This window comes from Heterocephalus glaber, unplaced genomic scaffold (genome assembly GCF_053883595.1).
Source record: "Heterocephalus glaber isolate CG9 unplaced genomic scaffold, H.glaber_assembly_v1.0 deba00001532, whole genome shotgun sequence".
Taxonomy (NCBI): Eukaryota; Metazoa; Chordata; class Mammalia; order Rodentia; family Bathyergidae; genus Heterocephalus; species Heterocephalus glaber.
The window spans coordinates 28,852,640-28,924,028 of record NW_028258330.1 but is presented as its reverse complement, the minus strand read 5'-3'; the positions used below and the strand labels follow the sequence as shown (position 1 = coordinate 28,924,028).

Below are 71,389 nucleotides of genomic sequence, written 5' to 3'. Positions count from 1 at the left end.
AGCAGATGATTATGATTGCATACAGCAATATATGGATCTCATGTCAACGAACAGTCCAGTGAAAAAGCCAGACACAAAGATGTATGCTTTGAATGATGCCATTTATACCAAGTTCTATTTTTTTTCTTTCTTTCTTTTGTTTGGTACCAGGGATCAAACTCGGGACCTTGCACTTGTGAGGCAGGCGCCAGAACCACTGAGCTAAATCTCCGGCCCACATACCAAGTTCTAAAACCAGTACAACTAATCTATGCTGTTAGAAGTGGTTAGAAGGTGGTTACCTTTATGGAAGTAGTGATTGGATGAAAGCACAAGGGGACCTTATGGGGTGGTGGTAATGTCCTCCATCTGATGTGTTCAGTTTGTAAAAGTTCATCAAGATGTACACTTGTGTCACTTGTGTGTGCTTTCTTGCATATGTGCTAGTAGTAAAGCTCTCCAGAGAAACAGAAAACAGGATGAATAGAAGGATGATAGATAGATCATAGATAGATTTGTTTTCTATATCTATATGTAGATCTAGATCTATCTGTCTATCAATCTACTGACATGAGAGAGAGAAGAAAGAGAAAGAGAGAAGATTTAAAGAATAGGCTTACACATCTGTGGAGGCAGTCCAAAATCTGCAGGGTATGGCAGCAGGCTGAAGAAGACCCAGAGAAGAGTTGATGTCACAGTTTGAGCCAAGTGGACACATAAAATTAGCCATCACAAGGCTACACCTCAGTAAAAATATTGTGAGAGGAGGCCTTTGGATTGACAGAGTTGAGAATCACTAACGTAGTTGAAGTTTATAAAGGGATCTACATTACAACTGTGGTCACTGAAGAGCCAGTTCTACATGTGGTATATCACAACCAGGTCAAAGGAGAATATGTGCCCATATGCATGTGGGCACACACACACACTCATACAAATCCTTGTTGCTGATCAGTCATAAGCTGGAGACTTTTGGTTATTTCTGAATGCTGCCCTTCATAGTGACCACACTTGTCATTAGAATGATGTGACCACACTTGTCATTAGAATGATGTGACCACAGAGGTAGCCAGGGAAAATGATCTTCATGTCAAAAGGGCATGATTCACACAACAAAACCAAAGGCCAAAAAATGGGTGAGACCTCAACACCAAAAAGGGCATCTACAAAAAGCTCACAGCTAGCATACAATCTGGCAAGAGTTAGATGTTTTCTTCCAAAGATCAGAAATAGAACATTGGTGTCCCTTCCTGCCATTTCTACCCAACTTTTTGTGGATGTTTTTTAGCAATTAATGAAAGAAAATAAAATAAAATGCACCCAAATGTAAAAGAAGCAAAACTATTTCTATTTGCAGATGACATAATCTTATTATAGAAAATGCTAAGGAATCAACAAGAAAATTATTATAGCTAACAGATGAGTCCAACAAGATTAACATACAAAAATCAATTATATTTTAATACACTAGCAATAAACAGTCTGAAATGAAATTAAGGAAATAATTTACCATTGCATTCAATAGAATAAAATACTTAAGAACAAATTTTAATAAGATGTATAATGAAAACTACAAAACACTGTTAAAGGAAATGAAAGATCTAAACAAAGAAAGATTTTCCATGTTCATAGAGCAAAAGACTTACTCCAAAGATTCAGTGCAATTTCTGTCAAAATTCCAGGTGGCTTTTTATCCTTAAGAAATTGACAATATGATCCTAAATTTTAAATGGAATTGTAAGGGATCCCAAGACAGTGTGGTACTGAATAAGGAAATTATTCCATTAAGGGAATAAAACTATAAGTCTAGTAACAAAGCTTTGTTTATTTTTTCTGTGCTAAGGATTGAACCAAAGCCTTATTCATATTGGGCAAGCACTCTACCACTGAGCTACATCCCTAGCCCTTTTAAATTCTATTCTGAGGCAAAGTCTTGATAAATTGCCCATGCTGAGCTTGAACATTCGCTCCTCCTGCCTCAGCCTCCCAAATAGGTGGTATATAGACATGTGCCACTGTTCCCAATAAACCTTTATATTCATGGTCAGCTGACTTTCAACAGGGTGTCAAGATCATTCAAAGGAGGGAAGAATAATATTTTAACAACCAATATCTACGTCAACACCATATACTAAAATCAACCCAAATGGGTCATTGACCTCAGTGTGAGAGTTAAAACTATAAAACTAGAAGAAAACAGGAGAGTAGGCCTTCATGATCTTGAGTTATCAATGCCTTCTTAGATATAATACTGAAAAGCACAACATCAAAAGAAAAAATACATTGATCTTCGCAGTGAAAAGGTTTTGTGCTGCAAACAATATCATCAAGAAAGGGAAAAAACAATATACTGAATGGTAGAAAATATTTGAAAATCATATATCTTCTTAAGGGATTTGTATCCAGAATATTTAAAGAGTACTTACAACTCAATAATACAAAGAGAAATACCTCAATCTAAAAAGGGGCAAAGGATAGGATCTGATAGATATATCTCTGAAGAAGATATACAAATGGAAAAAAGCATATGAAAAGATGTTCAGCATCATTAGTCACCAGAGAAATATAAATCAAAACCATGAGGGGCAGAGGATTTAGCTCAGTGGTTCCGCTGCCTGCCTTGCAAGCGCAAGGTCCCGAGTTTGATCCCCAGGACCAAAAAAAAAAAAAGAGTGAGGGGGAAACCATGAGATATTGCTTTGCACTCAATGAAAGTTTATAGTTAAAAGGAGAAACAATATTATGTGTCAAAGAAGAAAAATTGGAAATCTCTACATTGCTAGTAGGAATATAAAATGGTGCAATAACTTTGGAAAACAGTTCAGCAATTCTTCAAAAAGTTCCACATGGTCTGGGAGTAGCTCAGTGGTACAGCATGTTCTTAACATGGCCAAAGCACTAGGTTCAATTCCCAGCATCACACACACACACACGCACACACACGCACAAGTACACACAAGTTAAATACAGAATTACCATATAATTCAGCAATCCAACCTCTGAGTACATCCCCAAGGAGATGAAAACATACATCTACACAAAAACATATATAAAATGTTCACAGCAGTATTATTCACAAAAGCCTAAAAGTAGAAACAACTTAAATGTCTACACACTGATGAATGGATGAATAAAATGTAGTGTGTTCATGTAATAGAACATTATCTGGCAATAAAAAGAAATGAAATTCTGAGATTTGCCACAATATAGATGAACTTTCAAAACATACTAAACGAAAACAACCAATTACAAAAGATGACATGCTGTATAATTCTTTTTATGTGAAATGTCCAGAATGGGCAAATCTACAGGGATAGAAAGTACATTATTTATATCCTAGGATAGGGGAGGGGTCTGGGAGAGGTGCTAATGGGTATGGAATTTTTTAAATACCATTTCTCCCCTTTTCTTTTTTCTTTCTTCTTTTTTTTTTTGTTTGGTTTTTTTTTATTTGTTTGTTTCAGTTTTGTTTTGGTTTTTTTAAGACAGAATCTCACTATGTTGCTCAGGCTGGCCTTGAGCTTGCTGTGTAGCCTGGGCTGCCTCAGCCTCCTGGCTGCTGGTGTTACAGCAAGACACCAGCACTGGCTGGAGTTTCTTTTTGAGGTGAAGTAAATGTGGTGATCATGGATCCAAACTTCTGTGAATATGTTACAAATTATTAAAGTGTACAATTTAGATGGATGAAGTTTATGGTATGTTCATTATATCTCAATAAAAATAAGCAAACAAAAAAGAGTGAATCCTGGACCTAAAAATTTCACAGTTAGAATTTTTTGCAGAGGAAATAGTTGCCAGCAGGCTCAAAGACATAGCTTCTATTACTCAGGGTTCAATCTCAGGATGCAGAAAACCACATTTACTACTTTAAACAGAAAGAGATTTAATACAGGAAATTGGTTTCTTGCAAAATCATTAAAAAACCTAGATAAGTGGCCTAGGCCTTCAGGAATGACTTTCAGATGTCATCACCAAAATGGCCTGCCTGTGGAAGGTGCTACCTCTGTTATAACCTGGAGGTTTGGGAACCATTGCTTTTAGGAGTTTATTATCTTAGTATTAATCTCAAGATTAGACATTGTTGGTGACTGGGCTCGCAGACAGCAGTGCAGTAAGTCTCAATGCCTCCACAACCTACGACACAGGAAAAAGACAACCTCCACCTTACCTGTGTCTTTAACATCTTACACAAATACATTTAAGGGGCAAGATCTGTCCAGTCTCTAAACCCTAGCTGCAAAGGAATCGAGGAAATGCAATCTTCAGCCTTCCAGCCTGTGTAGTTCAGGGAGGCACAGAGACGGAGGTTGAAATGGATGTGGAATGAGCCAGCCCACCACATAGCCAATAGCTACAGGAATCTACTGTTCACAGCCGTGAAAAAATGAGGAATAACCTAAATGTACAAAAAGAAGTGATTGATCAGTTGGAGTGCATTTATTTGATGAAATTCTAGACAACCAATAAATGTGTTGCAGAAATACAAGTGATATGAAAAATGTTAGACACACTGAAAAAAGGCAGGGGACAGATTACTACTCACAGGGCAAGTTTCATGGAAGAGCCACACCTTCCTGTTCCACTGGTAGCACATATTTGGCACGATGTCGGTACTCCATAAAAATTTCTTGGATGATAGAGTAATTCCACTTTTAGAAATTAAATGGGTATTTATATAACTTTATATATACACACTTAAATAGTCTAGAGCAACACTGAAGAGATACAACAAAATGTGAACAGTTGCTCTCTGTTGGTGATATTTGGAGTGACTTTCACTTTCCTCTTTTGGCTCTTTTGTTCTTTACAGATGTCAAGCCATGAACATACATCAGGATCAATTGGGGGAAACCACAGTTGTCCTGTTGGAGCCACGGAAGGAAAAGATGCTGACCTCATTTCTCTATCTCCCACAGGGCCTGGCACAAAATAGGCACCACTCTGTGCTTGCGTGGAACTCCATTCACTGCCTGAGGGATTCTTGGATCTTTCTCCAGAAGCTGGAGGGTAGTGGTGAGCTCCTAGGTCATCCTGACTCCCACATGGTAATGCTTCCCTCCTTTAACATTGGCCATGTGCCAAAGCCTTGGGACCCTTCCCCAGTGCCAGTCTTGATTGCTTACTGCCGCTTTGCCTGGGTAAGGTCATGCTCAAGAGTCTGTAAGGGTTGGGCCGGGGATTTAGCTCAGTGGCACCAAGCCTGCCTTGCAAGTGCAAGGTCCTGAGTTCAATCCCCGGTACTCCCCCCAAAAAAGAGTCTGTAAGGGTAGGATCAATGACTCGGTCCTGCCCCTCTCGTGCACCTGTCAGGCTCTGGGGCCATTGCTGCATTGATACCAGCTGTGCTCGGCCAGCCAGAAGTTTCCTGGGGACCCAAGGAGAGGGTGGCCCATTCTTCTCCTGCCCTGCCCCTTGGTATCACAAGGATCTCTCAGTGGATAGTTTGCACCACTGTCACTGGCACAGCCCTTGAGGTAAAGAAGGGTCCAAGAACCAGAATGAAAAAAGTGAGAGTCCTAGTAGGCTCTGTGCCCTGTCCCCAGATCATACTCGGGCTAATGAGGAAGATGATGGGCCTCAGTCCCCATTTTACCAACATCCCGCTGCTGTCTCTCACACTTTCATTAGGGGACAGGCCTTCAGTGAATTTGGAGGCGACCCCAGAGTACCTGACAGCACAAGCCATCGTGTCCCTTACCACACCCACTAGCCAGAGAAACAGATGTGTCAGAGGGAAAGGGACACAGGCAGAATCACATGCCTGGAAAAGAAATGTGTAAGAGGAGGGTTGCCGTACCCACCACGGTCTCCTGAGATCCTGAGGCAGGACCAAAGGGCAGAAGCACAGAGGGGGACATCACAGAGGGCTGGGGACAAATCACTTCACATGCACTTCAAACATAGCTGAGTCTTGACTCTGCATCCCCTGCAGAGAAGCGGGGGGAGAAAAAGAGTCACCCCAACCAGCTGCAGGCACCACTGCCCTATCTGGCCTCAATTTGCTCATCTTTTAAAAGGGGTCCAGGGATGATGACATCTCTCAGTTCAAGCTCTAAAATTTCATGGTTAATGATTCTACTATTATCTTCCCCAAACCCAGGCCTGATTACACCACTCTCTTGCTTGAAGCCTTTTTGGCACCTTGCGGGCTAACTCAACCTGATATATAGCCTAGTGTGGTCTAGGCTCCACCAAACTCTCCAGCTTTGACATTCCTTCCACTCCAGCCACACCAGTTAGCTCTCTGGTCCAGTGTACTTTCCAGGCTTTCCTTCTGACTTCTTCCTCGTATAGTATAGCCAGGTACGTTGACCTAAAATGCTCCTCTTTATCCTACCTGCCTAACTCCTACACATACTGTAAAACCCAGATTATCACTTCTTCCACAAAGCCTTCCCTGACCTGCCAGACAGAGAGATTCCCATTCTCACCTGGATTTCCCCTGGACCCTTGGGTCATGAAAACATAGCAAGCACCTTGTAACCTGCCTGTTTCCTCTATTGAGCTGACAGTTCCCTGACAGCAGGAATTGCCTTATCCAAAACTCAGCATACAGAAGGTGCTCAATAAATGTTCAGTGAATAAATTATTCAGTAAGTAAATTAATCACTAAAATGCCCCACCCTGCTGTCTTTAAGCCTTTTTGGGTCTCTGGACAGTGTGAGCCGTCACTTGCTATAAAATGGCAAGGCCAAATTCAGGGCTTCTGAGGGCACAACCTCACTCTTCCCATGAGCTGTAACCAGTAAAAACCAGCAGTGATGTAAGCTAGTTTGGCTAAACAAGAAACTGGGACGGAAAAGTTAAGTAATCTCTAAGCTCCCACAGCACCCACCACGTGGGGGCGAAATCACCACCCACCGAGTTCTCCGAAAGCTGTCCCCAGTCTGCCATGCAGATGCAACACAGTGTCAGGGAACAGAATCCAAGTGGAAGGACCAGAGATGGCGTGCCTGGCAGTTCTGGAGCTGAGAGGGCAGGAACAGTGTGTGTGTGTGTGTGTGTGTGTGTGTGTGTGTGTGTAACAGTAGAGTCATAGCACACAGGTCTTGGAGGCCTGATGGGAACCTTGGCTTTAATCAGAGTGAAATGGGGAGTGATCGCAGCTCTTGGACATGATCTGACTTGGGTTTTAAAGAGGTCTTTGTGGCTGCGGTGTGGCGCACACACTGGGGGTTGGGGACAGGGGAGGAACCAGGGGACCTAGTCCAGGTGAAAGACAATGGCTGGACCACGGTGGCAGCAGCATAGGTGGTGAAAAGTGGTGAGATTCTGGAGATACTTCAAAGGCAGAGCCCCCAGGATTTCCTGACATTTGCTCAGGGCCTGAGCAAACGGAATGGGGGAGCTGCCATTCACTGAGTTGTGGGAGGACAGAGTCGAGAGTGGGGGTCCAGGTCTAAAGGTCAGAAGTGAAGTCTGTGCTGTAGATGCGGGCAGAAGAGCAGGCAGCCTCAGAAACTGGCTGAGCTCCCAGCCCACATGTGGACTGCAGTAGTGCAGGAAAATCTCAGGGCACCTGTGCGCAGGAAGCATTTGGCCACGGATGGCTGAGCAGTTGCTGATGTGCCAGCTGTCCTGGGGACCTGTGGCCCTGGGGTTAGGCTGTGAGGGATAGATAAGTGTGAGTAACAGCCCGGGCAAAGGCAGGAGATGTGAGTGGGTCTCACCCCAGTGCAACCTCCCTTCCATCCCTCCTGGACACTTCCACCCACCTCCTCTTGCTCAGCCCACTTCCAACCTCCATCCCAGCTAACTGTTGCCCCCTTAACAGAGGAAAGGGACTTTGCAAAAAGCATGGTTGTGGAAGCCAGGCAAGCCTGGGTCCTGGGCATGTGCCCCAGTTTCCCCATCTGTAAAAAGTGGGTTACTGAAAAGTTTAACAAAAGCCATTGGAGGGTGGCTGAGCTGGTGTCAGAGGCCCCCTGTGGGTCTGGAAGAGAAGAGGAGATGAGGACCAAAGTTCTAATACCTTCTGCCTCCGGGGCCACTCCTGTGAATGGCCCAGGTGAGCCCCAGCAGGGCAAACCCAGAGGGTTTCCTGGAACTGCTGGTTCTGGGGCTACTTGAGGGCAGCAGAGAGGTGTGGGAGGGTGTGTGTAGGGTGGGTTCTGGAGGTGGCTCCTTGTGTTCAATTGGGGGTTGGATGGAGAGGGGGTGAAGGCAGGATGTGCCAGAAGGCAGGGACAGGATCCACAGGGAAGGGTCCAGAAAAGTGGGAACCTGTCCTGACAGACCTCAGGGCCAATGGGGGTCCAGAAGTTCTACCAGAGCCACACAAAAGCTCCTTGCTCTCCCTGAACCTCAGTCTTTTCCTCTGGAAATTCACCATGCAGACAGAGAAGTGCCCTAGGGAAGGACAACTTAGGGACCTGTGGGGCCAGATGGAACTGCAAGCATAAGGAGATAATGTGTGTGTAAATGTGCGTACAGAGCCTGGGCCACTATATGCAGTGGTCACCCTTTCACTGTTCCCCAAATCGAATGAGGGACTGGGGTCCTTGAAGCTCAAAAAGCATCTTGTCCCCACCAGAAGCTGCCACATGTGCTAACTCTGTGAGGTTCCCCCTCTAGCACCCCAGGGTTTGAGTGAAGAAACAGGTGTAGAGACACAAAGAAACTCACACAGGGGAACAGGGTTGGGAGCTGTGAGACCCAAAGCCTCAGCCAGCTGTCCTTCAGCTTCCCAATGAGCCTGGGGACCGTGCTGTCTGCACCTGGGGAGAGAAGGCCCTTCTCCGCCTCTTCCACCCAACACCTCCCTCAGCCTGACCACCTTTGGGAGACGACAGGGTTAAGCTAATCTGAGCCTCCAGGACATACGGGGCAATATATTTTATTTTTAAAAGCTTTTTTAAAAAAAACCACCAAGCTGTCAGGTTTTGTTTAGAAACTTGAACATTCTAAAAATATCAGGGCTGTGGGTCGGTGGAAGATTCTCTGCAGAAAGAGTGATGCTAATCTAAGGTGACAGGGGCATTTTTTTTTTTTTTTTTTTTTTTAGTCCAAAAAGGCAAGGAGAGCAAATTGCTCTTCTGGGGCTCTCAGCCTGGGGTGCCAGCTCAGGAGGCCACTTGTGGGAGGTGGTTGGAGGAGGTGAGTACTGCCTCATCCGGCTCCATTTCCCTGGAACTCTTTGTCAGAAGATAAGGCCACAATGAAGCCTTGTCGTTCACAGTGTATCAAAATCACAGACTCCCAGGCCTTCAGGAATTTATTACTTGGCTCCATCTTGTTTTTTCACAAATGGGAAACTGAGACCTAGAGAAAGAGAGTGAAGTGTTCACTTGATTAGCCGTAAGTCAGTGACTATTTCCTACCACCTTAATTGAGGAGATGCTCACTTTCCCCTGAGGCTACTGGGAATTTAGAAAGATGACTGTGGCGCCTCTGTGACTCTGATTTGCATTCAAGTCTCCAAGTCAAATGTGTGTACTGGGGCTGCTTTTAAGCTTCTCTGGGCCCCAGCTTCCTTCCTGAAATGATTATAACAATTGCTAAACATCGCTGAATCTTTGGGAGAATCAGATAAGGGTACGTGTGGATCCATTAGGATCCTTGGTTGTGTTCTCAGGACAGCTTAAAGATATCCAGAAATCTTCCCAGAAGGACGTGGGGACGCCTCTCAGGCATTTGCCCGGAGGACTGAAGACGGGACCACAGGAAGAGCTGCGCCTCAAGAGTGACAGTAGCTCATCTATCACTGCCCAGACACCTTAACATGGTCAACTGGTGGTCAGTGTACAGATAAAGCATGGTCTATTCGTTAAGTTAAACACTGCTCAGTGTTCAAAAGGAAGAAACTGTTGATATCTGCAACAGCATGGGTGAATAAAATGAGTTATGCTAAATGAAGGAAGCCAGACACCAACAACTCCAATGGTATGTGATTCCATCTAGACAACATTCTGGAAAAGACGTAACGGGAGGAACAGCAACTAGATCAGCCAGGGCAGAGGGTGGAGAGGGGATGCCTCCAGATGGCCATGAAAGCAATGTGAGAGTGACAGAGATGTTGTACGTCATGAGTGGTTGGTACATATTTGTCAACTCATGGAACTCACTGTCTGATGTGAGTGAATCGCAGGAGTGGGTTGGATGTGAATTATAACTCAATAAATCTGACTCTCTCTTTTTTTTTTTGAGACAGTCTCGCTCTGTAGTCCAGGCTGGCCTTGAACTCACTATGTAGCCTAGGCTGGCCCCATCCTCCTGTGTAAGCCTCCTCTGTGCTGGATGTACAGGTGCATGCCACCATGCCTTGCTAAATCTGACTTTAAAAAAAAAAAATCAGGGCCAGGGATTTAGCCCAGTGATTCCGCCGCCTGCTTTGCAAGCACAAGGACCCGAGTTCTATCCCCAGCACCAAAAAAAAAAAGAAAAAAAAAAAAAATCAAAAGCATGAAAGGCCCAGCTCAGTCTCACAAAAGACAAGAACTGAAGTTTTAGAAATGGACCTGTAAGTTTCAACCATTATTTAGAATCAGTAGTAGAGCTGTGAAGATCCAAAGTCCCAAGAGAGGTTTGATTGGCTGAGTTTGGGCCCCAACCCAAACCTTTAACTAAAATTGGGTAAGGTCATTTGATGAATAGTGCCATTGGCCTGAGAAAAGGGCAGCTACCCGGAAGCAAAACCATGGACCAGCCCTGTGTACAGAGGGCACTGTGGACTGTAGATGCTTGTAGGTGATGGGGCTTATGGTTCCGGAACCTGAGCCTTGCCCTTCTACGTGTGGGGTCAAGCCTCCTGTCCCTGTGGCAGGGCCTGTGGTAGCCACAGTCCTCCTGGGATGTGAAGGTCAGGTTTCAGACTAACTGGGTGGAGCTGAGTACCGCTTCAGCCCTACAGGCATTCAGTTCAGGCAGACATCACTCAAGTGGCTCATCAGACAGGCAGGAGAAAGCAGCGGTCAGTTTAACCAAACATGGGTTCAATTTAGTTGGACAAACCCAGCCGCTGCCCTGGAGGGCCATTTATTTCCATGAAAGAAAGTGTGTTTCACAATTTGACTGAATTGGGTGTGTCAGGTAGCCAGGTCAGTGACTCAGCCCAAGGAGGTGGGAGGTGCAGGAAAATGCCTCGGAATCTGGACTGTGTGTCCCCCATGTCTCTGGCAGCCCCAGGAGGGGCCTTGGGAACTGAGCCAGGCACCTACCCCCAGGCTTAACTGCCTTTGCTGGATGTTCTAACATTATCTATAGCAAGAATGGATTTCAGGGCCTCTGGTCCACCTCATCTAAGCTGTGTGTTCTCAGACAATCAGTTCACCTCTCTGAACCTTCTTTTATACAAAATAAAAGTGGTTTTAAATCAGTTTCAAGTACTCTTGGACTTTGGCTTTGGAAGTTGGAATAGTTCAGAAGCATTTTAAGACATAAACAGGGTTGTGAGGTAAATAGAAACTCAGTGTACAGTCCTCGAAACCCCAACTTTTAGCTGTGGAAACTGTCATGAATTTCCTTTTTATTCATGTGTTCTACTTGTGGGTTTTGTTTTGTGAGATTGCACCAAAATTAATGAAAGTATTTTCTGGGTTGAGGAATTTGGGGGGCACATTTATTTTTTCTTTTGTCTCTGACTATATTTTTTCTACCTACTTCGCCAGAATTTCTTTATTTTGGAGTATTTCCCATTTTTATGAAAGTTCAGTTCTAAATGTAAAACAGGTTACACTGGACCCTTGAGTTATGACCCGCCTGACATGCAAATAACTTGGGTTATGACTGGAATTTTAGTTTTAACTTACAACCAAAATCGTAAGTTATGACCTGAATGCTGGCCACTTGTGCTTCCAGATGGTCTCAGATACAGATTTAACCCTTAAAGAATTCTGGAAGGAACATTACAACATCCTTTCCTGTGTGGGGTTAATTGAGAAATCCTGGGCCAATGTCACTCTAAGGACATTGAGATCTGCCTGTATAGAGAAGAGAGACTTTGAAGGTTGTTGTAGAAGAGCCTGAGCTTTCAACTGACCAACTTGAGTTACAACCAGCCCTAGTTAGCAGATTGAGTTTGTAAGTCAAGAGTCCACTGTATTCTTTTTTAAACATTAGTCTTACCCAGGTGCAGTAGTGCATGCCTATAATACCAGCACTCTGGGAGATCTCAAATTACCTAAGTGTTACGTAAAATCATTTCTCCACTTAAAAATGTTCTCACCTGCTTAGTTACCTTTCTCACTGCTGAGACAAAATATTTGACACCCAAAGCTAAAGGGGGAAAGTTTATTTCATTCATAGCTTGTAGAGGTTTCAGTTCATAGTTGGCTGGTTCCAAGGCAGGGTGGCAGGGCAGAAGGGCATTGCAGAGGAGAAACAGTTCATGACAAGCAGAAGGCAGCAAGGCAGCAAAGTAGTGAGGAAGCAGCAGCCAGTGACCAGAAGTGACCCTCTTTTTGTCCCTTATCCTATCCAGGCTACTTACCCTTAGGGCAGGTAGCACTCACAGGCAGGATGGGGCAGCCTTAATCCTAGCATCGCACCTTGAATCAATCCCAGCATCACATCCTTGATCCCAGCATCACACACTCTAGATCCAGCCACCTCCGAAAAGCACCCCCTATGACCACATGAGGCTTTGAGGGGACACCTAGATACAAGTCATAACATCACCTCCCAGGGAATACTAAACTGACCTTTAATCGCCACTACCATCCCCAGGTGTGGCCCAATACTCTGCCCTACTATTGTCAGCAACTTGGAGTGGATTTCTCCAAACCTTCTTCTGTATCTCTACACTTGAACATTGTATGTATGTTTACTTGTCTGTTTCTAATCTTGTGAAATCATTCCCCACATGATGTCTTGAAATTTCTTTCTTCACTCAATACTGTGACTTGGAATTCTTTCTGGATCCACACAGGGAGGACCATCTTTTCTCTTTTTTGGTCTGACTGAGTAATATTCCCAGGCATGGCTTATTTATCCATCCTGCTTAGCTGGCACTTAGGTCATGATTGGTTTTACGATAACAAACCAAGCTATAAAGACTCTGCCTATGCACATCTCCTCGGCCACATGCCCAAGTGTTTAAGTGTTTTTCTTAGGCTTTTAATTTGAGTAAAGGACAAGGTTGGCAAAGACTTCAAGAGCTTTATTCCTGGCTTTTGGTTTGTTTGGGTTTTTTTCCTCTAATCAAACACCATTTTTGAAAACCTGTTGTTGAGATGCAATCCACACATATGAAAGGTATCCATGTAAAGAGGTTGTTAGCACTCACACAGGTTGGTGCAGCGGTCACCAAAATCTAATTTTAGAACATTCTCTTCACCCCCATCAGTCTTTTTTCCCTCCTCCCTCTCCTTGGCTCCTGGCAATCACTGATGTCCTCTGTCTCCGTGGCTCTGCCCCTTCTGGACATTTCCTCTAAATGGAATCATGTGATACATGGTCTCTCCAGCTGGTCTCTTCTGTGACAGTTGAATGGGCCAATAATAGTCCAGGTTCTTGTGTACAACAAGGAAAGAATTGCCAAGCATACCCTCATTAGTAAGCAGCTACATTTGTTGAAGATCATGGGAAGTTATGCTGATCTGTGCCACCGAAGTTATAACACAGACCAAGAAAGGTGCTGGGCCAACAGAAAAGCACTGCACACAGGTCAAAGGTAGCAGCAGCAAAGTGGTGGTGGTGGGGGGTGCTGATAGCTCAAGCTTTCAGAATTTAAAGGCCAGACATCTGTGCTTTGGGTGCCACCCACTGACTCTCCCAGGGTCCCAGTGCCCTGGCGCCTGCACTCTCATGGAGCATGGTGATCTCCTAGGCTTTTGTCATTTTGTTTTCTACCTCTCTTAGGGTAATGGAAGCAGGAGTAACCCTTGGGTGTGCTTTAAAGTTAAATGGAGAAGGGAGTGACTCACTCAGTTCCTTTGTTTCTTACTGTACTACTCACACTCAGCATAACGGTTGTGACTTCCTTATAATGGTTGTGACATTCCTTCTTATCCCAGCTTTTATCACACATCTTCCTTCTTGGTTCCCGGCAGTCGAATAACTTCTCTGAGTGCTTCCTGCCTACCAAGTGTGGTGCTATCGTCACAAAAAGCCTGTGAGGTAGGCAGTGTTACCATCACCCCCTTTTATGGATGAGGAAACTGAGGCCTGGAGAAGTGCCATGACCCACCCATGATAACACAGGAAAGTAAAGGGAGAGCTGAATTTGATCCCGTCGGTCTATCGCACTCCCAAACCTGTGCCCTTGGAGCTGAGCCCAGATGCTGCTGGGAGAAGTAGAGTGAGGAGCGACTGATGTGCAGGGCACAAAGTCCCTCAGTTCACAGGACAGCTCTGGGTCACCATCTTGATCCCTGGCAGTTGCCCTGGGAGGCTGGACTGAACACGACTGTTTCCCCCAAATGGCTCTGGTTGTGGCCAACGCCAGCACACTGGGCCTGCATGTGTGGATTTCCTGCCATCCCTGTCCCTGGCTCTTGGTGCCTGCTACCTCTGGCCTTTCTTCTCCAGGGGCTAAGGTCTTCTGCTCCTTCAGGGGGTTGCTGGGTCCGAAGGCCATCTTGGTTAGGAGTACATGCCAATCAAGTGAGGCATGGCCGCTAGGGCTGACCTTGATTCCTGAAATGGTCAGGACTCTGCCCCCAGCCCCAATCTCCCGCTTGCTGGTGTCTGCGTTGCTCAGAACTGGAGCTAAACAGAGCCTCTCTGGGCAGCAGAGAGTAGAACAATGGCTACCAGAGGCTGGGGAGGAGGCTCAGAGAGGAGAGGAGAGGACAGAACTGGTACAGGGCTTCGGTGGTGCAGGAGTCATTTCTGGTGTTCTATAGCACTCCAGGGTAGCCCTGGCTGACGATGCCTTGCGTATTTCAGAATTACCATGCAGAGGGAAGCCTGAATGATCCCAACACAAATGATAAAGCCTTGAGGCGATAAATACCCAATCCCCCTGATCTGATCACCACACATCATGTGTCCTGAAATACCACACTGTAAGCCCTGACTATGTCCCCAGTACCACAGTAAAAGGGGCACATTAGCAGGTCTCCCAGATCAGAACCCTGTTCTCTGCCCCCACGCCTGGGACACCCAGCTTCTGCCCTGGGCAGCCACTCTCTCAAAGGGCCCAAAAGGTCTTGCCTGCCCCTGACATTTTCACCAAGTCCCATCACCTCAGGGGTGTCCACCCTGCCCGCCCTGGGCTCCCCCAGGCCAGACAGTGCTCATCCTCATCAGTCACTGGTTGGTAGAAAAGCGGAGGCCTCCAAATGCTCTGTCACAGTCCCACCCACGGCTCACCCACCCTCACACTTCAGCTGCTCAAGTCACCTCAGGCCTGAGGGCCCTCACCCCTGGGGAATGGCCATACTGTGTGACCTCAGGCAACTTGCCCAACCTCTCTGATCCTTCACCTTCTTCCTTTCCTTTCACCCTTCTGTATTTCCATGCAGCTCTCTCTAACTCATCCCTCCCTCTCATGCCACAGGTATTTATTGAGCAATCTTTCTACACCTCACCACAGGTTGCTACAGGCCACAGAACTGAACATGAGGTCCCTGGGAGCCCCCCTTGGGGGCAGGGAGAGACAGAAATGACCTCTGGATTGCAGAAGAGGGAGCGTGGGCTTTGGAGCTAAGCCAACTCCTGACTGTGTGGCTTTGGGTAAGTAAGTCACTTCACCTTTCTGAGCACATTTCCTCATTTAACCCATAATAAAAATCATATTGTGGGATGCCAATAAAGACCTGGCTGGCAACAGGCAATTTAGACTTCTAAAAATTCACCTTTGCCTCCACCTTGAGGCCTGAAAATTCTTAGGAAGTAAGAGACTGAGCCTCTCTCCTGGGGGGACTCAGAGATTCGGGACCAGTGTGTGTGACGTCTTTGGGAGACTTGGGCCCTTCAAGCACCTCCCACCAAATGCCCTGCCTCGTCTGCTGCTGCCCCACCCACCCGTGGGAGCTATGCTTTCTGTAGGGAGCAGTCCTTACCAATGGTGGCATTACCAGAAAGTAGTTAGGCAGCATTGAGTATTTATGCTACCAACATTATCTTTGACCCCAGAGGTGGGGACTCATTGTTACAGAGAAGGAATGAGCTCAAAAAGGCCCAGTAGTGATCACACAGCCAGAAGTGACCCCAGCGGCCTCCTATTCTAACCACTGCACAGCAGGGCCCCTGCAAGGGGCGATGAAGGGCTCTTGACTACTGTCTGGGATCTCGAGCTCAAGACCACCTCTGGCCTCCCTCAAACAGACTTTGGAATCTTTACTTTTCTAGTGAGATAAGACAGGCCAGGGTTTCCTACTCCTCAACAGATGGGGAAACTGAGGTCACTGTGGCTGAAATCCAGGTATTTGGGCCCAGCCTGGGCTCGGTCCTCTTCCTGCCACCTTCTCAGAAGCCAGTCCTGACCCCAATTGGCCCCCACTAGGGTTGCTCAGGTCCTAAGTCACCCAATGGGCACAGTTCTGGGGAAAGTGGGAAAGGAATGAAGTGGGACCAAGGCTGGGTGCCGGATGGACCAGCAAGTTCACCCTGCGCTGGACACCTGAGATAACCTGAAAGGTGTTTTCAATGCCAGCACCACTGAGCACCATTATTTGTTCTAATTTCTCTCCATGTATTACCTGGCTTGATCCTCAGGACACTTGCAATGTGGACACTATGATCATCCTCATTCTCATAGATGGAAACTGAGGCACCGAGATTAAGGGATGTGCACAGGACTACACAGTGCTGAGGCCAACATTTAAGCCTGGGTCTCTCTGCCACCCCTGCCATGGGAGATGCATCAAGGCCAGGCCTGTGGAAGGTAGGAAGGGCCATCATAATCACAGAGCCATTATAGAACATAGTCATATTAACCTTTACAGTAACAGGATGCTGACCATTCTTCAGATTTACAATTTGGGAGCACTGTGGTGAGAAGAGAACAAAGCCTCCTGAGCTCTTGTCCTCTGAGCACCCCCAGGTGCACACTGGGAAGGAAAAAGAACCTAGGTGGAAAAGATTGAGTCTTTTACAAATGGAAAAGGTCAGACAAGTGCAAAGATGGTCCTTTCCTCTGGGCAAGCCTCCCAAGCTAGCTGTCTCTCTGAGAGTCCTTGTACCCTGGGGCCATGACCCAGGACACTCAGTATCTCTGTGCCAAGGCTCAGAGACCCCAGTTACTGCCTGTTCATCACACACAAAGAGGCATCCAGTCTCTGGCATTTTGGTCACATTCTGCTCAGGCCCATGAAGGAAGGATTCTTGCCCCCATTCTCAGAGGAGGAAATGGAGGCCCACACAGCCAAAATACCTGCCACAGCCACACAGCCATCAAGAGCAGAGCCAGAAATTGAACCCCAGCCTCCTGACTGACAGCCACTCATGGCTCTGCCCTCGAAACTTCCAACTGCAGGGAACAGTTTCCGTAGTGGTATCAATAAAAGGGCAAGCCACAGAGCCCACCTAGGGGCACCTCCGCAGGTTGGCAGGGCCCACCCTACACTGTGGGTTTTCCCTGAGATTCCAGGCAGAGTCCACCCAACCAGACACAAACACCCATGAAGGCAACACAAGTGTGTGTGCCCCTACCATGTGTCACTCAGGAACAGAGGATGGGGCGGACTCTACAGCCCAAATCCATCTGTGAGGTAAAACTTGTTTCAGAAAAAGGGCTGGGGGAGACCCACAGGCCTTTGTCTCTCTAAGGAGCCTCCTTGCTCCAGCCTCATGGTGGGTGAGGAAGGAAAGGAGGCCGGGGGTCCAGAGGTGCCAGGGTTCAAGAGGTTGGAGACTGAGTCCCTGGAAGGCTGGCCTTGCTCTCTTCTGGAACACAATGGGCCTCAAGGAAGGCCAGCAGATGGATGGAGGGATGAGTATGTGAGAAGATGGGAGGACAGGAGGACAGATGATGAGATGGACGGCAAGACAGAGCAGACAGAAGCATTCACGGAATCGTGCTGCAAGGAGGTTATGGGTGTGTCTGTCTGTGCAGCCTCTGCCAGTCTGAACCTGAGCCACATCTGCAGGTAGCTCTGTGAGCTACAGCATCTAGACACCTGCTCATTTGGGTGTCTGAAGCTTTGTGGCTTCTGGCGGGTGTCTGTCTGTGTGCTTGGCCGTGTCTAAACCCTGGTGTGGCTCTGAGACTCCAGCCCAATTTTGTGTCCCTATCCCTGTGGCTGTGTCCAAGCTTGTGTGCCACTCTGGAGTCTCTGTGTGTCTGCAGTTCTGTGTCTGCTTCCTGTGTATCTCAGCGTGTGTGTGTCCATGTGTGTTGGTCTCAGATGGGACTGGTCTTAGTTGCTTTTCTCATTGCTGAGACAAAATACCAGACACCCAAAGTTAAAGGTTTATTTAGCTCAGAGTCTGTAGAGGGTTCACTCCATAATTGGCTGGCTCCAAGGCAGGGTGGCATCACAGAGGAGAAACAGTTCATGGCCCGTAACAAAAGCAACAAGGGACCTTAACAGCATCTTTCTGTCCCTTTTATCTTATCTAGACTACTTAGGGCTGGTAGCACTCACACCCTTAATCCTAGTGTCCTGGAGCCTAGCATTGCATTATGAATCAATTCCAGCATTAGACACTAGTTCCAGCCACCTCTGAAAAAGCTGCACTTTATAACCTCATGAGGTGTTGGAGGACATCTAAACACAAGCCATCCATCACAGGACCTGACAATTCTGTGCCTGTGTACCTAGGGACCAGGGGTGTTTCCGCCCAGGGCGCTCTCCGCGTCTAACTTGAGTGCTCCTGTGTTCAGGCTGCCTGAGGAGATCTAACTGGGGTCTGGGTGTGTCTGCCCTTCTCCCTTTCCTTTCCAGTCGGTCGGTCCCAGCCCAGCGCTCCGTTTGGCCCGCCAGGGGGCGGTCTTGTCCGTGGCTCCTCCCTGGGGCTCTGGTTTCCCCCCCCCCGCCCCCCCCCCCCGCGGTTCCCCTTCGTGAGCTCGGGCGCCAGGCCTCGGTGGCCTCACCCGCCGGACCTTCCCGCCTTCCTACCGCCCCGCCCCGCCCCGCCCCGCCCCGGCTCATCCCCCAGCGGGCTATAAGTTCAGGTCTCAGCCCAGCCGCACGTCAGTGGTCAGCACTGCACGGTGGCCACCTCCTCGAGGAGCCGCAGCCAGGAGCAGAGCGGAACTTGGCCCCACCATGGCCGAGGGTGAGTGTCAGAGTCCGTGCCGCCGCTCCCGGCCGGGCTCGCCCTTGCCCTTCTGGTCTCTGTCTTTCCTCTGGGGCACAACCCAAGTCTGGGATTTGGAGAGCAGCAGGTGGGCTGGGCTGAGTTGGGCCGGGCTGAGCAGGGGCACCTGGCTTCCAGGCCTAGAGCTGTTGGGGTCCTCAGTTTCCCCATTCCCGGGGCATAATGACTAGCCCTGCTCCCTGGATCAGGTGAGGAAATGAAATGTGAAGCTGTATTGTAAACTATAAAGTACTGGTCCCCACAGACCACTGGCTGGTGGAAGCTGGCTCCCTGCGGTGGTGCCCCAGGGTTTAAAGTGGTCTGGGTGCTGCCTGGCCTCAGAACACTTGGCTTTGGTTGGACCCTGCTGGCTGGGAGAAGGTGTGTATGCTCCCTTGGGTGTGGCAAGGTCAGCCTGGCTCCAGCATCCTGGTGGGAGGAGGCTGAGATCAGATGTGTTCTTTTAGGGCCAGTCCAGCCCTCAAGTTCTATAACCTCAAACTTGGGCACCAGTTGAGACTCAGTTTCCCCTCCTGTAAACTACAGGCAGTAGTGCTAGACCTTAGTACACCTGGGAGGAGGGCTGAAAGGTATGGAGGAGATGCTTAGTTAATTTCCTACACCCCCTTACCCCCAGTGACAGGACTGTTTAGGGCCCAGAGCAAGGGACTTCTAGGATAGAGCATGTGCGTAAACCAGTGCTGCTGGGCCCAGCATCCCAGCTGGCTTTTGGGCCCTGTCCACTCGGGACTGGCCTCTGCCTACACTGCAGCTCCAAGGCAGGGGGATGGGGGGGGGGGTTGATCTCGGCCACTCTCTACTCAGAGAACGAGTTCCCTAACACATTGTGGTGGGTCACCTTGGTGTCACTTGATCCCTATCCCCGGAAGCAGGGCTCAGTGAGGCCAGGGGTCCTGTAGATGCAAGTTATGGTGGGCTCCCCGCCCCACTGCCACAGCAGCTCCTTCCCACAGGGGTCCCCTGGCCTGGAATACCCTGGTCGTTTGTCAGTGCAGAAGTTCTATTGTCCTAGGATTCTGGACTCTGGGCTTCTTTGGAAGCTTTGGAGCTCAAATGATTTCTGCAGACTCTTCTTCAGGCAGGACTGAGAATGTACCCCAGCTCCCCAGACCAGAGATTGGCCATCCTCAAAGTCTGCTGGGGAACCAGTGATCTCTTTTCTGCCTGAGTCTCAAGCTAAAATTTTCAGACAGCGCTTCATCACCCTGGCAGGCCAGCAGGAAGTTCCTCTTGGAGGCCCACCGAGGTCTCTTCTGCTGTGATTACAGTGCAGTCCACCTCCCTGCTGCTTTGGATGAGCAGGACGGTGTTTGCCCAGGCCGGGAACAGCCCAGAAATGGGAAGGCAGGGTGATGGGAGGAGCCCTGGAGAAGCAGCCTGAGCTGCAGAGAGGTAGTTGCCGGGCAGCAGCCAGAATCCTGCAACCCTACTTCAAGCCCCAAAGCAGCCACCTAGCATCTCCCTCTGCAAAAACGGGCACAGTCGGTAGCTGTGGGAGCAGAGTCACTGTGCTGCTTCAGTTGAGGGGGCGCACGAGGAAGCTCTTGGCTGTCACAGGTAACTTTGGTGGCCCTCACTTTGGGGATGTCTTAGGCAGATAACAGGCAGTCCCTGTCCCTCGGCCTCAGTTGGACCTCATGCCCTCCACTGGCCTCACAACTCTGATGTCTGCCTTGCCCTCCCCCAAGGGCTCCCCAGTCTTGGCCTTGGGCTTCCCCATGTTTATGAGACTTGTGCTTCCCTCAGGTCCCCACCTACCTGTCACCTTGTGCCTGCCCCTCTGCTTAGTGCCCTCTGGAGCTGTAATTAGCACTTTCCCATATCATACTCCTGCCCTGGGCTGGGCCAAACTTTCTCTCCTAGACTCACAGAAGCCCTTGGAGGCTTTGAAGAAGCAGGCACAGGGAGGGAGAAACACTTGTCCAGGATCACACAGCAGCACAGCAGAACTGAAACCCAGGACCAGAAGACACCAAAACTGCTGTTGTTTAAAAACTTTTCATTACAGGGAATATAAATGTACATAAAAGTGGAGAGAATAGTATAACAAATCCCTATGTTCTCATCACTGAGTCCTGATCACCAGTCCATGATGATTCCTGCCTCCAGCCCCTTCCTATTATTAGGAACAAATCCCAGACCTCATTTTCATATTATCTGTAAATATTTCAGTGTGTGTCTTTAAAGAATGCTCTCGTTTGTAGATATAAACAAATTAACAAAATTCTTTGATATCACCATTATTCCATCAGTGTTTAAATTTCCAGTTGTCTCTGACATGTACTGAATGCTCCTAACTAGTATTGCAAAATCCAGATCCTAGTAAAAGCTGCACATCACAATGGGTTGAAATGTCTCTTCACTTTCTCTTTAGAGAGACTCCTTTAAATTTTTTCTTTTCTTGCAATTTTTTTTTTTAAAGAAACCTCTTAATCCTTTGCCTATAGTTTCCCAGAGTATAAATTTTGTCGACTCTTTCCTGGTACTTTGCTCAGTAGGATCCACAGTCCTGGGGATTTCCAGTAAATTGAAAGTGGGACCCAGCTTCAAACACCATGTAATTCTACACCATATACTGCCTGACTGAAACCTGCCCCCCCACCCTAAGTGGTGGACAAGCTCATGTTGCTGCAGAACCAGGCTCTGTGCTGGGCGCCACAGGCACTGATTCCTTTAATACTCACAACAGCTGCCCTTTGGGGAGCCATGCCCCACCTTGGGGATGGATGAGGAAACTGAGGCACAGAAAAACTGAGTTGCTGGAGGCCACGCAGCTGCGAGTCAGCAGAACCTTCTACAGTGGGCATACCCTGTGCTTAAGAAAATCAGGCCGCTGTAGGCCAGCCAGCCCCTGTGTGTCATGGGTGGGTGAGGGGTCTGTAGGGCCGGTGCAGAGAGGCTCACCATTGCTGGCAAGGGCTGCTCCCATGTCCCCGTGTACCGGCATGTCACTGGGCATCACAGCCCACCGAGAGATGCCGTCACCATTCACCTTCTCCTGCTGTCCCCACCTCCACAGATCTGGTCCTGGAGAGATGTGACTTGCAGCTAGAGGTCAATGGCCGAGACCACCGCACGGCCGACCTGTGCCGGGAGAGGCTGGTGTTGCGGCGGGGCCAGCCCTTCTGGCTGACGCTGCACTTCGAGGGCCGAGGCTATGAAGCCAGTGTGGACACCCTCACCTTCAGCGCTGTGACCGGTGAGTCCTCCTCTGCTTCTCTCATTGACCAGTCCAGGGATCCCCTGTCCCCTGATGGACACAGGACAGATGACTGCACATCTCTTTGCACCCTGGGAGATTCCCCATTTTACAGATGAGGAAACTGAGGCCCAGAGAGTGAAGTGGGAGCGTCACCCAGGCCACCTAGCCTTATAAACAAGGCTGTGCTCTTGGACATCTGAGCTCCTGAGAAGCTGTCAGCACCAGCTTTGGGGGACAGCTTTATGCTCCCAACCTCCACCAAGACTCTGACTGCTCTTTCCCACACCAAAACAACTTTCCAATCTCTTATCAACCGCTTTCTGGAATCCAAACAAACCCATCTAGCCTCTGAGCTCAGGCCTAAATCAGGTGTGGGTGATGGAGAAAGTCCAGCTGGCTTTAACCCCTGAGTGGTCTGGGCTGCCTACCTGCTGTGTGACATTGGACAAGTCACTTAGCCTCTCTAAGCCTGAGTTTCATCATCTGAGCAGCACTCACAGTGGAAGGCTAAGGGAGAAGAGCCTGGCATGAGGCAGTGCACTGTAATGCTGGTTGTTCTTTCTAGTCTTGCTCCAGTGTCTCCAGACATGACGGGAGGGACATTTAGGCCCATCCAACTTGTCCCCAGATGCCCAGGACCCATTTCTCGTTTGTTGATTGTTCCTAGGAAAGAGGCTTTGAATGCCAAATCAATTTGTCTGGCTTCTGGTGGAAGCCACTCCCTTGGGGTCAGAACAGGGGCACCTGGCTGGGACTCTGGCCCAAGGCTCTGAAAAGCCAGTTCTGCCTGAGGTCTTTGTGCACAGAGAGAACAGGCAGGCAAGAGGCTGTTAGATAAGGGTTATCATGCAGCCTGCAGGCAGCCAGGATATCCCTTCCATCCAGGTCCTCCCCACCGCTCTGGGCAGACACAACTGTCACTCCCAAGCCAGCATGCTCCCGACCCTTTCTAACAGAGACCAGCAAGTCTCTGGTCTTCTAGCCTCAGTTTCTCTTTCTGTGAGGCGGTGAGGTTGGGGCTATGACAGTTAAGGGCTGGGTGTGGTGCCCTGAGACCATTTCTGAGGCACCTACTGTATGCATGCTCAGCCTGAATCCTCCCAGGGGAGAAGCCAGACAGCCCCAATTTTGCAGGTGGGGAAACCAAGGCTCAGAAAGGTTGAGTCACCTTGAGTGACTTAGGTGAGTTAGGGACACAGCAGACCTCAAACCCTGACTCTGTTGTGAGTTGAGACTCTTTGTCACTACAGCCCCACAGCAGACACATTTACCCGCCGCCCACCACAAGGGCCGGCCCATGATCCTCCAGGAAATAGGGTAGTGGGTGGGACCCCAGCTGGGACAGGCTGGAGCCTCCCGCCTTCTTGTTCCTTCTCAAAACATCCTTTCTTTTTCTGTTTTTCTGGGCAGCTCAGTGGTAGGTAATTGGGGCCCCAAGTTCAGGGTTGGGAGCTGGGCAGCCAACGTTCCCACCCCAGCAGCTAATCTCTGCTCTCCAGTCTCCATGGATGCATCTCAAACCACAGCTGTCCGCCCTGTCACTCCCATGACCCTGTGGCCCTGTGGGCAGCTGTGTCCTCACCATCCCCTAGCAAGATCCTTGTGAGCTGGGGAAGCCTAAAAGACAATAGCAGGAAGCTGGGTCCCCACCTCCAGGCCTGGCTTGGATCAATTCCCAGCCTGGGTCCTGGCTGGGCACCCTGCTCCCGAGTCAAGGATATTCCAGCTTGTGATCAGCTTGTCCTACCACTTTTGGGAAATTAAGGCCCAGAGAAGGCAGAGAGCTAGTTAGGGTGTCTGAGTGAAGGGCGTGTGTGGCCATTTTCAGATAATTGGAGACCCGACAGGCTCCGTTCCGAGGCGCAGTTCGGACTAGACAAACCCACTCTTGTTAGGGCGGGTGGGGTGGGTGAGGTCTGGCTGAAGGGAGAAGAGGACCCGTGGGAGGCTAGTGGAAGGCTTCATCTGGAAGCCTCAGCTACCCCACCCCAGCTACCACCATGGTTTGGAAAGGGACCAGAACCCTGAGGTTCCCAGGATCACCTGGCCCCACCAAAAGCACCGTGTTAAACCTCAGCTGCTGTGACTTTGCAAACAGCTTACGTGAGCCAGCGGACACGAGGCCAGGGGACAGCCTGTCTTCACCCCCTGAGGGCCACTAAGAAAAAAGGGGCGTGTGTGCGTGCACCGCTGCCCAAGGGCGCTGTGTCAACAGAAACAGTGGCCATGGGACCTGGCCCAGGCTCGTTACCATGGACACCAGATAATTGATCATACAAACAGGGACATTTCTGACAATGACAGGGGCGCCATTCATGATTGTGCTGGGACTGCAAGCCTCAACAGAGGCTGCCTGAGCAAACTGGTCACCCAGCCTCACCCTGAAGGGTCTCATCCTCAGTTTCCACATCTGTGTGGTTATTTAGTTGAATTTCAAAAATCCTCCATTCCAGTCTTCTAAATCTGTCCTGTGGCCTGAACATCTAGATGTTTATATTTTATTTTCTTTTTTGCCATACTGGGCATTGAGCACCGACCCCCCCCCCCCCCCCGTGCCCATGACACACTGAGCTGCATCTCCAGCCCTTTTGATTTATTCTGAGGCAGAGCCTCAGATAATTCATTAAATTGCCCAGGCGAGGCTCCAATTTGTGACCCTCTGGCCTCAGCCTCCCACAGTGCTGGGATCACAGGCGTGCACCATCACACCCAGCTTAGTGGTCCCTTTTGATGAGACTGAGGATAGTGCACGTTTGCTGTGTAGTCACCATGAATTGGCCGCTGCTCTCCATGAACTTTCACTGGGCCTCTCAGCAGCACTAGGCAGCAGTGGTGACAATAACGTGCACTAGTAATACCTGTTTATTAGCACTCACGTCAGCCTTGGGAGTGGTCCTGGAGCTGGTCCCATTTTACACATGAGGAAACCGTGGTACCAAGAGGCTAAATAACCTGTCTAAGGTATGAGCTCCTTTTCAGACCTGGAATGGGATCTCCCCTGCCATAAGGTCAAATCCATTTTCCTCTTTGATAAAAACACTGCAGATCTGAGAGGCCTGGGGGCTCCACCTAGGTCACACAGCACTCTGGGGTAGAGGCAGGGAACTAGACTTAGGGTGGCTCTTGGACCTCAGGGTGATCTGGCTCCTCCCCAAACATCACCTCTAGAAGTCAAGGAGCCTTTAAAACCTTCCATTAGGCTCCTAACCCCTGGCCAGGCCCCAGAGGCTGGGCCGTATCTGTAGTCTGTCGCCACTTGGATACTATATTCGGGCTGGGGGCAAAGGCGGGGCTGGCAGGCTAGCAGGAGGGTCAGTGCTTGGGGGGAGCCTCTTGGTGAGCAGGACCTGGCACTGTCGGCAGAGGGTAGGCAGAGCTACAGCCTCAGAGACAGAGGAATAAAAATAAACCCTCCTGGGCAGCCACCCAGCAGGGCAGAGAACATGCTCTGTTTCTCCTCTCCGACGCCCATGTTCAGAAAGTGACCAGCCCCTCCCACCCTGCCCATGACTCAGACCTGCCTGCGTGGGTCCTGCCTTCCTCCACCTGAGAAAGCAGCCTCGTTTGTGACACTGTCCAAGTCACTTTGAGACCCTGTTAGGGAACATCCTCTGGGAAGGAGAGGCAACCCTGAGAGCCCCAGAACTGGCTCAGATGCTCACGTTACACAACCTGGGGACTCCCGGGAGCCTCCTGTCTTCGCTTATTTGCCCCCCTCTCCCCCAGAGGGTCTCAGAGGAAGCAGGAGGTGCAAAGCCCAGCACCAAGAGAGAAGGCAGTGAGGGCTGAGTATGGCTGGCATCTCAGAGCCGCCTCAAGGACCCAGGGGTCCCCAGGTGGAAGGGTCCCTAAAGAGACTTCTAGCTATAGCCAGGGGTCTCCAAGGATCGAGCCTATCCTGCACAGAGTGTACTTCTTCTGTCTCTGAAGGGAGAGCAGGAGGTGGCAGGTAACAGTTTTAGGCAGGGACAGAGAGCCCTGGGAGCATCTTGCCTGATTTCTGCCCAAATGACAGATAGGCAACCTGAACCTTGAGAGGGGTGGTCTTGTCCAAAGTCACCATGAGACTGATCCGAGTGACTGAGGCTCTGCCCCAGGCTGTGCTCTGCTCTCTCAAGTTGTGGACCCTCTGTGTGTCTGTGGCTTTTCATGCATTCCCACAAAACCGCCCTGCAAGACTGGTGTTCTGATTCCCACTTTACAGATGAGGAAGCTGGGGCTTGGGAGATGGACACCTCTTGCTGGACTTCCTTCAGTGATTAGTGGTGAAATAATCCTTGACCCCAGGCCATAGGACTCCAGATGTATGCTCTGCCCCTGCCTGCCCTGTCCACCCTGGTTCACAGCTGACGCATTTTCCCTCCGCAGGCCCAGCCCCCAGCGAAGAGGCCGGGACCAAGGCTCGCTTCTCGCTGTCCGATGCTGTGGATGGGTGTGCCTGGTCAGCCTCAGCGGTGGACCAGCAGGATGGTGTCCTCTCGCTGCTGCTCAACACCCCGGCTGACGCCCCCATTGGCCTATATCGCCTCAGTCTGGAAGCCTCCACAGGCTACCAGGGCTCCAGCTTCGTGTTGGGGCACTTCACCCTGCTCTTCAATGCCTGGTGCCCAGGTGAGCCACACTGCCTCCCCAGGGGCCTGGTGTGGGAGGGGCAGGGCAGAAGAAGCATCACAGAGGACTGGATGAGGCCACCTTGCCAGCTCTGTGCTCCGGCCTCCTGGTGTGAATGGTCAGTTGTCCCTGTTTGTGGACAAGGAGAGGGTCTGAGGGGAGCAAAAGGACTTACCCAAGAGCCTTCAGGTGCCAAAGGACTTTAACCATGGCAGAAGCCTGTGTGTCCCACAGCACCACAAACCCAGCTTCAGTCCATTTTCTGCTGCCATCAGACTGGATGATTGATAAGTAGTTTATTTGGCTGATGAGTTTGGAAAGCCCCAGACTGAGGGGCCAAATCTGGTGAGTGCCTTCCTGCTGTATCATAGCACAGATGGAGGCGTCACAGGACGAGAAAGCACATGTGAGAGGGGGCCAAACCCGCCTTTGCAGCGATTCTACTGCAGTGCTGCCTAACCCCGTCCTGTGCTGTCAGCACGAATCCATTCGCTGGCCCTTATGTGGGCTAATACTGTTGCACTGGAGATTCAGGTTCCAGCAGCTGAATCTTTGGGACACTTCCAAGCCATAGCACCAGAGCATGGCAGTGTCTTGGTTGCAGAGTCCCACATCAGGAATGGAGTCCCCAGCTGAGGCTCAAGAGCTAGGACACCAGGTCCTCGTCCATTGTCACAAGGCCCTGTCTTCAACTCACCTAGGCTGGTTTGGGAGAGGAAACTGAGGGAGGTGGGACCAGGCGCGTAGGAGCAGCTTGTTCCCTAGCAGTCTCCTTCCACAGTCTCAATTGCAGTTCTCCATGATCCCATTGGGCAGATGTTAGCACCCTCCCTGCTCAGACAGGGAACGGAGACTTGGAGAGGTTAAGTGGCTTTGGAAGCTCTATCATGTAGTAAGTGGGCCATGGTGGAGCACGCTAGAGAGCCAGAGGGAGGGTGCGAAAAGAGCCTGTTGATCTGAACAGTGGGGAGGAGGTGGGGGCTGACTTGGCCCTACCCCCAGGCCCTCATTTTCCCCTTCTGACTAAGAAGGCAGTGGGATCCACAGCTGCTTCCTGCCTGCTCTGAGGCAGCAAGGCAGGGAGGGCGTCTTGGCAGGCTCTGGGCCTGAGCCTGGGGCGGAAAGTTGGCCTCCCCACCACTCTGCAATCACCTGCTCGCTGGCCCGGCTTGATTCTTGGTCTCTGTTTTGAGCCATTTCACAACATAATTGACCAGGAGGCATTTTTATTTTCTCTTTTGCATGTTTTGGCTTTTATTTCTAATTTTAACAGTAAGGCACTAGAATAGCCTTTTTATAAAAGCTTCAAGCGCCACAGGAAAACACCAGTGCTGTTCTTGGGGGACACTCATTGGAGGACCCCACTGTTTGCTGTCTTGGGGGCTTATCTGCTCCTCTGTTAAACCAAGAGAAATCACTCATTTGATGGCTCTGTTTCTCTCGAACATAAAGGAGCCCACAGTGTATTGACCCAAGCTAGTTTACCCTCTACAATGTCTTAAATGGCTGTATTTTGTTCCATTTTGTTTTTACAGTACTGAGGATTGAACCCAGGGCCTTCGCACTGAGCTGTATCCCCAGCCCTTTTTAGTTTTTTCATTTTGAGTAGGATCATGCTAAGGCTCAAACTTGTGATCCTCCTACTTCAGCCTCCTAGAGGGCTGGCATGACAGACATGCACCACCATGCCCAACTCTGCATTCTTCCTAAGAGCTGGAATGCCTTACATCCTGCCTGGGAGGACAGTTCCTCTGTCCTATGCCCCACTGATGGCCATGAGATATCCCTGGCGGCTCATTGGGCTAGGCTGTCTCAACAAGCACCCTTGCTCACATGGCCTGTGGCCCTATGGAACTATTTCTTGGGACACGAGTGGGCTTGCTAGGGCCTGCTGCAGCTTTGGGAGGATTTTTTTTTTTTTGGTACCAGGGATTGAACTCAGGACCTTGTGCTTTCGAGGCAGGCAGCAGAACCACTGAGCTAAATCCCCAGCCCTGGGGGGATTTTTAATCAATGTGCAGGGCATTGACAGCCTTGCTCCTGGAGCAGGGAAATGCCCGTGTCCCCATCCTGGCCATCCCCCCAGGGTTCAGCATTCAGGGAAGGCAGAATGAAGCCGGAGGCGGGGGGATGTTCCTCTTCCTCCTGCTCCTCCTTGCCCCACCCTGCTCTGGGTTGGAGTGGGTGTCAGCCAAGCAGCACCGTGACTAAAGTGACCCACATCCCCTGGATTCTTGAGGAGGCAGGAAGGTGGGGGTGGGGGACAGAGGAAATCGCTCTGGGAGGTGGGACAGGGCTGGAAATGTCTGTGAAAGAGGCCCTCCTGACCCTGAGCTGCTACATGGACAGGATCCTTTGCCAGTTTGGGGTGAGGCTTCATGTCCCTGGGCCCCACCTTCAACCCGACCAGGGAACACCACAGTCTGTTTCCCGTGCACCTGACCTGTGCTGACACTTGCTGCAGGGTGGAATTGCTGGGGTTTGCTTTCTGTGTCCATCTTCCCCCTTGCTGCTGCACAGCCACGAAGCTCATCCGCTTTCCTGATAATTTTCACGGCACGTTGATGTAGCCCAAGAGCAGCATGTGCGCAGCCTGACCACTGTCACATTGGCCCTCCTCGAGTGATGAAAGTGGCCATGCTTCAACCCACATGGAGCCCTCAGAGCTGGCCATCACCTTCCAGGCTAGCGCCACACTGGCCCCACTGGAAACTGGGCCCACTTTCCCAGGCTGACTTCTCCATGGGGCACAGCAAGCCCAGGGCCTGGGGCTGTCATACTTTTGTTAGCCCAGGAAAATGTATTATTTTGTTGCTTGGTTGATTGAGTGCATGCTGGGGATTGCACTCAATGCTTTCGCACTGAGCTACATCCTCAGCTCTTTTTTTAAATTTTTGAGACAGGGTCTCACTAAGTCACTAAGTTGCCCACACTAGGCTTGAATTGGTTGCCAATTTCCTGCCTCAGCCCCTAGAGTGTTTTAACTTCTTTTAAAACCAAAAGAAAAAAAAATGGACATTTAAACTGTATGTTTCAATATGTAGTATTGATACCTATCATTATACTACTACTAATAAAAGTAATTATTTTTATTATGGTGGAAGGAATCCACGAAGGAGAGAATCCCAGCGCCCACCAGAGTTACTCATGCCTCTGGATTTCCCCATCCTAGCCTCAGTTTCTCTATCTGTGAGGTGAACATCACAAAGCCAGCCTGACTCTCAGGCTTCCCTCACTTTCCTCCACACCACCCCCCTTTCTCCTTTGCTGGCCCAGGGCATTTTTCAGTGGCCAAACTTTGGCCCCGCTGGTCTGCTGCCTACAATGCCACCTGCCAGGCCCCAAGTCGACACAAACCCTGGTCAAGTCTCAGGGCAGCGTTCAGGTGCCCTTTCCTCCAGGATGCCCTCCCTGAGCCCCCAGGGTGGATAGAACCCACCTCCCCAAGCCACTCGATGCTTTCTTGGCTGTCCATCCTGTCCCTGAACTCTCTCCACCAGGAATTATGCTCCTTCTAATAATGCTGGCTCAGGGTTTTAGTCTCCAAAGCACCTTTCTGTTCGGTGACCACATTTCACTCTCAGGGTCATTCAGCAAGGTGCAGAGGTGGGCAGAGAGGCGAAGCGACCTGCATAGGACCACTCACCTAGTGAGGTCACAACCAAGGATTTCTTGACTCCTGTTTCGATGCTCCTCAGTCTCTCATTTTAGCATCAGTTTTCCTAGCTATGAAATATTCTTGAGCCTCAGTTTTCTCATCTTTAAAAAGAGCCTTTTGAAAGTCCCTTCCTTGTGGCCCTCTTGGGGAGAATAAGTGAATTACATACCATACGTGTATCACAGGTCCTCGTACTGAGTGTGGGATAAATGGCAGCCTTTGTTGTCATTAACTGATAACATCGACATGGGGTTAATAATTAATGATTACTTTTTCTGATTAAAAGGTTGAAGGACCTCTGAGATGCTGACTTGTCCTGGGGATTTGGCACCCTAGCTGCCATCTTTCCAGGGACCCCAGGCCTTGCCAGGCCCAGAGCTAACCACCACCCCACCCCCCACCCCCGCCTTCCCCGCCTCTTCTGCTCATAGCGGACACTGTCTACGTGGACTCAGACCAGGAGCGGCAGGAGTATGTGCTCACCCAGCAGGGCTTCATCTACCAGGGCTCGGCCAAGTTCATCAAGAGTACACCTTGGAACTTTGGGCAGGTAGGGCCCCACCTGCCCCCAGCAACCACCTTAGGTCCTCCTATCTGAAGTACCTAGAGATGCCAAACTGTGAATGGGTTGCAGAGTCACCTAGCCCAGCCTGTCAGGGACTCAAGGGCCCTGAAATGGCTGAAGGCTCAGAGAGGGCAAAGGCTGGCCTGGGGTTCACATAGCAGAAGCATCGGCCCTGGATTCAAGGTGGGGAAAGAATGAGGAGAACCTCTAAGAGCTGTGAAGTTGGTAGGTATTCTCAGAGGAAAAGGAGGGTCGAATAGGTTATATATCAGCATAACAGTTGGTACCTGGAGGATGCTGAGGATGTGCTAAGCGTGCCTGAGGAGGGGCTTTAAACCACTGTCCAGAACAGTGGTTCTCAAAGTGGAGTGCGGGTCAGAGCCACTGGGAGAACACCTGAAAGGATGGGCTGCTGAGCCTGCTGTCTGGTGCAGCAGGTGTGGGTGGAGCTGGAGTGGGTATCTCTGACACATCCCCAGGGGATGCCAGTGCTGTCTGGTGAGCACATCTTGAGAACCGTTTTCTGATCTGCTTATAGCAGCTAGCCTGACTGGTCCCAGATGCTCAGTAACAAGCAAGCCTGAAACAGAGAGACTAAGGCAACAACCATTTTTTTCTTTTTTTGTTTTTCTTTTTCTTTGAGCCATGGTCTTGCTAAGTTGCCCAGGCTGGGCTCAAATTTGTAATCTTCCTGTCTCAGCCTCCCAGAGCGCTGGGATTACAAACATGCACCACAACACCTGGCTAACAACCATTTCTTATGTCTTACAAATCTATTGGTCATCCAGGTCATGGATGTCTAGCCTGGGTTGGGGTGGGCTGGTCTGGGCAGCTTAGCTCTGCTCTGTGTGGTTTCTTGTTCTCCAGTCAGTGCCCAGACTGGTTCTCTAAACTGGTGCTGATTTCCTCTATCACCCAGCCTCCTGGAAAAAATCATGAGAGCCTACAGAGGAAACTCATCAAGCAATGACCCCCACCCACCCAGCCCTCAATATCGTGGAGTGTCTGGGAGTGTTGGTCTCCTGGGGTGGGGTTCACCTTGAGGCTTCTCCCAGCAACCTCTGGGCCAGGGTCCAATGGTCAGGTTTAGAGAGTTCTCCTTGGGGCATAGAAAGGTCGTCCTGTGTGGTCTCAGGCGCAAGCTGACTGCAGTTTCCTCATCAGAACATTGGGATCATCATCACAAAAATATCTGCCCAGCAACTCCTTAATCTGCTGTGGGATGGAAAAGATGCAGTGGTGTGACCATGATGGATGAACTACATCAGAAAAAGAATCGGCTCTTATTTCTCAAGGCTTTTAATTCTCTCCTGAGAAATAAAACAAAGCCATGCCCTTCCTTACATTTCCTCAGTTCTATTTTGTATCCAGGCTCATGTTGGGCTGTGGGACATGGATCTTGCAAAGCTTCTAGAATTGATCACAGATGCAAGAATATGTGTGCATCTTACACCAGGCAAAGGGGACTACTTGAGCAGAGGTCAGCGGTGGGAAGGTGAGGTGTTCCTCCTGAGAAATGCATTCTAGCTCAGGGAGTGCACTGTGTGTAGAGGAAGCCTACGAGATGAGATAGGTGTGTTCCAGCTGTGCCCAGATGTGAATAGCCCTGAGCATTAGGCTGATGGCAGTTGGGAGCCATAGAAGGATTCAAGCCCTAGAGGGTTGTTCTGTGGCCCCGAGAGAGACCTGTGACCAGGCCTCGTCCAGGGTGGGACAACAAGATGGGGAATAGGGCAGACAAGAGAACCCCTAAACAGAGAGGTTAAAGTAACACCATTCCTTATTTCTCTCAAATCTGTGAGTCAGCCAGGGATGGCTGTGTAGCCTTGGCTGGGCTCCACCACATGGGTGTCAGATGGGTGTCAGATGGGTGTCAGATGGGTGGGGCTTGGAAAGTGACAAAGAGGCGGTCCTGCTTTTGGTAAACAGAACATTTGAATTGCAAGATGAGGCATACAGAGAGGGGCAGGAAGAGCATTCCAAGCATATGAAGTAGCACATGCAAAGGCCCGGAGGCAGTGAGCTGGGGCAGAGTGAGTGTGGGTGAGAGCAGAAAGAGATGAGGTCAAACGGGAGGTGAGCACAGATCATGAAAGACCTGGAGGTGGTGGGGGAATCCAGATTTCACTCTGGTGCATTTGAAACATAATCTGCTTCCGCTCCAATCAGCACAGTGTGGGGGCGGGGCGGGGCTGTGAGTCAGGCCTTCAGGGAAGAGTGGCCTAGACTTGGCTGCACAGAGAGAGAGGGGGCAGAGGCTCCCCACTCTGCTTGCTCTGCTCCCATATCTGGGACCCCAGCCAGGCCTGGGATGCAAGTGTCCCCTGGCCCTGCCACTCCTTCCCAGGCTGCTGTGTGAGATGGAGCAGGTGGGGTGGGGGCTGCAGCTGCTGGGATCCTTCACTGTCCCTGTTTCCTCCAACAGTTTGAAGATGGGATCCTGGATATTTGCCTGATCCTCTTGGATGTCAACCCCAAGTTCCTGAAGGACGCTGGCCGTGACTGCTCACGCCGCAGAAGCCCCATCTATGTGGGCCGGGTGGTGAGTGCAATGGTGAGTGAGCCCAAGGCACCCCTGGGCTTCTCTCCCTTCGGGGACACAGGCTGTCCTCTGTGCTGGGCCTGGTGAGGGACTGAAGACAGGGGGTCTCGGCACAGGGCATTTGTGTTTGGAAAGACAAGATTTCCGCAAATCAGGCCAAAGCCATGTGATTCCCCAAAGCAACTCCATTCATTCATCAGCAAATATCTATCAAGTGCAGCCTGTGCCTAGGCACCAGGGCCACAGCTGGGCGTGAAACACGAGTGGTCCCTAAGTACGCAGGCTCACATGCTGGTGGGTGGCCCCTGCCACACCCCACAGCTTGGGGACTGTGTCACCTTCACCTCTGCCCTGCCCTTGACCCCGTGCTGTCCTCACCTGGGCCTGGCCCCATTGTCACCCTGAGCCCAGCTTGCTCACCCCCCGTCCCCGCCCCCGCTCTTGATTGTAGGTCAACTGCAATGATGACCAGGGCGTGCTCCTGGGACGCTGGGACAACAACTATGGGGATGGCATCAGCCCCATGTCTTGGATCGGCAGCGTGGAGATCCTGAGGCGCTGGAAGGACTACGGATGCCAGCGCGTCAAATACGGCCAGTGCTGGGTCTTCGCTGCCGTGGCCTGCACAGGTGGGCTGTGCACGGTGTGGGGGCTGCATCTGCCTTCCACCTCCCTGAGCCCCTAGACGGGCAGAGAGGGCTGCAGCGGGTATGGGGGACTTTGGCTCTGGTTCTGCCTGTCTCACTAAGGCCACAGTGTGCTGTGTGCCCAGGAGCTTGTGACCAGTCTTCTCTGGTCCTTTTTCCAAAAAACGACCTCTTGAGTGGTTTGTAGGATCAAAGGATATCATCATGTAGGAGATGGCGTGGACTCAGAGTTGGGGAATGAGCTCTGGAGCCAGGCACACCTGAGTTAAAAAATCCCCTGTGACCCTGGGCAAATGACCTTTTGTTGAACCTCAGTTTCTTCCCCTGTAGAACGGGGACAACAGCAAGACCTACCTCCTAGGGTGATGGCGCATAAAACTGCATAGTACAAATCTGGCCCACTGTAGCTGTAGGTGACAGTCATAGTAATAGCATCAATGTCAGGAAAGAGAAAGCATGTTCTAATATAGAAGGGAAAAGATTTGAAATCATAAAAGGAAACTAGATTTTTTTTTTTTAATTTTGAAAATTTAAGCCCAGAAAATGTTGACAGTTGGTCCAGTGTCCTCTGAGAACAGTGCTTCTGAGAATAGGCTAGCATCCTAAATGGGTTAAGAACAAACTGGCTGGGAGCAGTGGTGCTCACTGTAATCTCAGCTACTCAGCATCACAAGTTCAAGGCCAGCCTGGACAACTTAGTGAGATTTTTGTCTCAGTGGTAGACTACTTGCTTAGCTTCCACAAGGTCCTGCGTTTCATTTCTAGTACCACAAAAAAACAACTAAACCAAAACAAAACATAGATTCTGGAATCCAGACCTACATTCGAATCCTTCTCTACTTTTTCCCCCCCAGTATTGTGGATGGAACCCAGGGCTTTCACATGAGCTGCATCCTCATCCCTTTTTTACTTTTTTATTTTGAGATAGGGTCTCACTAAATCACTAAGTTGCCCGTGCTGTACTCAAACTTGAAATCCTCCTGCCTCAGCCTCCTAGAACACTGGGATTACAGTTGTGCACCAGCATGCCCGGCTCTAGCTCTGTTTCTTACCAGCAGTGTGTCCTTGGGTAAATCTCTTAACTCCCCTGAGTCCCGGTTCCATCTTTTTTTGTTTTGGTACTGGGAATTGAACTCAGGACCTCGTGCTTCCCAGGCAGGCACTGTGCAACTGAGTTACACCCCAGCCCCAGTTCCATCTTATGTAAAACGGGCATAATAATTGTGTCTTTATCCTGGGATACTTGTGAGGAACTCAAAATGATTTCAGGTACATAACAGCAAATACTTATATAGTGCTGCTGTTTAATACTATTGTTATTATTAATGGGCTCAGCAATTCTAACAGGCTGAGATCTGGGGGTCCCAGCTTTTCTGACTCTAGAACCAATGCTCGACCCAGAGAAGGGTCCACAGGAGGCCTCCAGTGTGTGACCCACTCCAGCAGGTGAGTGGGGGTGGACTGGCCAGGCTCCCAGCCAGGCTGTCCCCGTGCCCACCTCCCTCTGCCCCCTTATCCACCCTGGCTGCCTTCTTCCCTGTGACTGTTCATTTCCCCCTTCTGGTGGAAACTTCCACCCAGACTCTTCCTTCTTTGAGGCCTAAAACACATCCTTGTAGAGAAACCCCACAGTCGGGCTGGCCTCTGCCCCCAGGATCCCCTGCAGATGCCTTGTCACCTGGGCTATCACAAGGGTTTGGCAGCAGATCTGGCCTGCAGCTGTTCTGTGCTGTGCCCAGGTCCCTGCAGCTCCCTCCCAGGCTGATGTGTGACAGAACAAGGGAAAGCGTGGCCAAGCCCATGGTCCTGGCGTGGCCCTGAGCAGGTCAGGTCCCAGCTCTGTCTCCAGCCTCTGCTTGGACCAGCAGGAGAGCGGTGCTGTCTCTGAGCCTCAGTTTCCTCACCTGTGAAGTGCAGACAATAGCGATTGACCTGATTCCTAGGGACTTCTTAGGGCTAAAAGATGTCACCTAGCATGGTCTCTGGCTCAGGTAAGACTCAGGTTTGGGGGTCCCTAGGCAAAGCTGGGATTCTAGTATTCTTAGCTATTCCCCTGGGCATTTTCTCCACCCCCATGAGTCAGCCAACACCAGCTGGCCTGATGTCTGCCTTGATGGACACATGACATACTTAGCCATCCCAAAAGCCTCCTTAGTGCTGCCCTGGCCACTAGGCAGATGAGACTGCCCACACCCACAGCTTCTCTGTGAATCATCACAACATCCTGACAAGCTGCTATTCTTAGGTTTCTCTTACCAAGGGGGAAACAGGTTCAGAGAGGAGAAGTGCCTGGCCCAAGGTCACACAGCTGGAGAACAGTATAGTCAGGCTATGCACCAGGGGCTCCTGCTTCACAGCAGCCTTCTGGCCCCAGACTGTGATGATGAGGCCTCTTGGGACACCATTCTGGGGACAGGAGGGGTTTGGGTGCCTTGGCAGCAGAGACAGGCCTGTCGAACGTTGGACAAGGCCTGGGGGTGGGACACTCGCCTTGGCTGAGGGCAGCTGCAAGTCTGGCCCTTGTCCATTGCCCAAACAAGAGGTAGAAGGTCACAGCTGTGCCTCCCTCTCGCCACCCCCATGAGTCTCCTGCTCAGAATCCAGTCATCCGGGAAGCACTGGCCCTGGCTGATGCACAGGCCAAGGGTCACATCCCTACCCCTCTCCCTCCCAACTCCCATCGAAAGTAAAAGTAAAGCACAGGGCCCATGGAGGACGCTTTCACGTCACCTTTTAGATACTTTATCCTACTCCAAGAAAACCTCGTGTTTCTCGTAAACAGAAAGTGCACAAAACAGGAAGGGAGAAGAGCACCCATGGTTCTCCCCTGGGAGCACCCCCGCACACCCGGGTGGGCCCCTCCCCTCCCCCATGCGCTTTGCCTGGCCCAAGTGAGCTCAATCTCGAGATGCCAGTGAGCATCCCGTGTTTTTACCTACTGGTACATCAGCCTTTGTCCCAGTACACAGAGTGTTGGCATGAATGAGGGCCTGCCCAGGACCTTGACCTGCGCTGTGACCCTATAGAGTCACTTATTTTCTTTTTATATTGAAACGATGAGGAATAGCCGATCATGCTGTGAAGGCAGTGATGGCGCAGCCTAGACTGGACAGGGTGGCCTTCCGGGTGAAGGCAGCAGCATGTGGCAATGCCCTGGGGCTAGCAGGGGCATGGAGGCGAGTGTGGCTAGACCAAAGTGTGCAAGGAGGCTGTCAGGGGCCAGGCCCTGCAGGGTCAAAGGCCACAGCCAAGGGTCTGGCTTTGACCTCCATGGCCACGAGGAGCCATTGAAGATTTATCAGAAGAACGCTGATGTTATGTTTGCATCTTAGACTGCTGAAAAGGGAACGTGGTGGACATAGGGTGACCAGTAAGGTGGGCACTGCTGTCCAGGCAGAGGGGCTGGCACACGTCCTCACTGTCTGGATGGTGGGTACACTGCTCCCTGGGGTGCAGATGGGGCTCTGAAAGCCCAGGGCAGATACCCATCTGCAGGGCCTCGGCTGGTGGGCTAACCCCTCCCTCCTCCCTCAGTGCTGCGCTGCCTCGGGGTCCCCACCCGAGTCGTGACCAACTATAACTCAGCCCATGACCAGAACAGCAACCTGCTTATCGAGTACTTCCGCAACGAATCTGGGGAGACCGAGGGGAACAAAAGCGAGATGATCTGGTGAGGTGGGGCCTGGGCGGGCAGGTCTGGGGAGGGCCCTGGGGAGAGGACAGCTGGGAAGGCTTCGGGGAAGAGGTCACATTTGAATGACACAAAAGAGCGAAGCCGGTGTTTGGGCAGGGTCCGGGCCAGAAGCCTTCACAGAGGCCTGGGGGAGGGAAGGCCACAGCTACCTGGACGGGGTATGGAGGGAATCAGGCTGGAAGGTGCCAGGAGAGGGGTCTGGGCTGTGTCCTACAGCTTCAGTGCTCCCCACTGTGGACCATGGGGAGGTAGCGTGAGTGTGGAGGCCAGGCCCGAGCCAGGACCAGGCCTGTGGGCAGGGAAGGAAGGGATAGAGCCAAGAAGTTAGGAGGTCAGGCCAGCAGGACTGGGCTGGGAGCCACTGGAAGGGGCAGGAGGGAGGCGAGGAGTCGCGGCTACAGAGGAGGAGCTGCGAAGAGTGCTGGGGCCATGCTGGGACCAGAGCAGGGCGAGGCGAGTGTGCCTCTGAGGACCCCGGGCGGCCTGCCCGGGCAGGTAACAGTGAGGGTTGGCCATGATCTGCCTGGTTTCCCTGATAGGAACTTCCACTGCTGGGTGGAGTCGTGGATGACCAGGCCGGACCTGGAGCCCGGGTACGAGGGGTGGCAGGCCCTGGACCCCACACCCCAGGAGAAGAGCGAAGGTGGGTGGGCATGGCCCTGTCACCTGCTGAGGGATTGCAGCTGGAGAGTCCCGGAGGCTCGGTAGAGAGTGGCACAACTGAGATTCCAACCCAGAAACTATGGACCGGGCCACATGTGTGTATGTGTGGGGGTCACTTAGGGTTTCATAAGACACGATTTTTATACCTTGAAAAGTAATGCATACGCATCATGGGAAATGGAAAATATGAAGAAACATAAAGGAAAAAATTCAATAACTTCTCCATCCTCCCCCTAAAATCAGACTCGTTTTCATTTCCAAGTAGCTTCCAGAAATTTCAAATTAAATATTTGTGTGCCTGTGTCTGTGTGTTTAGAGAGAACACAAGCAAAATTTGGTAAAGCACATGGACCCTTTCTCATTCAGTTTTTAAATACATAGAATATAATCCATAGGGTTTCAAAAAAACCAAAGTTAATAACTTTCAATACAAATTTTTAAAAGGCTGTGCATGGTAGTGCACACCCGTAATCCCAGCACTTTGGGAGACTGGGACAGGAAGATCACAAGTTCAAGCCCAAGCTGAGCAACTTTGTGACTGTCACAAAATTTTAAAAACATTTTTTTTAAAGCACTGGGGACATAGCTCAGTGTAAAGGCCCTGGGTTCAATCCCCAGTACTGAAAAAAATAATCTAAAAAGTACATGTAGGATATACAATATATGCTTACTTTTTAATATAAGAAGCCCTAGTGGGGTTGTAAGTCCCATAATACAGTGGAGGAGATGAGCAGAAGGGACATCACCTGTGAAAATGCCTGTGGGTTTTTTTTTTGGTACCAGGAATCGAACTCAGGGCCTTGTGCTTGCCAGCAGGTGCTGTGCCACTGAACTACATCCCTGGCCCATGTGTTGCCTGCTTTTGAATCCAAGGACATCCTGCCAGAGTGTGGTGGATTAAGGGTGTTGTTTTTTCCCCCATGAATTCTGCAGGTGGCACCTTGCAGGTCGGTGCATGATGGTCAGAACTCTGGCAGCAGCTGGCCTCTTCCGGGTCTGCCCACTCCTCATTGCCTCCTTAGCATTTCTTCTTCCGATGGTTTTCTGTGATTTTAATTCAATTTCATGTCCCTACGTTTTACCATGAGGATGGGCTAGAATACATTTGCCACACCTCTAGTCTCCAACATGGTGCTGGGGACAGTGTGAGGCTGTCACAAACCGCATTTCGGTAAACATCTGGCCCTTGGCTCCCTCCGGCCAAGCAGGATGGAGTGCTGACTTCAGCCCCTCACAGCAGCTGCCCACTGCTTGGCTCTGAGGTTTCCTTAGGTTTCCTTGGGACGTGCTTCTTTTATTTATCCAGTACTTGCAGAGCATCTAGAGTGTGCTCAGAGTTTTCCATCTATCACTCGGGTCCTCCTGGGGGGTCCAGGGATTATCCCCAAGTGAAACTACAGCTCAGACAAGTGAAAGTTTGCCCCAAAGTCACACAGCTCACAGGAAACCAAGCTAGAACTGAACCCTAAATGTCAGCCTCCAGAGACCCTCTTCTGACCCCTCGCCCCCGGTGCCCTCCTGGGAGTGGAGTCCCCAAGACAAAGGGCTGCATGGGCTTGAGGTTTTCTGCCTCGTGTGGTTGAATCCTGGAGGGTTTGATGCCACCGTCCCCACAGGCCTGCCCACCTCTCCCTCCTACCCCAAACAGGGACATACTGCTGCGGCCCAGTCCCAGTTCGTGCCATCAAGGAGGGCAACCTGAGCATCAAGTACGACGCACCTTTCGTGTTTGCGGAGGTCAACGCTGACGTGGTGGACTGGATCCGCCAGGAGGATGGGTCCCTGCACAAGTCCATCAACCATTCCCTGGTCGTGGGGCTGAAGATCAGCACTAAGAGTGTGGGCCGTGATGAGCGGGAGGACATCACCCACACCTACAAGTACCCAGAGGGTAGGACCACACGCAGAGCCCTGCCACGGCCTTTCAGATGGGTGCCTGGTTTCACCAGCCTGGCAGGCCTGCGCGCGCGCGTGTGTGTGTGTGTGTGTGTGTGCATGTGCGCATGTGTGTGGGAGAGAGATCTGGCAACCTATATACATCAGTGACCTGTAGGTTACATTCCATTTTAAGAAATTTCTTAGAAACCAGTGCAGACACTGGGGGACAGTAGTAGAGGATGATTTGTTTTGGAAAAGAATTCTATCTATATTCTCAGAAGGATTCCACCTGGTGTTTTAAGCCTCACTTTTCTGCTTGGTCAGACTCTTCATAAAACTGAAAGGGATAGCTGATCTTCAGCAGGGGCAGGCATCTCAAGAGAAACATTGATAACATCCTGGCTGCAGGGGTTCCCAACCTTTTTGGCACCAGGGACCGCTTTCATGGAAGATAGTTTTTCCAGACTGGGGGAGAGGTGTTTTCAGGGTGATTGGAGGAATGCACAACCTAGATCCCTGAAGTGCAGAGCTCACAGTAGGGCTCCAGCTCCTAGAGTCCAACGAATGCCCCAGCTGATCAGCAGGCGCAGCTCAGATGGGGTGATGGGGGCGCTGTACTTGCAGATGAAGCTTCCCTTGCCTGCCTGCTGTGCAGCCCAGTTCCTAGCAGCCCACAGACCCGGTACCAGGTGGGGTCCCCTGCATGTTGTTTAGTAACATATTTGTCAGGAGCAGGACCTACAAGTACAGATGGACGATGCTTTTTTATTACAATGTGCTTGAAAATCCAGAGAGGCCACAGAGGAGACTTTGCGGGAACATGGCAGTGTTTATTTTTGCAGCATTTGACACGCAGCTGGGAAGTGAGCGTGGAGGACGGGGAAGGGAGAAATTAAGGAGAAATTGGCCAAGGAAAACTTCACATTAGTAAGACAGGTTCAGTCTGACACAGAATGAGGCTTCTTTCTGGTACTAATGTTAAAATCAACAGGGAAAAGGGAGTCTTTTAGAAGTTGGATTGGGAACGTCCACCAGCCCACTCAATACCATAGAGATTTCCTAAGTATCAACTGTGAACCAGCCTTGCCTGAGCTCATAAGAGGGCTGAGAAATTCTAATCCCTGCCCTGGTCTGACCATCCTGACTTTCCATGGCTGACTGAGGGCTGGGTAGTATATGATCAGGCTTCAGCTGGAAAGGATGATCAGAAGAGGAGGTTTTCCCTGGCGTTTGAGAGTCCAGAGCTGATGGTTCGATAGAAAAATAGTTATGCTCCATTAGTGAGCCCGTGGGTGGGGGAGTGTAAGGCACACAGGAAAGGGGGAAACAGAATATGACGAAGGGAGCAGCCATTTCCACTGGAGAGCTGAATAAGTAGAGAAGAGGAGGGAAAGGATTTCAGGTGGAAGTAACTCCTGTGCAAACACTTGCAGGTGAGAATGTTCACACTGTATTCATGCCTGGTATGGATGAAGAACTATTATGGGCACTAAGTATGACATAGTGGCACATAAAACACAATTGTACCCTTCAAGCAGCTTGAGGGAGTAAACATAAAAATATAAAACAACCCGGGGAAGGAATAATCAGTGAAACTTTTGGAAGAGGAGTTGTATGGGCTGGGTTTTGAGGGATAAGTAGGAGGTCACTTTTGGACAATAAATAAGATACATTTTTCTCCTCCTGGCACAGAAATGTAGAGGAGGGACTCTTTGATGGCTGCTGTATTCCAGCTGTGACTGTGGCTCTCATCCCTGTCCCTGCAGGGTCTGAAGAGGAGAGGGAAGCTTTCACAAGGGCCAACCACCTGAACAAACTGGCTGAGAAGGAGGAGGTAAAGGAGGAAGCACAGGTGGACATGCGGATCCGCGTGGGCCAGAACATGAATATGGGCAGTGACTTTGATGTCTTTGCCCACATCAACAACAGCACCGCTGAGAGCAGAGACTGCCGCCTCCTGCTCTGCGCGCGCACTGTCAGCTACAATGGGGTCCTGGGGCCGGAGTGTGGCACCAAGGACCTGCCTGACCTGACCCTGGATCCCTTCTCGGGTAAGGCTGTGAGCATGCTGGGATCAGCTGGCCATGTGTCAGGTGGCACCCTGAGCGCCAAGCGCGATTCACCTCACAGACATTTATGTGCACTTACTCTGGGTCGGCCCTGTGCTAAGTGCCTCATACATATCACCATCTAATTCTTAAAACGAAAATGAGGGAAAACAGATGTGCAAAAGGTTAAGCAGCTTTCCTGAGGTCACATAGGAAGCAACAGGACTGTGCTTTAAACCTGTCTGCTCCATAACTATATTATTTTGTCTTATCTCATCTCCCCATGACCCCTGCCAACTTTCCCAGACCCTCTGCTCCCTTCTCCTGGCTAATTCCTTTCCTTGGCTTCCTGCTCCTCCCACTCAGGTGCCTCCCACTGCCCTGAAAGCACCTGGCCTCAGAGAGAGGAGGCTCTGGATGGGCACTGCCAATAGAACTTCCATCCAGGATGGAGAGGGTCCAAACCTGTGCTGTCCAGGATGGTGGCCACCAGTGCTGGGTGGCTGCTGAGCCCTGGGATCAGGCCTCCTGCAACTGCAGAGCAGAAGCTTTAATTTTATTGCAGGTTATGTAGTGCCTTGGCTGGAAGCAGCGGTATTGGACACAGCAGGCCCAACAACACGAGGAGAGGACATCCGGCCTCTGAGGCAGAGGAGGCCTACCCCTCCAGGCAGACCCTCTTCCCTGGGGAACAGTGACATTAGACCACCCAGCCCTAGCCCTGGGCAGTGTCCTTGTCACTCAGGCTTCCAGGCCCTGTGCCTGCACAGTTCCCCCTTGAGTCCTTAGGCTCTCTGGCACTGTCACTGTGCCTGGTTGTCGTCCTGAAATTATTTTTGGCCCTGTAGTCACATGTGGAGGTGGCGGAGAGCCAGGCTTAAGCCCAAGGCCAGCCTGACACTCCGAACAGCCCCACCCCATTTTCTCCCCTTGGGAGCCAGGAGAGCAGGCAGGAGAAGAGCAGAGGGTCTTGGAGCTGGGAGCTGTCATGTAAGGCCCCGGCCATCCTCTAAGGGGCAGTGTGACCAAGTGGACTGTCATCCCTGTCACTGGGCAGAGGGCAACCTCTCCGCACCTCAGTGTCCCCAGCAGGCTTGTGGGGATCGTGAACTGACAGAGTAGGTTATGTAGGCAGCAGATGCTCAGTCTGACCACAGCCAGAGGCAGAGAGCTCAGGGTGGGTGTGCTCCGTGTGCACAGCCTCTGTCACCCTCCCTCGTCCTCCCCTCCTGCCTGCTCTGGGCTGTGGCTTCCAAGTCCCTGCCACTCTGATCACAGGGAAAAGACTCAGTGGTCTTCTCTGCGTCTAGAACCCAAGAGCCAGTCAGGGTCCATCCCTACAGGTGTGTAGGGCACTCACGATGCCCACGTTCTGCTTCTGTAATCTTCGGCTGCCTGTGGCACTGGGGACTTCGGAGTCCAGGTACAGGGAAGTTGTGCAAGGCCAGTTGACCTGTCAAAGGTCCTTCCACCCCCTTTGAGTACACACCTGTTCACATCTACTGTGCTCAGCACCTGCCGAAAGGGAGGATGGGGTGAGGGAGGACAGGAGGACATGCCTCTCCTGGAATGTGTGGCCATGTGGTGAACCCCAGGCCACGGGTGCCGAATACCTTCCTCCAGGCCCCTGTGGAGTCACCTCTGCCTCACAGATACCATCCATGAGCTCTTAGGTCTGCAGGGGCTTCAGCCAGGCCTGTCAGGGATATGCTCAGTAGAGCATCCTTCCTGCTGGGGACCCCCAAAGCCTGTGAGGAGAGGGCAGGGCAAGGGGCCTGTGTGTTGCTCTCTAGCTGGAAGCAGGGCCAGTCCAGGATGCCTTGTCTGGTTCTCCAATGCCAAGGTCAGTCTGACCTCCCACACTTTGGCTGCGTCCTTGTTGCACTTTGATGATAAGATCTGGGGATTTCCTGGAGCTAATGGATAGGAACCCAGGCCCAGGACAGGAAACAGTAATCTACTCATCCCCCACCCCTGCCTCAAGTTCAGCAGTTTCTCTCTTCCCCTTCCTGCCCCCAGCCTTCCCTCTCTCTCCTTTCTTACCCCTTCAGGTGGGTCACTGGGTTGGCAGCCAGTGTGACCTCAGGGACCATCCCCAGGATGGCTTCTAGAACCGTGCATATTGTCCAATTAATGATTGAGACTGATCACAGATGTCCCCCACCCCAGCCAACATGTGGCCCAAGGCCAAGGCAGTGGTCAGCCACCTGTGAACGGCCGCTCGCAGAGGTCCAGCCCTGCCCTGCCTTCCACCTCCTGGAAAAGGCCCCAGTGAAGCCACATCCTCCAGGATCCTGAAGGACAGTGTTTCCTTTCTTGTGTGGCTGCTCAAAGTTTCCACTCCATTCTACCAAGCCCCGAACTAGTCATTTTCACTCCCTTTTGTCCTTTTTGGCACAAAAGTCTGGTTTTCTCCCCCAGATCACGTCATCTGAGCAGAGGCGGAGCAGGTCCACCCAGGAATGAAGGTTGGAGGCCAGGGCTGCACTTTCCAGAGTAGGCTGTGGTCACCAGCTTCTCAGGCAGGCCTAGACCCTGAACCGCATGTGACTGTCCTCATGGTCCCATCGGTCCCCACAGGACCTGGTGGAGAGGTCTCAACCGGTGCTGATTGGCTTCTGGGAGCCCTAAGCCTTACTGAGCTCTCATTCATTGAGATGTTCAGGTCTCAGCCCCTAGCAGGGAACAGTGTCTGGCCAGAACAGAATAAGCGTGACTGTTTGCTTGTATTTATTTTCACCAGGGATCCTCTGTTTATGGTGAGACTAGCTTGCTGTAAATAATGATGAAAAGTTTCTCCAACGGGAAAAAAAAGTTAAAAACTATAAAGCAGGGCCGGGGATTTAGTTCAGTGGTTTCGCCGCCTGCTGCTCAAGCGCAAGGACCCGAATTCGATCCCCGGTACCAAAAAAAAACAAACAAAAAACTATAAAGCAAACCAATTTAAAGAAAAAAATGCACATATAATGAGGATGGACACAGAAGTGTGAGAAATTGTATCTGGTTGGGGTTTGTAAGTTGCTGGTCTGGCATGGGGAGGTGGGGACGGAAGGAGGACACCACACGCATCTGCAGTCTTTCTCATCCCCTCATCCCTGTGTGGCTTTGTTTTGAAATGACCCCAGTTGCAACTCCACCCAGCAAATGCTGGATGTCGCCAGGAACAGAGTGAACAGAGGGACAACAGAGAGGGGAGGTCACCTTCCCAGGCTGGGCAGCTCTGATCTGAGCACTTCCCAGCAGGCTTGGGAGCAACTCAGTGCCCAGGTGCTAAAACAGAGTTCCTGAGAGGTGGAGTCAGAACCTAGGCCTGTGGGCGCTGGAGCAAGGGGCCCTCCTGCCTCCTGCTTCCCCTCCCTGGGAACCCTGGAGCGGAAGCAGGCAGGGGAGGCCTGGGACTGGGCTGCCTGTGCAGTGCGTGTGACCTTAGGCACATTCCTGCCTCAGAGGAAGGGCAGGAGTGGACCCGGCCCTCACAGCACCTCTCTCTCCCTCCCGCAGAGAGGAGCATTCCTCTGCACATCCTCTATGAGAAGTACAGCGACTACCTGACCGAGTGCAACCTCATCAAGGTGCGGGGCCTCCTCATCGAGCCAGCAGCCAACAGCTACGTGCTGGCTGAGAGGGACCTCTACCTGGAGAATCCAGAAGTGAAGATCCGCGTAAGGACAGCCCCACCCATGACACATCCACATCCCTGTGCACAACTCAAGGTCTTTGGGCCTTGGGTCTCCAAGTTGTTGGCTCAGCCAAGAAGAGCACCAAGAAGCTAAAAGAATTTAGGGGTTTTATCCCCTAGGAATGAATCCTAGAGTGGTAGATGGTGGGTCATGGAATTTAGGGTCTTACACTTGTGACTCCTTAGATTGCTGAGCTCCAAGGCTGGACTCCCAGGCCCTTGGTGGTGCTCGTGAGGCAGGGAGGGATGGCCACGTAAGGGCACAGACCTGAGTCAGGCCACCCGGGTGAGTGCCCGGGTGACCCTGGGTGTGTTACTTCACACACTCTGCCTCAGTTTATTCATCTATAAGACAGGGTTCATGTTGGTAGGTAGGGGTGCTTTAAGGACTAAAAGTGCACCCGCAGGAAGCTCTTAGGACCACACAGCACATCAGAAGGACTCAGTGAGAGCTGACACTGCCTAGCATCATCACCAGCATCCCTGCCATTTGCTAATGGGCACCCCAGGCCCAGAACCCCCAGTGCAGGGAAGAGGCAGGAGTGCATGCGGGGAACTTGTGCATCTCAGCTCAATCCAATGAGAACCTTCAGTCAGCCAAGGCTCAGAGAGGGCCAGACTTCCCCAGGGTCATACGGTGAAGAAAGTAGAGGTCAGCATGACTCCAAAGCCTGGGATCTGTACATGCCAGCCCCTAGAACAAGGGAGGCATCTTGTACCTCCATCCTAGCAGCCTCATTACAGTTCCATGAAGGTATGTGCCTGTGCTTTCCAGATGAGGAAACTGAGGCACAGAGGCAGGGAGTGATAGTGGCAGAGGTGGGTGTGCCTTTGTTCAGCAAACCCTGAGCCAAAATGTGCCAAGTACAGAGGTGGACCATCCTGGACCCACACTCTCCCCTGACCCCACCCTACACGTTCTCCCAGGTCCTAGGGGAGCCCAAGCAGAACCGCAAGCTGGTGGCGGAGGTGTCCCTGAAGAACCCGCTCCCTGTGCCACTGCTGGGTTGCATCTTCACTGTGGAGGGCGCTGGCCTGACCAAGGAGCAGAAGTCCGTGGAGGTGTAAGTGCTGGTTGCTCCATTTCAGGCAGGAGGAAGAGGCAGGGCTGCCCCAGGCGTGAACCCTGGCCTGGAGTTCACCTCTCATCTCCCACACCTGCACTGCCTCCACCTCAAGCACCCCAGGCCAGGGCTCCCTCTTCCCAGCCCGCTGTTAGCTGTGGTGTGTGCACCAGTTTATACACACCTGGAGAGTGACACATTCCACCACCTAGCACCCACCTGCAAACACACGAGTCTTCACACACTCAGGTGTCCACACTCCGAGTGGTCACATGTATGTATGCACACATGGAAGTGTGGAGTGTCCTCACCAATAGGTATCCACATGCAGACCCACATATGGGCACACATTTTATTGATTTATTTATTTTATTGCAGTACTGGAGGTTAAACCCAGAGAGTACTGAGCTCCATCTCCAGCTGTTTTTTGACTTTTTATTTTGAGACAGGGCCTTGCTAAGTTGCCCAGGCTCAAACTTTCAGTCCTCCTGCCCCAGCCTCCCACAGGCTGGTGGTGAACTTCAGGTGCAAAAAGCTGAAGGCAGTGAAGGGCTATCAGAATATCATCTTCCTGACCATTCCTCCCTCCCAGTCCTCCTGCCCCAGGCTCCCAAGTAGCTAGGATTACAGATATGTGCCACCAGGCTTGGCAGGCGCATGCTTCATATTTTTAGATTTTTTTCTGCAGTGTATGTAAGGGACACAAATCATGTACATACAGCTCAAAGTATTGTCACACATGTGCCCATGTGAACATACCCACTGCTACCCTCAAGTACACCATCCACTTTCACACTCACAGGAGCACACATTTACACACACACACACACACCTCACTCTAGGTTTCTGCCAGGGTGACCCTGGGCGTGTTACTTCACACACTCTGCCTCAGTTTATTCATCTATAAGACAGGGTTCATGTTGGCAGGTAGGGGTGCTTTAAGGACTGAAAGTGCACCCGCAGGAAGCACTTAGGACCACACAGCACATCAGAAGGACTCAGTGAGAGTTGACACTGCCCAGCACCATCACCATCCAGGGTGATGGTCCAGGCCCATTTATTATTGCTGGCAATAGCTCTATGTGCATGAAGACTCGGTAGCAAGTCCTTGTAGGTGCTTGGTGTTCACATGTCACCCTGGCCCTTCCTCACGCTCTCCGTCTCTCTGCAGCCCGGGCCCCGTGGAATCAGGGGAGCAGGTGAAGGTGCGGGTGGACCTGCTGCCGACAGATGTGGGCCTCCACAAGCTGGTGGTGAACTTCGAGTGTGACAGGCTGAAGGCGGTGAAGGGTTATCGGAATGTCATCATTGGGCCCCCGTAGGGAGCCCTGTGCCCAGCCCCGCCTCAGCCTGCTGGAAACCCCCAACCAGCTCTGGTCTTTCTCTCAAGCTAATGGGCAAAACTTGTCGCTTAGGGCGGGGGTGGGCTGTGTGGGGGCTCTTTGGAATGGAATGTGCTCCCCGCCCATCTTGTCTCTCTGAGCCTAGCTCCCCACCAGCCCCCTGTGCCAACACAGTGGGCATCCTGATCTTGGCTGACTGGAGCTGGGGTGTGAGAGGGGGTCCCTCCAGGTCCTCAGGAAGGAGACCCCTGGGTGCCCACCACAATGCCAACAGCCATAGCTGCCCACCTGGTCAACCAGCAAGGTCAGCACCCCGGCACAGCCCTGGCCCCTGAGGAAGCTTGGGGAGCCCATGGGTTATCATCTCCGAGTTTATCCCTGCACTCTAAGTGATCAGGCCTCCCTCGAGCTGAAAGGATGGCACAGTCTCTATTGGGGGTGAGGTACAGCCTCTGGGGCCCCTGAAGTCCCAGAAAGAGACAGGGAAAATCACGTTGATGCCTTTAAAACTTTCTGCTTTGCACGAAGGAGAACCACAGAATGAGCCAATATGGGTATGAGCTATATAAATACAGCCCTGTTTCTCTGTAGTTTTATATAAAAGCTTTCAGATTCCTAGCAGGCAATAGATGTGCTTTTGAACCACAAGGAGCAAGCACTGAAATAAAAATTTATTTTTCACATGGAAACAAGATCTTGTCTTGTCCTTTGTGAGCTTTTGAGGGAGGTGGGAGGGAGAACACACATCCCCAGGCTTAAACTTCACTGGCATTCAAGGCTGTACACAGTCCAGCTGCATCTTTAGCCCCTGCCACCAACACAGTGTGTTGGGCCACAATGAATTTCTTGTAATCCCTGGACATCCTGTGCCTTTGTCTCCCTCTTAGCCTCTGCACATGTAGTTCCCTGAGCCTGGGGTGTCCTTCTTCTTCCTGATCTGTTGGCAAACTCCTCCTCATCCTGGAATGCCCAATACCAAAGTCACCTCTTCAATAAAGCCTTCCCTGATTTCTTCTCCAGCCCCCAGAGTCCTACAATAAGGAACAACTCTTATCACAGTGAATTTAATTCTGTTACGATCTCGGTCCCCTTTCACAACCTTCCTGAAGTCCTCAAGGGCAGGAACCAAATATCTCTTAAATAGACGCTAATGAATGCTGAATTGGAGAACCAATGTGTCTCCAGACCAGTGGTGAAAAAAAGAAATATAGCATAAGTCACAAATGCAAGCCACGCATGTAATTTAAAAAGCCAGGCACAATGGCACACACCTATAGTCCCAGCTGCCTAAGAGGCTGAAGCAGGAGGATACTTTGGGCCCAGGAATTCAGGATTAGCCTGGGCAACATAGATCTTCCCTCTCTCTTTAAAAACAAAACCAAAAATTTTTCTAATAGCCATAATTAAAAAGAAAAAAATTAGCTTTAATAATGTATTTTATTTAGCTCAATATGTCAAAAATAGTATTATTTCAACTTGTAATCAACACAAAAATTGCCAGGGAGATATTTCCCTTTCTTGTTTTCATGCTGAGTCTTTGAAGCGCTGTGTGTATCTTACATTGATGCCCACCTCATTAGGATTAGCTCTGTTTCCAGGGCTCAGTGGCCACAGGTGGCTGGTAGCAGTCGTGTTGGGCTGCACAGGTCTTGACTGTGATTCATGAGTGTAAAGACTTGGTCATTCATTCATTCCCCACCTATGAGGTGAATGAATGTCATCGGATGAATAGATGTTCAGGAACAGTCATGCAGAAGGACAGACACAAATACAAGAACCCTACCTCACCTTTTCTAGGCATCAAATCCTCTGTTCCCTGAGCACTACATGCTCACTGACACTGACCTGGGTGGCTCAAGGATTGGATCCATCAGTGAGTGGCTGGAAAACCAAAACCAGCTGGCTATTTCAGGCAGAGAATGAGTTCATAAGGGAAACTGACTCTCAAGGCATTGGAAGGGGAGGAGGAGCTGGGGGGAGATTGTGAGACCCAAAAACCTGGAGGCTGCAGTGAAGCCCACGAGCTGGCCTCAATGCTGGAGTGCCACCTCAGTGGCCCTGCAGCCAGCACAGTGGCTGGCAAGGCCAGACCCTGCCACAGTGAGCTGCACCAGGGCCAGAGGCAGGTTGGCCTTGCCCGGCCTCCTGCCTTCTCTGCACTAACAGATCCTCACCAGAAACCAGCTGGAAAAGGGCTCTGGAAAATGTCACTTTCCAGCTTCCACCCTCTTGGAAAGCAGAGGTGGCTAGGCCAGAGCAGAGATGGAGTGGCTCGTGCTTCCTGCCATCCCTTCTGCTAAAACACCCCTCCCCTTATCTCCACTCAAGGAGCTCCCACTCAGCCTTCAAAACCTGCTCCAAGGAGGGTTCCTCTGTGAAGCCTTCCTGGATTGCAGCAAAATGCTTCGACCTCTGGTTCCACTCAGCATATCTTAGAAAGCCCTTTACAACACTTGGTGGCCAGGGCTGGGAACAGCCATTTGTGTGCTGCCTCATGCTCTGGAGTCCCCCAAGGGCAGGAACAGGGAACTGCCAATTTTAGCTCCCACCCAACTGCTGCTGTGGAGAAAGAAGGGGCAGGACCACCCCAGCCGGTCGGTCTGATAAAGCTAGAGACGCAGAGGTCTCTGCCAACCCAGCCCCAAGCCTGACTTGTTCGCATGTGAAAATAAACTCTCGTATTTCAGGGCCTGCTCTTTGTGGTCCAAAAGCACATTCAGTGCCTGCTTAGAACGCTAAAGCTTTGACAAAACCAAACAGATCCGTATTTACACAAACAGAACCGTGTCAGCTCATTTTATGATTCTTCCCCCTTAAGTCCTTCTCTGGTATTCAGGGGCCCCAGAGGCTGTGTTGCTCCCCCTACTTTATAGATAAGGAAAAGGTTAAACAATTTGCCCAGGATCACACAGCTCATAGGATACAGAGCTCAGACTTGACCCAGGCAACTGCCATCTCCAAGGCAGGGCTCAGCCCAGAGGCCCCCAGTCCTCCTGCATTGTCCTCTCCCACCAGGTCCACAGCTAGTGGGGCAGAGGCCTTCATATAAGCCTGGCAGCCCTCATGGAATGGGATCTGGTTGGGTCCACCTCCCGCCCCCAAAGGCGTTCTCTTCTCCAGCTGCTTGTGTTTGCTCAGGATGCCTGCCAGCTCACCCCTCAGCCTCATGCCAAGCCCAGAATAACAGAACAGTGATGGAGACTGGGAAGGAGGCGCCAAGGGTGGAGGGCTGAGCCCGGCCTCCAAGAGTGCATTTACCTTGGGGCCAGGACTGGGGCAGAACATTCTCTCCAGGCCTCCATGCTTCTCCCCCAGCAGGCCTGGGCAGATGCAGAGACACGCGCCGAGCTGGGCATTTTGATTCCATTTATAGGAAATGTCTAAAACAGACAAATCTATAGAGACAGGAAATAGATCAGTGGTTGCCTAGGTCCAGCAGTGGTGGCAAACTTTTTAGAGCTTTCAATGAGATAAACAGCTGGCTGTGACACTCATGCCATAGGTTCACCACCATTGGCCCAGGGGATGGAGGAATAGGGGAAGAAGAGTGGTGACAACTGGGGTGGGCCGGTGAGGTTTCATTTCAGAATAGTGAAAATGTTCTAATGAGGTGATGGATGTACTATGTACTAGAAGTCATTGAATTGCACACTTTAAAAAGCTGAACTGCAAAGTATGTGAATTGTATCTTAATAAAGCTGTTTTAAAAATAATTAACAATGAGCAGTAGAAAGAAAGAAGGTTGAGCCACAGACTGTCAGACTGGGATTCAGACTCTGGAGATCTGTCTGGCTGTGCTCAGTGACTGTGCATAAATGTCTTCCCTTCTCTGGTCCTTAGTTACTCCTGCTGTCAAATGACAGAGGATTCGGGGCAGAGGAGCTCCATGGTGCCATTGATCTAGGCACGTGGTCAACACTACACAAGTTGTCCACAATCACATCTGCTCCTTGCCCACCCCATGAAACCATGGAGGCTTCCAGAGGCTGAGTAAACCTAATGATTCACAGGGGCCTGTGCAGTTATCTCTGGGATGGCCACTTGCAGGCCATGTTTCAGCAAGGTGCTTTAGAAAGGCAGAAGGGGGCTGGGGATTTAGCTGAGTGGTTCCACCACCTGCCTTGCAAGTGCAAGGACCCAAGTTTGATCCCTGATACCAAAAAAAAAAAAAGAAAAGAAAGACAGAGGGCTACCTCTCCAAACATCACCCACTGTGCGCTTAGTTCCCAATTGCATGGTCTCAACTCCATGTCAGCTCATTCCCAGGTCAGCCTGGAGCAGACAGACAGATAGGCAGGCAGGCAGGCAGACACACAGGCCAACAGAGATCAAGAAGAAATACAAACCAGGTCAGTCAAAGTAGAGATCTGCTCTACTTTGGTAACTCCTTTTACAGATGGAGAAACTGAGGCATGGGTGGGGAGGGGCAAGGACGGAACCCAAGCCTGTCGTCTTCCCTTTCATCTTGACCAGACCTGAGTGCTCACTGTGTGGTTATCCTGAAGTGCTCCTTGGAAGGGACAGCAGTGGCCCTGTGACCAAGAGTAGCACAGTCCTAGCTCCCCGCTGCTTTCTTGCTATGTGACTTTGAGGAAGCCACTCACCCACTCTAAGCCTCTGTCACACTGGAGCTCCCAGTCCCCCAGTCCCTGTCCTGTTACCTAACCCAAGGCTGTGATTACAGAAAGGAAATGGCCTTGTAAACCAATGGAAGCTCAGAATCTGGGGGAGCTCCAGCTACAACTTAGAGAGGTGATATCCAGGTGGGAGGCCGAAGCTGAGGCTGAGGCTGAGACCAAGGCTCGTTTATCTAACTAAGTCCTACAATGGAGTAAGCAGGGAGGAGGTCGCTGTTGAGTCCAACTAAGCAGTGAGGGTGGCCTGGAGTCCCCATGTTGGGACTCATAAGGAGTGTTCCACGTAGGGAGGAGGTCATATTGTTCTCAGGCGGGGATGGATCAGAGATACACAGAAACTTATTCATTCAACATCTTTTTTGCCCCTAACATGAGTGAGTGCTATCTTCATCCCTAGGGAGACAGGAGTCACCATGGCAGGCTTATCCGACAGAGCATTCAGCATTCAGCATTTCCATTCATGGGGTGAATGGAAATGAGCCAGGAAGGACTAGCCTAAGAATAAAGTAGATATCACAATGATCCTGAGAACCAAGCACTTTTTTAAGTCTTTGCACACATGGCTGTTCTGGGGCCTCCCAATGAAGCAGAGCTAGTGTCACCATCCCCACTCTATAGCCAAGGAAACTGAGGGCCAGGCTATATGACAGCCCCAAAGTCACACAGAACATGGTGGAGCCAGGATGCCAACCAGACAGGCTGGGTCCACAGTGGTTGCTCCTAATTTTTTGCTCTGTTGTCATCTATCAACCAACATGGCCTCACAAAACAAGAGGGCATCAGACAAGAGGTCAGGGGAGATTCTTTAGGAAACCACTATGGAAGCTGAGAGCCTAGGCGGGGCAACCAGGTGGGAGAGGGGAATCTGTGAGCTGGGGCTGGGGAGGGGAGCAGAAGGGAGGGCCTGGCAGAGCCCACTTCCCAGGAAGTTGAGGATTCAAAGCTTCAGGAGAGCCATTTGCTTGGGCGCTATGTTGGGACTCATAGGGAGTGTTCCGAGTGGGGAGGAAGTCACATTGTTCTCAGATTTTGGAAGGAGGTATTTCTGGGAAGTCGCCTCAAAAACTTCAGAGAAAGGAATCTGAAACTTAAAAGTCTCCAGCAGTTTGTTGTGATTTCTTTTCACACTATTCATAAATATTTACTTTTGTATGCAATTTTACGTTCATCATTTCCCTTTGTATCTTTTTTAGTAAACCTGGTCCTTCAAAATTAAAATTAAGACTACAGTGTGATACTGGAGGAAAGATAGCCTCTTTAATAAATGGTGCTGAAAAAATTGCCAAAGATTAAAACTAAACCTATATCTCTCACCATGCACTAAACTAAAATCAAAATGGATTAAAGATCTAAATATTAAAATAGAAACGCTGAACCGGCTGGAACAGAGGTTAGGTAGAACTCTTGAAGACATTGGTGTAGGAAAAGATTTTATGAACAAAACCTCAGTTGCCTGTGAACTAGCACAATCAACAAGTGGAATTTCTTCTTACTAAAAAGCTTCTGCACAGCAAGAGAAACCACCAGGAGTGTGAAGAGATAACCCACAATGTGGGAAAAAATTTTCACCTGTTGTTCCTCAGACAAATAGATATATTCAAATAGTAGTTGCTCTACTATCTAGAATATATAAAGAACTGAAAAAAAAAATCAGACCTCCCAAATTTAAAGACCCAATCCAAAAATGGGCATCTGAAATGAACAGACATTTCTCAGATAAAGAAGTAGAAGTGACAAATAAACATATGAAAAAATGTTTAACATCACTGGTCATTCAAGAGATGCAAATAAAAACAACACTGAGATTCCACCTCACTCCAGAAAGAATGGCTGCTATCATGAAATCAACCAATAACAAATGCTGGTGGGGCTGTGGGGAAAGAGGAACCCTACTCCACTGCTGGGGGAGTGTAGACTAGTGTAATCACTGTGGAAATCAGTATGGAGCTACCTCAAAGAACTGGGACTGGAAGTCCCATTTGACCCAGCTATTCCCCTACTGGGTATCTTTCCCAAAGAAGAATCATACCACAGTGATATATGTGCACCCATGTTCATAGCAGCACAATTTGTAATAGCTAAAACTTGGAAACAGCCCAAGTGCCCATCAACTGGAGAGTGAATAAAGAAAAGGTGGGGTTTTTTTTTAAATAAAATGGAGTACTACTCAGCCATAAAGAATGAGAAATTAGAGACATTTATAGCTAAATGGATGCACATTGAGGAGATACTCTTAAGTGAAATAAATAGGACACACATGTATAAATACTGAATAGCTTCTCTGGTGTGAGAAACTGAAAGTGTAAATAAGAACTAAAAGGTATAATAGACAATGTGAAATAGGAAGAAAAGGGGCAAAGGGGAAGGAAGTGGGAGGGGTAGGGGAAAGGAAAAAAGGTAATGGAATTAATATGAGAAAATGAAAAAATGGAAACAAAGTCTTTGTAAATAGGGAGGGATGGAGGGGTTGAAGGGAGGGCAGGGGAAGGGGGAAAAATAAGAACCAAGAGAGATTATGTAAAGGTGCAAATTTCCAATGATGAATGTCATTATATTGTATACCTGAAATGTACCAATAAAATAAAATTTAAAAAAAATAAAAAAGACTACAGTGTGATAAAAGCCTCTTTACCAGAGTGACTAAAATTAAGGGGTAATATATATACATAAATATGCACACATTCCTCCACTTATGATTGGTTACATTCCAATAAACCCACTGTAAGTTTAAAATACCATGTTGAAATGTGTTTAATACACCTAACCTACCTAACATCAGAGCATAGCCCAGCCTACTTTAATAGGCTCAGAACACTTTCATTAGCCTACACTTGGGCAAAATTATTAACACAAAGCCCATTTTATAATAAAGTGTTGAAGAGACATGACAGAGGGTATCGTGATCCCCAACTTGAAAGTATACTACAAAGCCACTGTGATAAAAACAGCATGGTACTGGCAAAGAAACAGACCAAAGGAGTAGTGGAATAGATCAGAAGATGCAGAAACAACTTCAGACATACTCAGCCACCTCATCTTTGACAAAGGAGCCAACCATCCTCATTGGAGGAAAGATAGCCTGTTTAATAAATGGTGTGGGAAAAGCTGAATTTCAACCTGCTAAACATTAAAACTAGACCCATATCTATCACCATGCACTAAACTAAAATAGAAGTGGATTAAAGATCTAAATATTAAAATAGAAACACTAAACTTGCTGGAAAATAAGTTAGGTAGAACTCTTGAAGACATCGGCATAGGAGAGGACTTTATGAACAAAACCTCAGTAGCACAGGAAGTAGCACAAGGAATCAACAACTGTGATCGCATCTTATTAAAAAGCTTCTGCAGGGCCGGGGATTTAGCTCAGTGGTTCCAGCACCTGCCTCGAAAGCGCAAGGTCCTGAGTTCAATCCCCGAAACTAAAAAAAAAAAAAAAGCTCCTGCACTGCAAGAGAAACCACCAACAGAGCTAAGAGACAACCTACAAGGTGGGAAAAAATTTTTATCAGCTGTTCCTCAGACAAAGGACTACTATCCAGACTATATAAAGAACTTTAAAAAGTCAGACCTCTCAAATTTAAAGACCCAATTCAAAAATGGGCATCTGAAATGAACAGACATTTCTCAGACAAAGAAGTAAAAACAGCAAATAAACATATGAAAAAATGTTCAACATCACTGGTCATTTGAGAGATGCAGATGAAAACAACACTGAGATTCCACCTCACCCCAGAAAGAATCAAGGAATCAATGAATAGCAAATGCTGGCTGGGTTGCGGGGAGAAAGAAACTCTTCTCCATTGTTGGTGGGAGTGCAGACTGGTGAAACCACTGTGGAAATCAGTATGGAGATACTTCAAAAAACTAGGATTAGAGGTCCCATTTGACCCAGCTATTTCCCTGCTGGGTATCTTCCCAAAAGAATATAATAAAGTGTTGAATATCTCATGTAATTTTTTGAATACTCCACTAAAAGTGGAAAATAAAGTAGTTGCATGGGTAAACTTTTGCACCACAGTAAAGTCTGAATATAAGTTAATCCACCATTAAGTCATTTTAAATACACACACACACACACACACACACACAAAGTGTTAATGAAGATATAGAACAGGAACTCTCATACCCTCTGAAAGGAGAGTATAAGTTGGTATAACCACTTTGAAAAATTATTTGCATTTGTGTGTGTGTATGTGTGTTAATGGGGCTTGAACCCAGAGCCCTGTGTATACTAGACAAGTGCTCTACAACTGAGCTGCACCCCCAGATATTTATTTTACTTTGAGACAGGATCTCCCTAAATTGCCCAGGCTGGCCTAGAACTCACAATCCTTCTGTCTTAGCCTCCCATGTAGCTAGGACTATGGGTGTGTGCCAGCATGCCCTGCCAGACTTGCAGTACTGTATCTTCTGAAGCAGAATGTCCATCTCTCTGTGTGAGGCTGCACATCCCCTCATGGATATATAGCCAGCAGGCAAGAGCTCACATGGCCTCCAAAAGAGTCCTGCAAGAATGTTCATAGTAGGTTTGTCCAAAATATCTCGATTCTGGAAACAACCTAAAAGCCCAACAGTCACAGAATAGATAGACAAACTGTGGTACATTCATCAGAAGTAACACTATAGGAGAAATGAGAAAAACTATGGCAGCATTTGATGACTCAGCTGGATCTCACAAATATGATAACCACAAGATGCCAGATACCAGGGTGCACACTGATGGTTTTATTCACAGGAACTCTGAAACTAGGCAAAGCTAATCTATGATGTTAGAAGCCAGGGTAACAGCTACAAATGGAAAGGGACTCCAAGTACCAGGGGTTTCTAGGGTGCTGCTAATCTAATAGTCTGAGTCTTGAGTTGGATGTCAGTTAACATGGGTGTGCTCCATTTGGGAGAAATTATCAAGCCATAGACTTAGATTTGAGCCTTTTCTGTTCATGTTATACTTTAATGAGAGGCCCTTCCCTGATGGTGTAAGCTTCAGGGCCTTCAAAACTTTAGCCTGTCTTCAAGACCAGAGGAAGGGTTGACATTTATGAGTATTTTCACTCACAGTTCCCACTGAAGGTAGCACCACCTGCCTGCTGCTTTAGGAAGCTCCCTCCAGCCACCCAGGAAGAAATGCTGGGGCCAGGGTGGAAGTGGGGAAACCTGGGTGGGGGGCAGCTGCAAAGTGGCTCAATGAGGGAGAATGGCAGAGGAGCTTCCTCAGTGGGACTCAAGAGTGAGAGAGGCTAAGAAGAGTGGAGGTCGGGGGAAGGATTACTTGGACAAACATAGGAAGATTGAATCGCATAGGGGCCACAGAGCTCGATATTAGAAGAGAGTGGTGTGAGCTGATTCGTCAGCATTAAGCTGGACTGCAGCTGCTTTTCATCCAGTCAGGACTCAGCCAAGGTTGAGTGCCTGCCCTGCCCAATCCAAATGCCTGGCACCACCAGGTCCTACTCCCCTGGAAGCCCCACTCTCCCCCTGGCCAGTTCTCCTGTCACTCCCTGGCTGGCCAGCGCTGCTCAGCTCTGATGATGTCCCACACCCAGCTGCTGGCAGCCATCCAACCCTACTGCCTGCTAAGCTAGCAATGTGCCTCTCTTCAGCCCTGACTCCAGTTTTTCTTTTACTTCTTTCTTGTTTTCTTGACCCAAGCCTTGGTGAGGACCTCCTCAAGGCTGACCTGAAGCTTGACAAAGTTGCATCTTGTCTCACTGAGGGCTCTAAAGGCTGTGGTGAAGTGGGTGACACTGACCCATTTGATGGATGAGGCATGTGAGGTCCAATAAGGTGAAATGACTCAGAGCCAAGATCGCCACTCAGTAAGAGGCAGAGCTAGATTTGAACAATAACTGTAATAACAACTACAATGTACTGGCACTAAGCAGTGCGGGACCCAGTGCTAAGCACTCTGTATACATTTATCCATTTGTCCTTCATGATGATCCAGTAGAGGAAGTTGCCATTATTTCCAGCCCCTTAAAAAAGCTGTTTATTGAACATATGGAGAAAAATACACCAATCATAATATCCCAGTAAGTTTCCACAAAGTGAGCCCACCTATGGGACCAATGTCCAGGTTGAGACATAGACTCTATGGTACAACACCAAAAGCATAAATGGTAAAAGAGAAGATTCATAATTGGTCTTCATTTAAAGTTTTTCTGATTCAAAGGATACCATAATGAATGCAAAAATCAACCCACAGGATGGTGAAAACATTTGCAAATCATTTATCTGAAAAGAGTCTAGTATCCAGAATATATAAAGAATTTAAAACTTAACAGGAGGAAAGCAAATAACCCAGTGGAAAATGGGCAAGATTTGAATAGACATTTCTCAGATAAAAATATACAAATGGCTAATAAGCCCATGAAAAGATGCTCAATATCATTAGCCAATGAGAAATGAAAATCAAAACCACAAACAGAGATCACTTCACACCTATGTGATAGCTATGCTTATCAGACACATGACAAGTATGAGTGAGGATGTGGAAAAATTGGAACCACCGTACACAGCTTCTGGAAGCATCGTACACAGCTTCTGGAAGCATCATACACAGCAGCTCTGTGAACAATCAAGCAGTTTTTCAAAAGGTTAAACATAGACCAAGTATTTGACCAGTTGATTCTTCTAGTGGAACTAGAGAATGAAAACATACCCACATGAAAGTTGTATGTGAATGTTTGCAGTATTATTCATAGCAGACAAAGAGTAGAAACAGGTTGGCATGGTGGTGCACACCTGTAATCTCAGCACTCTGAGAGGCTGAGGCAGGAGGATAACAAGTTCAACAAGCCCAGCCTGGGCAACTCAGCAACTTGGTGAGATTTTGTCTCAAAATAAAAAAATAAAAAAGGGCTGGGATGTTACTCAATGCAAAGGGCCTGGGTTCAATCCTCAGTACAGCCAAAAACAAAAACAAGAATGTGGAAATAGCCCAAATGTCCATCAATTGATGAATGGGTAAATGAAATATGGTATAGCCATACAATGAAGTATTGTCCAGCAATAAAAATAAACAAATTACTGATATATGCCACAACATTAACCTAAATGAAAGAAGTCAGTTACAAAAGACCACTTATTATAGGTTCCATTTATATGAAATATCTACAATAGGCAAATAGATAGTAACTTAATATTCACCTACAGCCATGGAGGAGTGAAGATGGGGCTAATAGGGACTGTTGAGTACTTTCTTTTGGGGATGATGAAAATGTTCTAAAATTTGAGATAATAGTTGTACAAGTCCTATAAATACTTAAAATCCCTGGATTGTACACTTTAAATGCATAACTCTGGGCTGGGGATTTAGCGCAGTAGTTCCACCGCCTGCCTTGCAAGCACAAGGTCCCAAGTTCAATCCCTGGTACCAATAAATAAATAAATAAATAAATAAATAAATAAATAAATAAATGCATAAACTCTGTGATGTATTTCAGTAAAGCATTTTAAAAATAAAAGATACTCCATACTTTCATTCATGCTATTCCCTCACCCAAATTGTGCCTACCTTCTATTTCTCTGAATGTCAAAAATAAGTGGTTTCTAAGACCTGACTCAGGGCCAGGGATTTAGCTCAGTGGTTCCGGCATCTGCCATGCAAGCACAAGGACCCAAGTTCAATCCCCAGTACCAAAAAAAAAAAGACCTGACTCAAATGCATTACAAAGATTTCCTTGATATATTGCATTCAGAAGTAATATCCTCTCCTCTGAACTCCCATGGCAATGCACATCATTCACTCAGAGATGACTTAAGAGGCATCTGTCTTGTGTCTGGAATTTATTGTATTTTATATGATTAGTTGAACATCCATCTTAACTCTCCTACTATACTATGAAAGTCTGGGGACAGAAGATTGGATCTTCTTACCTTTGTGTACTAGAACCTTGAAATGTTACTAGCACACAGTAGGTTATGTGGAATCCATTCTCAATATTCTTTTTCTCACATTGGCTTCTCCTGAAGAAACAGATACTCAGTGGGAAATTTCCAGACCTGATTAACCATTTCATCCCCTATAGAAACACTCACACTTAGTAGAGGGTTTTAAAAAATAAATATAAAATGATTAAATGATGAAAACTTTTTTCGTTTCCATCATGATTGTCCAGGTAAAGTTTTTTTTAGAGAAGATAGCCCTTACCTCTAGGTCTGGAGGATGGATAGTGACAGGTGAGGATTAATAAGCCAGATGAGAAAGCATTATAACAAAGGTTTAAGTCAATAATAGCATATAATTACAAAATATCCATATGCTAGGAGATTAAGAAATGATAAAATATTAAATAAGAACCCAAAAATAAGTTAGAAAATATTTTAAATCAATTGGTAATAGGGAAAACTCATCAGTAAATGAATCAGCACCTCCAGAAAAATTTATACCCTTAATCAAAGAAGAAACTGAAAATGGATAAAAATGAACATTCATTCTGAGAATTTGGAAAAATAATGCCAAACACATGCAATAAATGTAGAAATAAAATAATCTGGGGATGAATCTCAGTGTGAAGAGACCAGATTCAATCCTGAGCAGTACAAAAAAATTATTTAAAAAAAGAAAAAGAAATAGCACATGCATACACAAAAATTTTGATTAAAAATGAGACATTACTACAGATGCCACAACTTTGAAAAAAAAAGATATTCTCAACAATTTTGATTCAATAAATTAAAAATTTAAATGAAATGTACAGTGCACTAGAAGGTAAAATATATAAATTTTTTACTTAAAATAAAATAGAAAGCCTAGTTAATCCTCTAACTACTGAAGAAATTGAACCAGTCACCTAAAGCCCTTTCTGCAAAGAAATGTGAACTCTAGATGGCTTCACTGCTAAGTTCTGATATTCAAAGAGAAAAAAATTTTAGTCTTTGACAATCTCTTCCAGAAAACAGAAAAAAAGAATCATTTTATGAGGCTAACATATCCAAACAGAACAAAGAAAATGTAAGAAGGGAAAATTACAGACCAATCTTACTCAAAAAATATAAATCTAAAACCCTTAATGTTAGCCCAAAAAGTATAAACAAAATATATAAACAAATATATAGCCCAAATATACAAACAAAATACCACAAGTGGCAGTGGTGAAGGGCAGGTAGACTCACATGATTGTTGTATCCATTTAATACAAGAAAATGGGAACTAAGCAGCCAGAGGAAACCTTCCCTAACACTGAAACCAGTGGTGCATTTGGTAAGCTCCCTGTAGAAAATCTGAGGAGGAACAAGACTGTAAAAGATCTAGAAACACTGATGAAATGGTTGAATTATGCATTCTGCTCTAGAGCAAGAATGCTGGGGCAGTGACTGGAAAATGAGGGAAGATTTTTAAGATGCTTCTTACAGGCTACATGCCAGTGTTCCAGTTCCAGACAGCAGTGGCCCAAGTGCATATCGAGTATCACTGCTGGTACTGAAACAACTGGAGAAATTCTGAAGAAAACCATCCCTACCTTGGAAGAGAGCCTGCAGTGGCCAGCACCCTCTGCAACCAGCCAGCTCCAGATGAGACCTGATGCTGTAGAGGGCTTAAATTACCACTATGAAGGAAGTGACTTGGAGTGTTGAGACTTGATTCATCAGAATCTGGCAGGAAGAATTACTGGTGTCAGTGGTGCCAAAATGAAAGCACTTCAAGAGAACACTCAGACAACAATAAAAAAATTTCTAGGAATGCTGTCCTCGTTCCACGAGTCATTCTTATGAGAGAAAAGCCTACTAGGGTTGTAAAGTTCATAAAGATCATTCCATCAAAGGATATGTATAGCCTTAGGATCCCATTTTCACAATGAAACCTATGATTGTGGTGCTTTTACAACAATATTTAATGACCAGTGGATGTTCTGTGGGATTTCCCATGCGGGGAAGAGGTGGTTCTGACAGAATGCCTTCTCATTGAGGTGGCTGAGGTGGTGGCAGAACTTGAAATCTTCCTCTTTAACCACTACTACCACCAAGATGAGGAGATTTAATGGCCTCTGACAGAAGAGAGAGCTCTGGAGAGGCTATGATGGCATGGTTGGTTTCAGTCCTGGGGAAACCTGGGGAAACCTGGGCCTCTGCCGTAGATACATGGAGATTGTTGGAATGGCAGATGGCATATAACCACAGAGTGGCTCCCAAGATGTTAATTCCTGGGGCTACCCACTCGGGACTCCTCCTACCCCTCAGGAGCTTTCCTATCAAAAATCTTCCTACTTTTAACTTCCTGCCATTCCTAGGACTCATTCTTCGATTTGTAGAGAACAAGAACTCGGCGTATCATATAGTTAACAGGTTGGGAGATATAACATTTCATATTTCATCTTTCCCATGACATTATTGGAGGTTCCACTGAGATAATAATTAATAGGAGGTAAGAATTTACTTTTATTGATTGTTAAATTATATTAAGTGACCAAAATTGTCATTCTTTTTTTTTTTTTTTTTTTTTTGGTACCGGGGATCAAACTCCAGACCTTGTACTTGCACAGCAGGCGCCGGAACCACTGAGCTAAATTCCTGGCCCATAAAATTGTCATTCTTGTTTGTCACTGCTTGTGCCTCTTGTAAATGCTTTGTACTTTGAGTTCTTATACATTGTTGTTTTGTTAAAATGATGATGTTTCTTTAAAAGGATATTTTACTTTTGTAGACAAGGTTTTATGTTTCTGTTCTATATTGATTGTTTGATTGACTTGTAATGTTAGATTGTCATCTAACAACCTTTACCAATAATTACTAGTAAATTAGAAAGTTTGGTAAAAATAAGTCTTCTCTGTAATATCTAGTTTATAGTTAAAAATATACATGCCGATTGATAAAATGTGGGACCCCAGCTGTCAATTAATAAGGAACTAGGCCAGCAGCCACTCTTAAGACTTGAGGGACAGGTTTTACTGAGGAGTCTGGACCAATCCTTCTCTATACACTACAGAAAATGTTAAGCCAGCTCTGCCCGTTTCCTTTCTGGTCTGATCTTCCACTGGTGGGGAGGCAGTCTTAGCTCTTGAGATTCCCCACTCTCACCTTTCCAGGATGACAGTGACAACTCAGGGGCAAGTTGTCTCAATAACTCACCAAGAACATGAGAAGAAAAGACCTCCTTTCCTGGTCTCATTTCCAATCTCTCCTGCCAGTCTTATACTCTCCTTTATAGATGCATGTAAAGTCAGAAAGGATCTTTGAAGTACTCAATGCCTTTCTCCTAAGAACCTTTAAGTTAAGTCCTTAGAAAATGAGCATTCTTGCCAATGCCAAAGATAGGGAAGTCATTTTAGATCAGGAAACATACCCTGTCTCTGGGTTAGATGAGACATTGAAGTTTTGTCCGTCCAGGAGAGCACATGAATGTGATGTCCCTGCTTAGTGCTCTGGGCCAACAGTCTTCCTCTACAGACTGCACCTGGGACCCCATGGAAAGAACCAACTTCTGGGTGAAACCAGAGGAGCTATTTCTGTAAGCACAACACTTAAGGGACCAAAACACATTTAGTTTAGGGAAGAATCTTCTCTCCCTCTTCATAGGTCTGGCTCTTATCATTTATGTATGAGAAAATACTTTGGCTAATAAATTGTAGACTAAATGCTGGCAAGACAGGCAGCTAGATTCCTTTCAGGAGACAAGTCTGATTGCGTGGAACTAGTGAAAACTGGAGTGACAACTGAGAGGTCATGGCCAGGGCTACTCTTTGGCAGATGCTTGAAGGTCCCCCGGGGAAACTGGCTCCCAACAGCCCGAATGGGTAATCAGTAGAAAAATCTCCACATAAGTATTGTCTCCTAATTTGACTCCTCAGTGAGGTGAAAGGTAACCCTTCCAGTGATCATCAGATAGCCTCTGTCTCAGAGTGACCTGAAATGATGCTGGTAGGGCCCTTTCTCAAGCCTCCATTAAGAGTTGAGCTACAGGATGGGACTGTTCTCTCTCTGCTAGTACAATAGGCACAAATAGAAAACAGTAACTCAGTAGAGATTGTTTGACAAATCTCTAATAGGCTGGAAACTCCAAAGCTCCTGGGAATTAACTTTAGAACTGTTTGGCTCCTTTACTACTAGACAGCTTTACATGGAACAGCTGACAGAGAAATGGTTTGCATTTGTGCTTTGCTAACTAGGAATAAAAGGGATCTCAGCCAGCTTTTCTCTTCTTCTATGTGCTTGTGGAAACCTGATGAATGTGCCGTGTGAACTTTGAACAAGGTGTAGTCTTTGTCTTGCTGCTGGAGGTTACCTAGGTGATCAGATAGCACAAAAGTCTTGGTGGTTTTCTTTGGGGGCAAAGATCCCTTGAGGCTTTGGTCTGCTTCTGTCTCTAAAAGCAGTCTCTTTTGCAGGAAAAAGGCATAGCCCTTTAATCTATCTGCCTCATTCTCTCTCAAAGATTTACAAAACAGTGACTTAGATACTTTTGATTACTGGTTTGGCTAATGATGTTTCCTTCAAAAACACATGATTTTACAACTAAAATCAATTGTATCTTGGGCTTTTGAAATTCATACAAGAGTAAGAACACAAGTTCCCTGGGGAAGGTAAGATTGTGTGCTGGTAAAGGGTGGCTACTCTAGTCCAATTTACCTTCTGGGCTCTCTCCAGACAGAAACCACCTGCCATGGACCTGTGATCCTAGAGGACACTCTAGGAGCAAAAGGAATCAATCAGAATCGTAGGGATGCCTTGTTTCCATTTGTGTTTTCCAGAATGTGGGAATGTCAAGTCAAAGCCTCTTACTGCTTTGGAATATATTCTTAAACACTGGCAGAAGTTCGATCCTCACATACTGAGGAAGAACAGCCTAACGTTCTTCTGCACCCATGCATGGCCTGCCTATCCTCTAGAGCCAGGATGGAATGCAGAAGGAAGTATTAATTATGATGCCATTTCACAACTAGAATTATACTGTAAAAAAGAGGGAAGATGGTCAGAATTGCCTTATGTCCAGATCTTTTTTTGCATTAAGAGATAATCCTGATTTGTGTGCAAAATGTAAATATAAGCCACAGGATTGGTTCTGCTGCCTGCCTCACAAGCACAAGGACTCGAGTTTGATCCCCAGTACAAAAAATATATATATAAGCCACAGGAAGACCAGACTCCTCTGGTCCTTATCACTAAACCTGAGGTTTTCCCACCCTGACTTTTGGACCCTGAGGACAAAGTTTCTGAGGCAATCCCCGTGAAAGCTCCACCTACCAGCCAAACTTGAAGTATTTTCCAATTACCCTTTAGAGCCTGAGATCCCTCCCACTTATCCTTTAAAATCTAAGAGTGAAATTCCCAAGCCAGCTATAATTAAAACCTCTACAGAACTATAGCTACCCATAGCTAATTTTGTTCAAATCCCTCAAAGACAATATCCCTTCCAGGAAGTAAATGGCAAATGTGGGACTACCTATGTTCATGTATCTTTTTCTCTCAATGATCTAAGACAGGTCAAATGAGATATAAAAGTTTTTAGATGATCTTGATATGTACACTGAGGTCTTTGAAGAACTTACTCAGACCTATGGACTAGATTAGAAAGATGTAATGTTGCTCTTAAATCAAATATTGAGAGACAACTACTATTACAAGCTGCTACTATATATAGAGACAAATATTATCTTAATTTTTGAAGCTCAAAAGACAGGGAACCAAGGAAACAACTGGTTCCTGCTAGAACACAAGCAGTTTCTGTAGAAGCCCCTACTGGCCTGTCAATCAAATAGATTAAAATACAAGACATTTTCAGGCATGTATTTTGGAAGATCTAAGAAAGATGACAACTAAGCCCTTCAATTATTTTCAATTGTCAACAATTTATCAGGAAAAAGATGAAGACATACCTAGATCCTGATTTGATAAAAGAAAATACTATAGTTTTTTCCCAAAGTCACAGACTTATAATATATAGGTATTGTAATGTTATCTGTCTTCTCAGAAGAGCTTTCTAGCCAAGACTTTGGCTCTGCTGAATTTTCTGACAGGGGTTATAATGTTTCTAGATCTAAGGCACAACTTTGCAGCCTTGAGGTAAAATATTTAGACCTTATTACATCTAAGGGAACCCAAAGTCTGGGGGAAGAAAGAATTAAACCAATTCTTTCCTTTCCACAGCCCCAAGACTCTAAAACAGCTAAGGACATTCCTTGAAACTACAGGCTTTTGTGGCCTTCAGAAAACAGGATGTAATGAGATTGCATGACCCCTCTATTAGCTTATAAAAAACCCAAAAGACAGCCATACTTTAACCTGGGAACCTGGTTCCCAGACCGCATTCCAGAAGCTCAAACAAGCACTTCTAACTGCCTGCCTACAGGACACCATTTCAGTTTGTATGCTAATAAAAGGTGAGACATGGCTTTGGGAGTGTTTCTACAAGATCAGAGAGCTGCTCAATAGCCTGTAGGGTATTTCTGTCATCAATTAAATATTATGGATTCAAAATAATTTATTTTAAAAAGCCCTAAACAATGTAGTTAGGACACCTTTATTCTCTTTCAAGAGGCAAAAAGCAGCCATTCAGGTTCTTTGACTATTGGTTTGATTTTCCTGCTTGATAATTCAGTTGGAGTCAATCATAGTTTTTGTCTCTGGAGACATGTTTTGCTAAGGATCGCAGATCCACTCTGGAAAAGCTCCTGATCCTACTGCACCTGTCCTTCTGCACCTGAGATGGTTAAGATTTAGTTCTTGTGCCATGCTTAAAGGCACTCTTCTGTCCCTTTTTCACTCCCTGAGAAATAACAGTTCTGAACAGTGTTTGGCTTGAGCCACTTCTCTCTTCTGTGGCTGCTGGATTTGAAGACAAAGCTTCCAGAATGGTGAGTCTCCCCTCCCTGGAATCCTTCCAGAGTAAAACTGATGACCTTCATTTATCTCTGGACCATACAGAAAACTAGTCTAGGTTTAATCTTGAAACTCTCAAGGAATAAATGTAAAAGTTTTAGCCCAGATTTATCTGCCTTTCAGCCCTTAGGCAAATTAGAGAATAGTAAGAATAGGTAACCTGGCTCTGGCCACTTCCTCACCTCTAGTCATCCATGACAGGCACTGGATGAGATAAAGTCTAAGGGACACCTTAGATTGGGCACAGAACAAGAGGGATCGACAGGGATGCCTTCTTTTCCTTTTTTTTTTCTTCAAAATGGAAAAAACTATCATAGGTAGACATCTGCAGCACAGCAGGTTGGAGTCTTGACAGGTCTTCTTCCCTCACCGTTTAAAATTCATACTTAGCTCCAAAGAATGTCACCTAGTCTCTTCTATACCCAAACCTGGCCTAAGTGCACTGCCTGAAGATATTTAACAGTTTGTCCCTTTAGAGGAAACAATTACATGTGGCTATCAAACAACTATGGCTATAAAAACAACAATGAGAAGCCTGTGTAGCTGGGTATTCCAGTCAGATAAGCTGCCAACATTAGGCTTGTTTTAAAACCATCTTTAGGGCTGGGGATCTAGCTCAGTGGTGCCACCACCTGCCTCATTTCACAGGTGTAGATTTTTATTCCTTTTAATTCTTATTGCAAGAGATCTCTGTTAATCTACAAAGTTCTGACTAGTTTTATTCATAGTTATAAATCTAAAAATTATAAAATTTATTATAATTCAACTTGGCCAAATGCATCTGAGTGCACTCTCCTTTATAAACAAGTTGTCTTATGTGTGTTTCTGTCTGTTCGATTTGTTAAAACACATACAGCTGTTATGTTTTAGTTTTTTTCTTTTGGCATTTTGGATGTCTGCCTGTAATTCAAGTTGGCTTATAGATAAATATAATTTAAAACATGCTTCCCCCAGGTTGCCAAATGATCCAAATACCCAAATACTGTCAACTGGTTTTACAAATACAGTACATATTGTTGTCTATGTATAACTTGGGAATCTCTCATTGGTCAAAATAATGTGTTGACTGTTGTGATCTGGCTCTCACAGACCATCTAAAAATTTGTTAAGATAATTAAATAAAGACTCTTGGGCTTAGGAAAACTACCAGACAGGTCTCTCCTTGGTAAATAAAGGAGCAGCTGCCTGGAAAAAATTATTCCAGCCTTTGTTCACAAAGGGGACCCCAATAATTTCCATAGCCTTGTGGGAAATACATTGCTAAACATATTACTGTGATATGTATACATTGGTCATGGTCTAAGTTTTCTGTGGGAAAACAAGGTTTTATTTAAAATGTTTTCAGTACAAAACAAAATTAAGGGACAAAGAGTTTCATGTAACTGATACTCATGTTATTTCATGGTATATACATCCATGCCTTCTGGGTATACAGGTCTTCTAAGATATTGTCTATGGTAATGATCTTTTTTGACTCAGGTATCTGCCTTTCCCTAGCACTCCAGCTACTTGTGATAAGAGGTACATGTCAAGCCAAAATGAGATAACCAGTCAAATAATAGTCTTCTTAAGAACTTATGTGATGTATATTGTATGTGTCACCACACTTAGGGATGTTCACTCAAACAGTTGAAACAACATCACACACTAAAATTAGAGGCTAGACATTATGAACTCCTAAGATACATTTATAGGCCAATATGTATGTTCTCTTTAGATGGCATCCTACTAAAGGATAACAAATAAGAGTTTTCTTTATGTCATTTAATGTCTTGTGATCAGATGTAGGTGTTTGACTAAAAGAGTATTCCAAACTAAGATGGACATGTTAGTGTCACAAAGAAAATGTCATCACTATTGTCATCCTAAACTACTATGTGTAGCTCTTGATCTTAAATTTCTCTATAATATAAAACTGTTGTCTGTTAACAGTCTGCAGGGATTCAACTACTAAAACAACCATGGTTGGTAAGAAATAACAGCCCTCTAAATGTGCTTTATACTTCAAAAGTGCTTGATGTCTTAACTATTATAATAGTTAAGCTCACTGCTCCTACTGAAATACTTATATCAATCACTGATCTTCTCTTCTGGGTGTTCAACAACTAAAGTTTGGAGACCAAAACTAAAAAGGTAACTGGGCTAAGAGGACAGGCAATATTTTGGCCCTGGCCCCTCAAGGTCAACAAAGATCCAGGACACAAAGGAACCTTTCCTACAGGATCCTACATCTTTGGTAAGTCACTCAACCTCCTGAGCAGGGAGATTGCTGGGCACCAGAGGACAAATGTGTGCCAAAGGAAGGTCACAAAGGGGGAAAAGTCTCCCATGCTTTCACTGAAAGCAACACGGTCAAGCAAGGCCATGACCCATCCTGGCGGCTGACAATGACAGAGGAGCTGAGAAGCTTTATGCATGGTTCCAAAGTAATGCCTGAGGAGACTTAACTGACCTTGATAGATAGCAAGAGGTTCATATTAATCAACACAGGTCTCACTTTAACTTGGTCTTAAACACCCAACAGAAAAGAATAACCAAAAGAGGTATAAAATAATGTGACAGTAATAAAGCTAGATATAAAAAGGGGCTCCAGTCACTGTCCCCTTCTGGCAGTTTCTAGCTACACCAGTAGGTGACCACAGTTATGGATCATTAGGAAAAAGCTATGGTAGAATCTATAAGAGCCAGCAGGTTACAATCACTATTTCAATTCCAAAGTGTGACTTTCTTCCCAACCTGCCCTTCCATTCTAGTGTGCTCATGCTTAGATTATACATGCTCTAATTTCTTAAAAGTTTTGTTTATTCTTGCCTAGAGGCTGCCACACTCCAGTCATACAAATGGAACCAATGACAAAAGTGCTAGAATTCTTTTACCAGGATCCACCAGATCAACCTTATAAACAACTCATAATTGATGACGGATTCTGAAGTTCCCTGGGACTTCTCCTTATCCTCCCTGTGGAAGGCTAGTACTAACTCTTCCTGGTGGAAACATCTGTTGGCTATACTCATAATATTTCTGTTGATCTCATTGTTTGGCCCACGTATACTTAACTGTCTTTCTGGCCTTGTCTCCTCCAAACTTAAAGTTATATGCCTACCCATGATGGAAACATGTGATGCCATCGAGGACCTTTAGATAGACCTTCTGGAGGGTAACCCTGACTGCCAACCACAACTACAACCCCCTTCAGCCTGAAGTAGCTTGAGCAGT

At 48.1% G+C, this 71,389-nt stretch overlaps 1 protein-coding gene and 1 pseudogene across 1 annotated transcript; both read left to right on the top strand.

The window, feature by feature from the left end:
• Positions 1 to 18,871: 18,871 nt before the first annotated feature.
• Positions 18,872 to 49,411, top strand: Tgm2 (transglutaminase 2). The gene is made up of 13 exons (XM_004867786.3): positions 18,872 to 19,083; positions 22,145 to 22,324; positions 26,696 to 26,938; positions 31,028 to 31,146; positions 33,587 to 33,715; positions 34,155 to 34,332; positions 37,885 to 38,020; positions 38,584 to 38,687; positions 40,356 to 40,598; positions 42,352 to 42,636; positions 46,135 to 46,295; positions 47,240 to 47,376; positions 48,548 to 49,411. Exons 1-13 carry the CDS (start codon positions 19,074 to 19,076, stop codon positions 48,696 to 48,698), a joined length of 2,076 nt encoding a protein of 691 aa, XP_004867843.1. The 5' UTR covers positions 18,872 to 19,073; the 3' UTR covers positions 48,699 to 49,411.
• A 13,092-nt stretch (positions 49,412 to 62,503) lies between these two features.
• The window catches only part of LOC101698604 (heterogeneous nuclear ribonucleoprotein K-like), a 9,903-nt pseudogene continuing 1,017 nt past the window's right edge, over positions 62,504 to 71,389 (top strand).

Bases quoted from the DNA above. Each gene is read 5' to 3' on its own strand.
- Tgm2 (XM_004867786.3), top strand. The intron at 38,688-40,355 runs GTGGGTGGGCAT...TACCCCAAACAG, and splicing joins ACCCCAGGAGAAGAGCGAAG to GGACATACTGCTGCGGCCCA. The intron at 42,637-46,134 runs GTAAGGCTGTGA...TCCCTCCCGCAG, and splicing joins GACCCTGGATCCCTTCTCGG to AGAGGAGCATTCCTCTGCAC.